Source organism: Lotus japonicus, chromosome 5 (genome assembly GCF_012489685.1).
Source record: "Lotus japonicus ecotype B-129 chromosome 5, LjGifu_v1.2".
NCBI lineage: Eukaryota > Viridiplantae > Streptophyta > Magnoliopsida > Fabales > Fabaceae > Lotus > Lotus japonicus.
This window is the reverse complement of record NC_080045.1, coordinates 11,581,837-11,642,405: the sequence shown is the minus strand read 5'-3', so window position 1 is coordinate 11,642,405 and position 60,569 is coordinate 11,581,837. Positions and strand designations below refer to the sequence as shown.

At 37.1% G+C, this 60,569-nt stretch overlaps 4 protein-coding genes and 1 non-coding gene across 15 annotated transcripts; 4 read left to right on the top strand and 1 right to left on the bottom strand.

Moving 5' to 3' along the window:
- Window positions 1–5,119: 5,119 nt before the first annotated feature.
- On the bottom strand, window positions 5,120–7,994 carry LOC130718338 (protein SLOW GREEN 1, chloroplastic-like). The gene is made up of 2 exons (XM_057568917.1): window positions 6,837–7,994; window positions 5,120–5,690 (listed from the first exon to the last, which is right to left on the bottom strand). Exon 1 carries the CDS (start codon window positions 7,951–7,953, stop codon window positions 6,889–6,891), a length of 1,065 nt encoding a protein of 354 aa, XP_057424900.1. The 5' UTR covers window positions 7,954–7,994; the 3' UTR covers window positions 5,120–5,690; window positions 6,837–6,888.
- A 1,951-nt stretch (window positions 7,995–9,945) lies between these two features.
- On the top strand, window positions 9,946–17,264 carry LOC130720533 (kinesin-like protein KIN-5B). The gene is made up of 24 exons (XM_057571185.1): window positions 9,946–10,102; window positions 10,213–10,407; window positions 10,814–10,943; window positions 11,034–11,189; window positions 11,294–11,631; window positions 11,717–11,855; window positions 12,293–12,390; window positions 12,489–12,645; window positions 12,740–12,809; window positions 12,891–12,967; window positions 13,242–13,295; window positions 13,382–13,462; window positions 13,533–13,644; window positions 13,728–13,814; window positions 14,140–14,315; window positions 14,405–14,566; window positions 14,697–14,804; window positions 14,903–15,061; window positions 15,143–15,226; window positions 15,335–15,540; window positions 16,078–16,179; window positions 16,271–16,380; window positions 16,472–16,623; window positions 16,831–17,264. Exons 2-24 carry the CDS (start codon window positions 10,226–10,228, stop codon window positions 17,023–17,025), a joined length of 3,135 nt encoding a protein of 1,044 aa, XP_057427168.1. The 5' UTR covers window positions 9,946–10,102; window positions 10,213–10,225; the 3' UTR covers window positions 17,026–17,264.
- A 1,936-nt stretch (window positions 17,265–19,200) lies between these two features.
- On the top strand, window positions 19,201–20,035 carry LOC130718232 (zinc finger protein ZAT11-like). The gene has a single exon (XM_057568763.1). It carries the CDS (start codon window positions 19,226–19,228, stop codon window positions 19,865–19,867), a length of 642 nt encoding a protein of 213 aa, XP_057424746.1. The 5' UTR covers window positions 19,201–19,225; the 3' UTR covers window positions 19,868–20,035.
- A 2,048-nt stretch (window positions 20,036–22,083) lies between these two features.
- On the top strand, window positions 22,084–29,337 carry LOC130716715 (mediator of RNA polymerase II transcription subunit 4-like). Of its 11 annotated transcripts, none has more exons than XM_057566718.1 (10): window positions 22,084–22,217; window positions 22,286–22,487; window positions 22,709–22,783; window positions 23,338–23,507; window positions 24,131–24,231; window positions 24,333–24,414; window positions 25,884–25,952; window positions 26,327–26,395; window positions 26,732–28,011; window positions 28,892–29,337. In XM_057566718.1, exon 9 carries the CDS (start codon window positions 26,766–26,768, stop codon window positions 27,969–27,971), a length of 1,206 nt encoding a protein of 401 aa, XP_057422701.1. In that variant the 5' UTR covers window positions 22,084–22,217; window positions 22,286–22,487; window positions 22,709–22,783; window positions 23,338–23,507; window positions 24,131–24,231; window positions 24,333–24,414; window positions 25,884–25,952; window positions 26,327–26,395; window positions 26,732–26,765; the 3' UTR covers window positions 27,972–28,011; window positions 28,892–29,337. The 11 variants fall into 11 exon arrangements, with proteins under 11 accessions (XP_057422701.1, XP_057422699.1, XP_057422703.1 ...); XM_057566717.1 differs by lacking the exon at window positions 25,884–25,952 and having other exon boundaries at window positions 22,093–22,217; window positions 22,286–22,312; window positions 22,397–22,487; XM_057566719.1 differs by lacking the exon at window positions 25,884–25,952 and having other exon boundaries at window positions 22,094–22,217; window positions 22,286–22,312; window positions 22,459–22,487.
- A 28,600-nt stretch (window positions 29,338–57,937) lies between these two features.
- On the top strand, window positions 57,938–58,045 carry LOC130721719 (U6 spliceosomal RNA). The gene has a single exon (XR_009013639.1). It is a non-coding gene; the product is annotated as a U6 spliceosomal RNA (small nuclear RNA).
- Window positions 58,046–60,569: the final 2,524 nt, after the last annotated feature.

Below are 60,569 nucleotides of genomic sequence, written 5' to 3'. Positions count from 1 at the left end.
AATTTTGAATTTAATAATATCTAAAATAAAAAATAGAAGGTTGTGATTGAATGATAGTGTAAAACTTTTTACACCGTCAGTGCATCGAAATTAATCTCTTTACGAAATGTGTTGGACTTTGATGGTTACTTTAACTTTGAACAAGTTAATAATTATTCAACTGATAGTCGAGGATTAGCTAAGTGTTGAGAGTTAGATAACATAGGGGTTTAAGGAAATATAAAGGGGGTCATATTCAAACCCGGTGAAAATATTTACATTAGATCATATCACGACTTATTAATTAATTTTATCAGACATGCTTAAGGTGGGGAGCTAGGTAATAAATATTTTTAAATTGAACACACCAAAGTCAAAAAAGCGAAACCAAAAGAGTTCGGCAGCGGGTGCAGGCCTTTACACTTTTTTTAAACTTAACTTTGGTCTGATTTCTCTCTTAAGATCAAAGGAGATAGAGCTGGATAAGTTTCATTAGACCAAAGTGAGGAAAATTATTTGATCTCATAATTGTATGATACGATCAATATCAAATTTTACTCCGAGCGGGTGAGAATTATTGCAGAAACATTATAAAGGACAAGTTAAAATGGTAGTTCACAAATTATGGGGCCAAACTTGGGTTTGGTGTTTGACTTGTGTCCTGTGAGACCATGATTGGTGTGTGTAATGTGCAATAGCTCCATTCCCTTTGCTAGTTTGCTTCATCTTTTATGAAAGGATTACCGTCGGTTTCAGTGTCCTCTCGATGGATCCAAAAGAAAAGACATCATAACAAGAAAAATCATTTTGTCCCGACACCTTGCGATTCAAGTTGTCTAAAGCACCCTATGGCATCACAATGATTATGAACCTATTACGTGTTATTAGTCAAAGACTCAAATGGCTCTTCTTATAAGATGGTGAAAGCAAAGAGGCCTTGAAGTCCCCACTATCGATAAAATAATGTCTAATATTACCTATTACCTATATGACACGGCTTGGTCTATACATATTATGGGTTAATCTCCTTATTTTCAACTATTGAGCTCTTACAAATTATGTAGGTTAATAATGTATATACATACTTTGAAAACGAGTAAACTAGACAATGGTTAGCTGATGAAACTAATCCACTGAATCATTCCGGCCGAAACAAGTTTTTGATGAGGGGGGAATAGGCGGTCAGGACAATGGTAATCCAACTTCTAGGTTGCTCTGTCATTGTGTGAACAATGTTGGCAGTATCTATGAAAACATCTGACAACCAACTCAAGAAAGTCGGTGATAAGCGGATAAGATATATAAAAATCATGTGTACCTTATGAATTTCCTCTCATCTTTTATAGTGTTAAGATTGTGGATTTCTATGTTGTGTTGTTGTTGTTTGAAGTCGACAGTATGAGGATATCCTAAGGGAACTATTCGATCTCCTGAAAGGAAGTACACAACATCGTTGATCACACAATATGCATAGATTTTTGTTGTTTTCCACTTCTCTCAAGCATCGTGGCTTTTTCTTGGGCAAAGTCTTTGACCTTGGGAGGCTCGCCTTGGAGTGAGCATTAGGTGAAAACGGGCTAGGTTAATTAGTTGAAGTATTGACTTTGGTCTCTAGAAGAGTAGGTCAAAGTATCTCATATTGAAAGAAAGTTTAAGTCCACTTTAGTCCTAGAAGAGTCGGTTGAAGTATCTCACATTAAAAAAGGTTTAACTGCACTTTGATCCTTTTATTATTGTTGATACATCATTTTAATCTCATTATATTTTTTTTTAGTAAATTTAGTCCCTCAAATTTTGAGCTCATTTCAACTAATTCCTCCACTCATTTTTATTGTACTTAAAACTCTTAAATTCTAATTTTTTTAATCTTCACAGATTGTTTTGATTAAGTCATTCTAAATCTTCTACTAATAAAAACCCACAATTGGTTCAAAACTTCAAATAGATTTCAGATCTAGGATTGTTGTGTGAGCCAACTGTGAAACCAACATAATGATTCTCTAATCAAGCCATTGCTCAATGAAGAAATTTTGTTCCTTAATACAGATTCTTAAGACACTCCAAAAAGCTTGTAGTGGCTGCAATTAAGAGGTTGATGACAAGATAATAGAATGAAACTTAGGTAAAAGGAGAAAACAGATAAATAAATGCCTAAATGGCTAAAAGTAAAAACTTGAAATGTAAAGTAAAGACTGGAAAAATGAGTAAATACTGGAAAACTAAAGGAAGTAAACAGAAAAACTGTAGAAAAATTGTATCTTGTATTGATGGTAAATCGGCTAACTATAATAGTTATTCGGACCTATTACCACTTTCTCCTTGCACAAGCCACTTGCAAATCGTGGGGAGTTAGTGTCTTCTCGCTCCTAGTCAACTTGGAAGACTACTTTATTTGATCGTCTTTGTATCGGCTGGTTCACAGTGGATCCTATTCTTAAGGAACTTAACCAAAGTTTACAATGCACCTCACAAGACCCTAGTTTTTAAATGGAGCTTCGAAATATCTTTTCCCTTGAACTTAGGCTTTTGTCTATATCCACAAATAATGTGCAGGTGCATGATTCTTCTCATTCGGCTCCCTTGTTGCTTCACCTCAACAACTATCTCTGCTATTTCGGCCGACATGCCAACAGCTAGTCTCTGTGCTACAGTTATCTTGCCTCTTCAGCTAACTTTGTACCTGTTACGAACTTTTGAGTGTCAGCACCCACCAACCAAAATATTAAGTTGCATGATTCTTCTCATTCGGCTCCCTTGCTGCTTCACCTCAGCAACTAGCTCTGCTATTTCGGTCGATAGGCCAACCGCCAGTCCCTATGCTACAATTATCTTGCCTCTTCAGCTACCTTTGTACTCATTACAAACTTTTGAGTGTCAGCACCCACCAACCAAAATATTAAATTTCACCTATTTTTTTTTTTAAATCTCATACTTTTCACTTTTTAAACCCTAATCGCGTAGCTATAATATCATATAAACTTTAATTTATATGATATTCGCAATCCACCATAAACCCTCAAATATTTGAGTTAAAAAATTTAGTTAAATATGTATTTAATCCTTAAAAAATAGTGGTGAATTGGATTGGTCTCTCCGAAAAAATTCTTAGCTTTTAGTCTCAACATTAATGAAATATGTGAAATTAGTCATTATTGTTCATTTGGTGACGGTTTTTATGTATTAGTGACAATTTTTTACCGTAACAAAGTACATTAGTAACGGTTTAAAACCGCCACAAAATACACCGTATGGGCTAACTTCACCTATTTTATTAACATTGACACTAAGACCAAATCCATTAATCTAATTCAACCCTATTTTATAAAGAATAAAAACATCATAGAGACTCAGTTACCTTAAAATACCAGTGATCAAAATCTAACCAAATCTTAGATAAAATACTTAATAAAAGTTAAAGAAAAAACTTTGAACTTTTGAGTGGCCTGATCTATGTCACATCTTGATTCGGCATAGTTAGGACGAATACCACAGGGAGTTCGGTATACCATAATTACTTCCATGAAACACATTACTTTAATCATCTAAAAGAAAACACACACACTACTTAGACTTATGAGGCCTATTAGTTATAGGGTTGCCTAAAACACTTACACATTTAGGCCAATAAGTCAAATCCGTAGGATTTAATTGCGGATGGATTCTTAGAACGTACTCCAGCTGCGCTTTCTTACTTCTTTGCTTTCCTTGTTAGGTTTGAGTGTACTACTTTTATTGGCAACTTTCTGTCATTACTAAGCAGAACCTTGCCACTTCTTGTCGTGGTTCTCTAGCTGATCGTATCTGCAATAAGTGTAACATGTACTTCTATTATTGAAGGGTCGTTATATCTCGACATCCATTACATTGATATCCAGGCAACACAAATAAATTGTGATGGATTTAAAAAAACACTTCCTTTTTTTTTGTCAATAAAAAAAAAACACTTCTATACGACTATACATGACTCATGGTTTTTTTTTTGTTACATGGAGGGCCTTGACCCGACTCATGGCTGTTTCAAACCATCATTCCAGCATTGTTCTTATCCTTCTTTCGGGCTAGAAGAACATGAGAAGAATAAGGGCTGCTACTAGGTCGTATGAACCCACATTCCAGCACCTCAAGCACCAATCTCTCCATGACATTTAGAAAAAAAAAATAGGGATAGTTATAGGGTCGCACATTAACTAGAGGCGAGCCTGGTTGAAGGTGGCGGTATATGCCTCTTTACCTTGCTGTGTCGGCGCAGAATTCTGTTTCCATCTTCTTGAAATGCGCTTCTATCGCAATTAACTCTTCTAAAACAGGGGTATTTTTCTGCTCATCATGGGTTGGTGTGGTAATTATCATGTACATCCCTCTAACATCCCCTTTCCGAATCATAGTGATAGTGCTCAGTTGGGAAAGTGATTTGATAAACAGCAAGTTGTGTGTTTCCGAATAAGTTTACCTAGTTTCCCTTCCAACAAAACTCCATGGTGAGTTCATTATGACCGTGAATACAAGGTCCGAAAGTCCTGAGCCACTACATTCCCAAAACAATGTCAAGACCACAAAGTAACACATACAAGTCCACTTCAAACAGTGTCCCTATACCCGTTTGAACTTATTTTGATACGCCAAAGTGTTAACCATTTCCCATGTAAACTTTGAATGGTAGGATACCGTTCACATTTACATAAAGAAAATAACACAAAATAAAACCATGATTCATTCATGTGAGCTAAGCAAAAGGCACAAGGTTAGACGCACATTTCTGTGACACCAACAAAGCAAGCTACATAATGACTTTCTTTAAGTCATTGTTCCAGCAGTCATACATCTACTACTACCAAACAATGCAGAACATGCCCTAAAATTTATATTCATACTTTCACATATATATATATATATATATATATATATATATATATTTTTGAAATCATAGGAAAAGTTCCTTTGTAAATATAATAACCAGCCACATTTCCATTATAAACATATACTTTTTTTGGTTACAGTTGGAAGACTTCCATGATAAACATACTAAAATATATAATGAAAATTTGAAGTAAATAAAAAATGGAAATACTACAAGTAGTAGCATAAAGAAAACAGTTCCTATAGAATTAACAAAGCCAAAATGAAGATGAAAATAACTAAATGACTTAAAACAGAACTTGCTGTTCATTGATACAAAACTGAGTCCAACAATAGAAACTAAGGCAGAAAAGCAGAGATTGTGAAAGGGAAACGGTATTTGTATTATTGAAATAAGAGGGAGACCTACTACTTCCCAGAGCCAAGCTCATACAAACAGCTATTTCTCTCCATTCACAAAACAGAAAATTATTATCCAACAATACCTCTCTCTCCACTAACCAGCACCTATATGAACTCGAGTTCCCCCTCATGGTAACTAACACTTCCATTCTGCAATTCCTCTCACTGACAGCTAACCCTTCTTTCTCCTAGTATAGACCCTCCAAACTTTTAGTCATTCTGTGAGTAGCTTCTAGATACAAAAATTGACTCAGAAAAAAAATTAAGCTGATACACACATAGCATAGTTCAACACTTTGCCAAAGCTGATCCAGAATTGTGAATTAACTTGGAAAAGTGGTGGCAACCTCTAATCAATTATAAGACAATCATACCATAGTTCAACACTTTGCCAAAACTAATATCACGGCACATGCCATCATCAGAATAGTCTGGGACACCAAAGACTACCCCTGTGAAGTTACATAAGAGGAAATGTTAAAACAGAACACTTCAACTGACAATCGTATGCTGCAATTTAAAGCACCAAATGAGAAAAATGAAAAGGAATCTCTTAGTGCGCTCATATTTATACAACATGAACATATCTATAAGGACAAACATAATTTGCAGCATGGGGAAATCTAGAGGTGTAACAATCCAGTCAATCCATAGCATAGATGAGTTAACATGACAGAAAAGCCATCATAAGAGTAACAAACAAGAATGAGCATAATTGGACTCAACCATATTGGCGTCCAAAAGCAAATGGAAATCCAATAAACTTCTCCACTGCCACCAAGAAGTTATCACTTATCACGCAACGAATTTTATTTTCAATGTAGATTGTTAGTGTTCCATGGGGTTCCAGTTTCCTGTATGTCATTCTCCGCAACAAAGACCAACCTCAATGTACAAAATATTCATAAAATAATGAATTTAATTTGCATAGAGATCACCATCTTCAAAATCTAAATTCTTGCTGAGGAAGAGTGTTGTAGTACATAGCATTCTTATCATTCAAGTTAGACCTAACTCTACCCCAAAAGCTAGTTCAAGGAGTGAAGTTTGTAGAACTGGACATATAGGAGTGGCCGATTTATGGGTGACCCAAAAAGCATATCTAGGATAGGCTCAGGTACCATCTTAGAATTTGGGCTAGACTATACCTCTATCCCAAAAGCTAGCTTAAGTGTGAGGATTGATTAACCCTTTATAAGGACCAATTAGGCTATATCTCTAGTCAATGTGAAGACCTTAGCAAGTATAATGATACCAATGTGGTTGATGTAATGTGCACATGCTCGTGTACCTCTCAAAAGATAGGAAGAGGAATAAGAAAAAATCACATAGAAGGAAATATAACTTTTAAGTTACAATTTAAATAATTACATAGTGCCTAGGAAATTGACTAATGCACCAGTTCTATTTAACCTATCTTAAACAAAGCCCTGTTCTGAAAACCTCAACATCAATATCTATCAGAAATCCGAGCTAAGGTTATTAGGAACTACCATTGAATGCAAAACTAAATCACCTACAAACAGCACCATTCACCATGACTAATAACCAAATTATTCAACAAAATCAAAGCAAGAAGCAGCAAAAGAATTTTTGACCTCTCTATAGAAACCTCACATAACTGCCATCAAGTTAAGAAGTTCATCACTCTCAGCTCTTAGCATCTATTCCGCGTAGCTTCTGCGAGAAAACCTGAGTGTTGTCCTCAAAGTACTCTTTATAAGGATGATCCTTCGGGAGAAGTTTTCGGTACATGGCAAACTGTTTATCAGCTTCATCTTTCTTCTTAAGCAGAGTATACACAACACCCTGACACAAGTAAGGTCTAAAATCCTTCGGTTCCTCCTTCACAAGCTCCTGATACACCTTCAGAGCACCAGAATAGTCATCCTCAATCACCTTAATCTGCGCAATCAAGAGCTTAAACTCCCTCGCTTCAAAAGCCTTATCCTTCTCCGCCTCGCAATGCTTCATTGCCTCTTCAATCCTCTTCAACAAATCCCCAATTGGCTCGTTCAGCTCCGAAGTCGCCTTCAGAAGCCCGTGATAAGCCTCAGCGTCAAAAGGGTCTCTCTTCAGCACTTCCTCGAACCCGTTCCTCGCCAGTTCGTGCTCGCCGTTGTGGCTGTACAAATGCGCCTTCAGCACCAGCAGCTCCACCTCCTCTGGCTCCAGCTCGATCAAACGGTCCACGGCCTGAACCGCCTCGTCGATTTTCCGAGCCCTGACTTTCACCTCCACGAGGGACCGTAGCGCCTCGGTGTCGGCGGGGTTGTTGCTGAGCCGCTCCTCTATGGTGGCTGTCTCCTCTTCATCTTCTTCGCTCTGTAGGGGTTCCTCGAGGGTGGCGGACTCTGCCGGCGGCGGCTGAGGTACGAGTGGGGCGGTGGCCTTGGCGGGCTTGAGCTGGAGGCGCAAGAGGAAGAATGCGGCTGCGACTATGGCGATGTAGGTGGGTTCGAGGAAAGGTGAAAGGAGGGCTCGGAGGAAAGGGTTTTGGCGGTTGTGAGAAGAAGGGTTGTTGGGTGAGGGTGAGGATGAGGCTCTGATACGTGATGATTTGAAGGAAGAAGAGAATGAAGGTGGTGGTTGGGAGCGGAAGGAGAGGGAGGAGAAGGGTGGTGCTGATGGAAAGTGGCGGCGGTTGAGGGAGAGGTGAGGGTGGTGCAATTTAGGGAGAGACTCCATGGCTAAGGTTGAAGAAAACGGAGACATTGCTAAAACCCTGGTCTCATCCTCACGGATTACTCGAGCAACTAATATGCCAAAAAAAACTTAAGTGCTAGCTAGGATGCCACAACACTTAGTTGGGGTATGATATAAGATGTGAGGTTGACCAATAACATTTAAGTGGATGTTTCTTCTTTTTCCCATATATGTTTTAAAATGAAACAAAAATTCAAATACACTGTCAGATGTCGATTTCCTATTGGTACACGTCAAATCGCGTCAGTTGTGTACCATATAATGAGGGTATGGTAGAATTCACCAAAAACTTTATGTTCTCTAACTTTTATCACTTGAGTTAACCATTGGAGACATATGAAATGAGTTCGAACCATGGATCTTTCATCTGACCTAACATTTATGTTCTCTAACTTTTATCACTTGAGCTAACCATCAGAGACATATGAAATGAGTTATTAATTAATACATGTTTCACCATTGTGTTTGTCTCTAGGGATAAGTAGAATGGAAAGAAACTCTCAATTTTGATTATTAGTGAACATTGAATCTCATGGTGACATTGGATCTCATGGTTGGGACGGGTTTCACCCAAATTTTTTGGAAAAACCTTTTGAAACATTATATATGAAGAAAGTGCGAAGATGGACATCAATATCTCGTTGTCCTATTGGTTAAGGTGTTCCACATCTTACCTTGTTGTATGGGTAGATAATCCATGCGAATTACAACCCATGAGCAGCTTTAGATAGAATTTGGGAAAGAACACAAACAACAAAGTGAACGGTGCACTAGGGAGAAAACAAGCTCAGAGGATCAACGATGAAAGCCCCTTCCCCCAAAAAAAAAATTCCCCAAACTCCGCCCGTGTGATTAAAATGATACTTATAAAAGATTTCATAGTTTTTAGTCACTAAAAAAATATTTTATTGAAAATAGTTCTTATAACATCATACAGTATTTATGAAATATTTTTTGATCCAATCACACGCCCATGTGACAATCCTAGTCAGATAAAGGTAGCATGTAATATTCAAATCAGTTTTAGTTCTTCAAATTTTTTTATCATCAAATCCAGTCCTTCTTCATTTTCCCCTCTTCTCCCCCTTCCTCTTCCTCCTCCTCCCACCCATCACCCCTTCGTCCACCATTTTTTCGAGCGACACCACCCCATCAGCATCTATCAATGCCATGTTAATGGAAGTCATGTCGTATTGATCACATTGTGGCAGCATGAGTCCATGCCAACAAATATGACACCTTACAACTTATATTTCCATTGTGAGAACCTTGCATAAAAAATCACTCACTAACACAAACTATATTTTACTTATATTATTTAGATTTTTCTATAAGCTAAATAAGTGCATTAAAGGAAATACAAGTGATACTTCAACCCTTAATACATAAATGAGTGAAGAAGCAAGAAAAGAAAGGAAAGATAATTATTATTTTTTAAACTAAGGAAAGATAATCTTTTAGCTTTTACTTATATTATTTAGGTAATTAGTTATTTTTTTGATTTTGGAAATAAACCTATAAATAAATGAATAATTATTCACTTTACATAAATATTTAGTAAGTTGAGTGTTATATTATATTATGTGATTAATCATAAAGTGTGTTGTCCTAGTTGATCGCTTCATTGACTCATCCCTTAACCATGAAATCGAGGATTCAGTTATCGCTCATGAAAATGAAACACATTCGATTATCAGTCATTTACCACTTGGTGCACCTGTGTCTAGGTTTTCAGCGTGAATATCATGGACTCAACAAAGAAATACTATATGATTATTATTACATAAGAATTTTTCTATTTTTCTTATATCGGAAAGAAAAATTGCATCTTTAGGAAAATACAAAAATTTCCTATATCGCTATTTGCTAGATTATTTAAAATTCAAACTCAATTTTAAAAATTAAATGGAAATAGTGAAATACAAGGCCAAGTTTGAATATTAGGTCCGTGGCGCTGGAGATTGGAGTTTCTTTTATAAGTAGCCGTTGGTTAAACAAAGCAACACAACGCTTCATTCATTCACCTTCTCTTTCTCCATTTCAAATTCGCTACTGTGTCACACTGAAGCAAATTCAAAATTCTTCTGAAAAAAAAAGCAGAACCAGAAAAGAAAAGGATCCCTTTCCCGATCACTCTTTTCTCAGATTCTCCGATCAAGTATGCTCCGTTCTTAATTTCCTAGAAAAATCAGTTTCACTTTTCTAGAATTGTTTCGTTTTTTCTCAGTCACACGCTAATTAATTAGGGCTTTCATTTGATGTTTGCAGAGGTTGTGTGAAAATGATGTCAATGACGCCGGATCAGTCTAAGAAAGTTGGATTGGGGATGATCACGGCGTCTCCGTCTCCATTTCTAACCCCTCGCCCTGAACGACGCCGTCCCGATTCGCGCGGCTCCGATCGCAACTCAATTCGCTTCGACAAGGATAAAGAGACTAATGTGCAAGTCTTGCTTCGCTGCAGGTCAATGTCATTCTTCTTCTTCTTCTTCTTCGCTTTCAATTTCATTTCGTGCATGTTATGCTAGGGTTTTACGATCTGCGTTGTGTGTGGACTGTGGATGGAGCTAATGCAATTACCTAGTATTGTTCTTCGCCAAATGCTAACTGTTAATTGATAATTATTGAAAAGAGTAGCTTTATGTGATTTCTAATAGAGAGTTTCTATTTTATTGATTTGTATGATTTTGAAAAACTCATGATTCAAGCTGAGTAACTAGAGATGAAGAGAGATTTGGATGGTGAAGATCCAAATTGGTTTCCAGATAGATTTTTGAATTACACAATTTTACTTGAGTTGATTGTTGTTGGCTATTTCTAGACATATTCAATGATTGAAGATTGATTTTCATTTTGTTTCTAAATATTAGGCCATTAAGTGATGATGAGCAAAAGCTGAATGTTCCCAAGCTGGTGTCATGTAATGAAAATAAAAGGGAAGTGACTGTTATGCAGACGATAGCTGGCAAGCAAGTAGATAGAGTTTTCACCTTCGACAAGGTATGCATGCTTTTAAGGCTGTCTTACCATATGATCATTTGCTGTCTTGTAATTGTTGCCTAACGTTTGTGTTCTAATCCGTTTTGTAAGGTTTTTGGACCTAAAGCACAGCAAAGATCAATATACGATCAAGCCATTGCCCCAATTGTCCATGAAGTTCTTGATGGTTTCAACTGCACTGTCTTTGCTTATGGCCAGACAGGGACTGGTAAAACTTACACAATGGAGGGTGGTATGAGAAATAAGGTATACATTCTGACACTCAAACCCATATTTACTTCCCATTGATTTAGCAGTGTATGTTTTCTGATCACAGAAACTATGTCAAATGCCTGGTGGTTGATATACAGGGTGGTGATTTAACTGCCGAGGCTGGTGTCATTCCAAGAGCAGTTCGCCACATTTTTGACATCTTGGAAGAACAAAAAGCTGACTATAGTATGAAAGTGACATTCCTTGAGCTTTATAATGAAGAAATCACTGATTTATTGGCCCCTGAAGACAATTCTAGGCCTTTAGAAGAAAAACAGAAGAAATCTGTAACCATGATGGAAGATGGAAAGGGTTGTGTGGTTGTGAGAGGCCTTGAAGAAGAATCAGTATACAGTGTAAATGAAATTTATACTCTATTGGAGCGAGGAGCATCAAAAAGGCGCACTGCAGATACATTGCTCAACAAGAGAAGCAGGTAGGTTTATTTTGACTAAAATTGTTGAAATTTATTCATGTTAGTAGAAGCTATGTGTTGCTTAGTAAATTTTATTTTGGTGCAGTCGTTCGCATTCAGTCTTCACCATTACTGTCTATGTGAAAGAAACAGTAATTGGCGATCAAGAGTTAATTAAATGTGGCAAGCTTAATCTTGTTGATTTGGCAGGATCAGAAAATATATTGCGCTCAGGAGCACGAGAGGTACAAGCTAAATTTCCAAATTATTCTATTTTTGCTAATTAGTTGTGCAATGTAATTTGTCATTTGGCCAAAAAATGAATTGTACAGTAATCAAATAGCAAACTAGACATATCAAGTTAAAATGAGAGTCCAATTCATAGTAATTACTTTAACTTTGATATAATCACAAATTAAATTTTACTGCAATTCAAATGTTGTACTATAATCCTTTAGTCTATGCAGCAAAACTGATTTTATAAGGAGATGGGTAATATATGTAATGTTTGCCATAGTTTCCAGCCAAAACTATTTTTTCTCTTTTTTTGTCTTCGGATGGTTATATACTTATATGAAGACTAGGTCTATTTTGGACTAACAATTAGTTTGCAACAACATTTTAATATTATATGCATGCATTAGCAATCAAAATGTAATCATGCTGAGTAACATAATTGCAGGGACGTGCTAGAGAAGCAGGGGAGATAAACAAGAGCTTACTTACCTTGGGACGAGTCATAAATGCGCTTGTGGAACATTCTCCTCACGTGCCTTACAGGTTCATGTTAATATCATGTTTAATTATCCTTTGTTTATTTAGAATCTGAAAGAGATGTACCTTAATATGACATGCCACTTGTTTGTCCATTGATTCAGAGACAGTAAGCTTACAAGGATTTTGCGCGATTCCTTAGGAGGGAAAACAAAAACATGCATAATTGCAACTATTACCCCATCTGCTTATTGTTTAGAAGAAACACTAAGTACACTAGACTATGCTAGTCGTGCCAAAAACATAAAGAATAAGCCTGAGGTAAGTTGAAACACTTGATATCCTTTAAAATGTTATAAAAGTAGTATTTTCTTTGTGGTGACAAAATCTGGTTGTTTTTTTTTCTTTCTAATAGGCAAACCAAAAAGTTTCAAAGGCTGTTTTGTTGAAGGACTTGTACTTGGAAATCGAGAGAATGAAAGAAGGTACATTGACAGTTATTTTAATGTTTTGAATGTAGAGAAGATCTTGTAATCATATCTTTGTCAATGTGAATGTTGAAGCAGATGTTCGAGCAGCTAGGGAAAAGAATGGTGTATATATTTCTCATGAAAGATTTGCCAAGGAAGAAGCTGAAAAGAAGGTCATATACATTTTTCAGTATCTACATATTATAACTTGTACTATGTAGAAATTTGCCGAGGATCATTCCAAATCATCTGGGGAAAGCAAAACCTCCGTTTCGTTTTGTTTTTTAATTGGTTAATCTCATTAAATTGGCTTATATCTTTTCCTTGATGTATATATACTGATGTTACTGTCTTACTGACTGAATGCTCCATATTTATGTTCAATCTTTCATAATGCTTATTTCAACTTTTCTAACTTAATTTGTATTATTTAACATCTTTGTTCAGGCAAGGAATGAGAAGATAGAGCAACTAGAGAATGACCTCAATCTTAGCGAAAAAGTATTCCCTTAGTCTTTGGTTCTCATTTATCCTATTGGGCATAGGAACTTCATCGATGAATAAATCTCTTTGCATTTGTTTTGCAGCAAGTGGACAGGTTCCGTGAACTCTACTTAACCGAGCAAGAACAGAGATTGGATTTAGAAAGCGATCTACAGGATTGCAAGGTGCATAGGATGGACTTTCCTCTGTAATTTTTTTAAAAGTATCTTATCTTAAATCAAGCTACTCTTTCAGGTGAATTTGGAAAAAACCAGCAAGGACTTGCATGATCTTCAAGAGCATTACAGGATAGTTGTTTCAACATTGAAGGAGAAGGAATGCACCATTTCCAAGCTACTGAAATCAGGTAAATCAATTGATGGTATGCTGGCAGATTTATTGGGATTTTGTTTTTCACTATATATGATTTGCTTTATTTTTTGTGAACAGAAAATGCCTTGATTGAGCATGCAAAGGAAATGTGTACTGATCTTCAGAATGCATCAGATAATATTAATTTACTGTCCTCAAAGTTAGGTATGATTATTTTACTTCCATTTTGTACCGTAAGTTGTTTGCTTTCTATTAAATTTAAAGTTCTTTCATAACCTGCTTCATGGGATGTGAAAATGAATTTAAGCATATCTAATCAAATTTGTTTTAGAAATCAGTTATGTTTCTAAAACGAGCTGTCAGCATAAACTAAAAACATTGGCAAGTTTTTCCGTTCTAGATATAATTACAATAGATACAATTACAAGACTTCAACAGGAAAGCGTGTGTAAGAAAATGATGTGTTGGACAGTGAATACTACGATAGTAGGATGTGTTTTTCTTTTCTGAGGCTGTACTTTTCTTGCAGATCACAAAGTAAGAATGGAGACAGAGAACCGAAATATAATCTTCAATTTTGAGTCTCTCTTAAATGAGAGCTTAAAAGATTTGCATACCACCATTATAGGGTCTGTTTCTCAACAGCAGAAACAACTTAAATGCATGGAAGATCATGTCTGCTCCTATCTTGCTAGTAAAAGAGATGTAAGAAAAATGGAGAAATCTTGTTTCAGTTACAGATTCTCTTTTCCATGTTGTCCACTCATCATTTGATTTCTCATAATTCTTTTCAGGCAGCCGAAGCTCTTGAGTCAAGGATCAAGAAAATGACTGGGATTTATACTTCGGGAGTAGGCACTCTGAAGGAGCTAGCTAATACATTGCATATGAAAGCTTCGTCTGATATGGAACAGATACAATCTAAAATTTCATCACAGACGTCGGCTGTCGAGAGCGTAAGTGAAGAAAATGATTGTTTTTCCATGTTTCATTGCAAGCCTTGGTTGTCCCGAGAATTCTAGAGATATTATAAGAAATTTGTTACTTCCCTGCTCCTATCTCAAGTTGATTTTTGCTTCCTTACAGTTTCTTGCAACTGCCGTTCTTGAAGCCAAGGACGTGATATGCAACATACAAAATTCTCTTGATGAGCAAAAACAGCTGCTAGCATTATCCATTCAACAACAAGAGGAAGTACGTTCCATTTGCAACTTCTCTTTATTTTGATTTTGCATAAAAATATTAGAGCAATAATTTATAAATGCGTTTCTAAACTTCTTGGACCAATGTAGGGATTGCAGCAAAGCCTGGCTTCAGCACGAAAGGTTTCAGAAGCAACTGTAAACTTCTTTAATGACATTCATCTACGAACTTCAAGAGTCATGAGAACTCTTGAAGAAACCCAGAATGAGACGTTCGACCAATTAGCTAAGTTTGAGAAGAAGTTCAAGGTAAGAAAATATCGAGCTAGTCATTCTCTGATCCCCAAATGTTATACTTGTGGTTGATTTATTTCCTTCAACATGAAACAGGATGAGGTTACCAGAGACGAGGAGCAGGCCTTGGAGAAAATTGCAGCAATTTTGGCATCCTTGACATCTAAAAGAACTGCTATGGTCCATCAACTGCATTACTCTTCTCTGTTTCATTTCCTTGTTGGTGCTTTATACAATTCATATTGTATTAAGTACATGTCTAACTGACATTTGAAAAATCTGTTTTAGGTGTCGGAGGCTTCAAGAAATATGCAGGACACGAGTATGCAACAGTCTAACAGATTGCAGCTAGAGATGGTCAACATGCAGCAAGTTTCAAAAGATGCTACCAAGGAAGTTGGTGAATATATACAAATTGCAAAAAGTCAATTTGTGAACCAAGTATATTCAGCAAGTGATATTGAAGCTACCATGGTGAATTGCCTCCTGGAGTGGTGAGTTATATAGTTCAATGACTAATGTGTTATGTTTTGATTTTTTTTTGTGGGTGCATGGTCAGAGACGGAACTTGTTTTCATATACCATTTAACAATCAAATTATTTAATGAGATTAATGGATAAACACCGTCAGTGTAAAGTAGTTTTACACTGACGTCCAATCACACTATGTCACATAGGACTAAGTGGTTATAAATCTTTTTAATTTTAATTAGTAAATTAATAAATTGCTGATGTGGCGGAAATCTTAGGTGCATGTGTAAAACAAGTTTACACTATCATTGCACCTCCTCTTTTCTCTTATTTAATCTACGATATGCCATAAGATTTTTAAACAATTATTTAATTTTGATTCAGTCTTTGTTAAAAATAGCCAAATATTCATGCACAAACACATTGTCTTAGGAATGAGTGACTTTGGGAGTAATGTTATTCATGCACAAACACATTTAACTTCCCCTTGGCACTGCTTGCTGCTTTTCTCAAAGTAAAGAGTATCAAACTTGTCTTTCTAACTTAATACAAATATGCAGCTCCAAGACAGTGGACTGTTCCAGGAAGCAGTGGGAAAGTGCCCAATTGTCCATCAACAATCTCCACAAGAACAAGCTTGGCGAGATAGAATCTACAGTGAAGTAAGTTTCGGCTAGTCTCTTATATTTGAAGTTGTTCTTAATGAGTTTGTGATGTTCTAATCTTTTTAACTTTTATATTGATGTTGAACAGAGAAAATGTATTGGCAAATCTTGCTCTGAATCAAGAATTTGTGTCTACATCATCATCTATGGGTTCAGATTATGATGCAGAAACCCATAACCTGCTGGCAGATGTCAATGGTAATTTAAATTCCCTGCATTTATAGTTTGTCTCCATTTTATTTTGATTATTTTCTTTTGTCTGTGTCTAACTTGACTGGGTTAATTCTAGGTACACTGGTGCTGGACCATAAGAATAAGAAGGAAATTGATTCTATGACTGCTCGGTGGTTGGAGCAGCTTACCTCATTAACACATAAGCATGGTGAAGATATATCAAATATTCATGACCAAGCAGAAAAGAGCCTTGTTAAAGATTACTTGGTAAACGGAATCACACCTTCTCTTACTTTGTGTATTTTTTGGATAAAATAATGGAAAACAGAAGTGGACTTTTCTAGAAATTCTTAAACAAACCCTCATTGAGAGACACTAGAACCATCCCTCTTAACACTTTTTTAACATGGCTCTTATTTATCTGGTTAATTAGCCGCAAGTTTTGAAGTTTTTTGTGTTCTTGATGAACAACAGGTTGACCAGAATACAAGTTCAACATCTCACAAAATAGTTGTACTAGTCCCCAGTCCTGCATCCATTGAGGAGATGAGGACACAGATCACAGAAGACAACTCCGCTGTGAACCGATTAAAATCGATCCATGCAGAAAGCAAAATCCCCCGTCTAGCAGCATCTCCAAATCGAACTCCGTTTGCAGATATGAATTGACCATAGTTAGATAGTTAGTTGGAGTATGGAACTTCATACTAAAACAGTAAAACCCATGCTTATACAGTTGGGTGGGTAGCTTGGGGATTAAAGTCCTATATGGGGGAAGCTCATCACCTGATGAGCACACTCCCTGGTATGATGTAAAATGATGCAATGTGATGCTGGAGCTTTCTAAATTGTAGCTAGATCAGATTCTGGGACAAGAATAGAAAAATCTATTTGAATTTTCTCGGTGATACTTTGCATTCTCCATTTTCTAGAATCTTCAGCCCACTAGAATATTATATTTGAACTTTCTAAGTATTTGAGGTGTGCTTATGCACGTAGTTTGTTCTTTGATAGTTTCGTCAAGCATTGCAAGCTCGTGCAATAGCTATACAACACAAGACTCTTCTAGTTTCAAAATCTGCTGCTCTTTTTGACCACGTGTGAAGGAGTTTCACTACCTAGAAAATGCAAAGAGTACATAGCACTAGTTTTGCAGATGCAAAACTGTTATACCAACTATCCATCCAGAAAACACAATGAAAAACATGCTTTCGCAACCCATTTGATCAAGTCCTTATCTCGCATTCCACCGCGTTTCGTGTTGAACAAGATAGAAAATTCCTCACCCATCTAACACGAACTTGTTTTATTTTGGTCAATGTTTGACATGCACTTTATACACTAACGAATCTTTGTGACTTCTGATTAGTAGTTGCTTTCCTGTAGCCACGTAGACAGATACCGTTGTGAGATAGGTTGATTTTAGGTGCAGGGTTAGAAGTTTCCCTCACCCATGCAAGGAAAACTAAAAAATGGAATGTGAAATGTTTAAAATTACTAAATTATGTCATTAGTCGCATTTGGATTCACAAATATTTATATGTGGAGGATAAAATATTAATTATATAAATATTTTTATTGCCCTCACTTTTCCTTTAATTATTTTCCATTTTTATTCGATCAAAACAACTTAAAAATCACTTCATTTACCTTTGTTATTCTTTCCTCTTATTTTAACCTATACATCTAACAAAAAATATAATTTTATTTTTTATATTTTAATTGTTATGCTTTCTAACAATATTTTCAATCTTTTTTATTTCTTAACTAATGAAAAAAACATATTAGTGTATAGTTTTATTAGGGAAAATAACAATGAGCTGTTTTTTTATAGGAAAAAATTAATTAATAATTTAATTCTAAGCTCAAGTGGTAAGAGCTAGGGGACTTATGGGTTGGGTGAGGGAGGTCCAGGGATCAACCCCTGGAGGGTGCAATTTATCTTTCCGATGTACCAAAAAACTTTATTACAACCTTCCATTTCAATTATTTTATTTTAAGTTTTTATTCTTTATAGAAAAAATTCAAAAATTTCAGTACCGGATAATATATATAAAATAACTATAGCAATAAATTGCACTATCCTAAATATTCAGTTCTATTATGAAGTAAGTTTAAAAGATCGAAATGAAATAAATCTATTTTCTATGGAAATGTTTGGTTCACACTTCACACCATTTCATTTCCACAATTTTGAGAGAGAAGAATGAAAGAAAGAAGTTAAGTTAGAGATATGGTATGCAAAGTGAAATAAGATGTAGAGCAAAGAGAAAAACTTGATGAAAATAAAATGTAGAGAACATGTTAAAACTGATTTTCTAATTAAATGAGAAGTGTAACAGCATAATGTGGATAAAGTATTGATATAATGGGTGTAAAATCATTGAATCTTAAACTAGTGTATTGACAATTTAGTAACCCAATCCGATTTTAAAAACATTGATAAAAACAGTTGTTTTTTGTTTTCTTAGTCAATAAGCTTAGGCTAAGCTGTACTAGAAACAGAATGGGAACATTCTCACAAAAACCTGGAAGTTTCATTGAATGTGCTGTACATTACAAGTAGCTTACCTTTGTGCCCACGGCTGGTTCACTCGGTAGCACAAGTGCAAAACGCTACGCGGCTCAACAGTTTCTATTCCATTCGTAAGGCCCAAGCCCCACGTGAACACAAAATAAAAGCAACAACTCAGCACCAAAACAAAACAATATCATAAACTGCAATGTAAATCTAGTACGTTAAGCAATTACGTCATCACAAAAACAAGTCAAAAAGTCAACAAAACAGACTTATTCCTTCGATTTCAACAATAACCAGCCTCCACGTTGCACTTTTGGACTCCACCCCACAACACACTATAAATACTTGATGCTTGTTTCATCACTCCCTCATCAAACAAACACATTCCAACTCACACATTCAACAACAACTTCAAAAAACTTCACCGCCATGACCATGATCAACAACAACAACAAGAGACAAAGAGATCAAACCCAACAAAACAACAAAGAGAGCATCGATTTGGCAACTAGCCTAATGCTTCTCTCTCGCACCCAAACCCAAACCCAAACAAAACCGCATACAGAGTTCGAGTGCAAGACATGTAACCGCAAATTCTCGTCATTCCAAGCACTTGGTGGCCACAGAGCTAGCCACAAGAAACCAAAACTCACTGGAGAAGAAGAGTTGAAATTCTCAGCGGCCAAACCGAGTAAGCCTAAAATGCATGCATGCTCGATTTGTGGTCAGGAGTTTTCTCTAGGACAGGCTTTGGGAGGACACATGAGGAGGCATAGGGGAGATTTCAATGAAGAACAAGGTTTTCGGTTTTCTTCTATCAAACATAGTGAGAAGATTTCTGAAGCTGTGAAATCAACGCCGGTTTTGAAAAGGTCGAATAGCAAGAGGGTTATGTGCTTGCAGATGGACTTGAATTTGACGCCACTGGAGAATGATTTGAAGATCTTGTTTGGAAACAAGGCGCCTAGAGTTGATCTTGCTCTTTTCTGATTTTGATGATCATTTTTTACTGATTTTTTTTTGGACTGATTAGATTAATGTATTCTTTCAATTTTTGCTATTTAATTTATAGACTGATTCAATTTATGGTACGATTTGTAATTACAATTTGATTGGAATATATTGAGAGTTGTAAATGAAAAATTCGTGAATTCTTAATTGCTTGTGTCAATGGATGTTCTTTATGTGGAAGATGAACATTTGCATTAGCATTAATACACTGAAATCTTAAAATATTGAGACTTGCCCAGGATCATCCCTTATATGCATGACAACAAGAATTAATGTGGCAGCAAATGAATAATTGAAAAAAAGTCGTATAATAATCATTTTCTTTTGTTTTTCTTTTACTTTTATATTGAGCATGGAGATGGAAGCATCGATATTGATTTATTTAATAGATTCTTCTCCTGGCAGCACACGTTATAAGAACATGTTTCCCATTGTCTGGTATGATTAGTTCAACAGAGAGGATAGGAAAATATTGGGATTTGTATTATGTTTGGTTAATGGACTAGTTAGGAACTTTCCAGTTGAGGACTCACTCAAGTGACGTGGGGGCTGCCTGTTGAAAGGGTCGTGCTGAACTTATAGATCCAGAGGCCATAACAAAGACATTGCGAGTTACTAACAAAGACACATTTAACATTCATACGGTGTGTTGTAGACTTGTAAAAAACTACCCAGTTGAAGGCTCGTCCAAATAACAGATTGACTAAGATGATTCATGTGATAGGGGGATTTTTTGAAAGATCGCGTTTAAGTATTTACCTCCTATATAGTGGTGACTACAAATCTAAATCAATCTTAACATATCAGTCTATCTCCTTCCCGTGATAAACGTATGAGCCCCGAAAGCACAAAGTCTTTAAGAAAGAAAAAGTTTGTCTTGTGTGGTCAGTCTTCTACCTATGATGAACATATCTCGAACCACCATTCCGTCCATAAGCTCCAAAGACACCCAGTCTATGACAAAAACTAAGCCTGTCTTACGAGGGTAATAACTAATAAGACTTGAGCCGGTTTAAATTTAACAAATGATGGGGCCACAAGCTTTGTGAATGGAGCTCCCAACAAGTTATTCCTATGATTCTGCTACCACTTTTTTAGTTGCACATTCCTATGGTATTGAGTGCTATACTGCATTTATGGGAGGATAACCTTAATAGCTTTTATGGGTAGCATGAAGTGTTGTTGGAAAAATGGAGATGGGCAACGCAAACACTGAGCCGAATAGCAACTTTGGTGGGACAAAAACAGCAACATCAAGAATAGTACACCTTCACGAACTAGAACTTGGAATACAATAAGCTGAGTCGCGAAAATCAATTCGTTGTCATTGAGCGTTTTATTCGGGTATTATCTCAAACACCCCACCAGGATTAAACGGCCTCTTCCGGTAAACCGGGTGATAGAATTAGTGAGATTAACTTAATCAATATGTCCATGATACCATTTAGACGGGAGAGGAAGAACTAGTTTGATTCTATGTGTCTTGTTGTTGTGTGTGTCTCTCTTTTCATGCTAAATCAGCTTGGTATTTATATGCCATGACTTTGATAATAACAAGATAGTGAGACAGATTAATGTTGGGTGGCAGAAATAAATAATGGGCGACAAGTCTTAATAAGAGGATGACAACACAAAATACAAGGGCGATATAATTTAAGTTGGACGGTGGCATTCATGGTGGATAATAGACACATGCAAAATATGTTTTGAACTTTTGAAATACACTCAAATTTCCAACAAGTGCACCATATACTTGATGGAATATGAATGACAACACTACCAGAAATTCGCTGTTTAGCGACGGATTTAGCGACCGAAATATTTCAGTCACAAATAGCGATCGAGTTTGCGACGGAATCCATGATATTTTGGTCATACTTCAAGTTTGACTTATTAGCGACTGATTTAGCGACGAAAAATTTAGCGACGGACATTTCTGTCTCTAAATTTGTAGAATAAAAATAATAAAGAGATGTAGCAACCGAACTAGCGACAAATTGTGTTAGCGACCGAACAACAACAGATGATTTAGCGACCGATATATCCGTCGCTAAAAAGTATAATAAATATAATAAACAAAATGTCATGACACGGATTCAAACCCAGCAATAATAGCTAAAACTTGCCAATTGAGCTATTAAGCTTCCTGAGTTGTGTTTTCGTTTATTATATATATTAATATTAATATTAATTAATAAAACGTAACCCTAATTTTATCAAAACCCAGAGTCAATCTACCAAATCAGAACCTCTGCTACTCGAGACTCTCTCGCTCACTCTCTTCTCTACGCCGCGCGAACCTCCATCGTTAGGGTTCCTCTTCATCTTGGTATGACTTTATTTTCTGGCTCTCTTTACTCTCGCATCCTACCTCTCGCTCACTCTCTTCTCTTACAGGTCGAGGAGGATGAGGAATCCGATGATGTAAGTAAATCCTATTTATCGCCTCTGGTTTTTTTGTTTGTTTGGTAAAATCATTCTGGTTTGGCTGATTGGAATTTCTTCAAGTGGCTGGGAGCACGTGAAACCATATTTGTTTGACTGGTTTGCTATCTTGATTTTTTCCCAAGGTGTCATTGACGGCTCTTGTCTGCGACAGGTCCCTATATTACTTGTTCTCTATTCTACTGGTTTGAATACTATGTATAGGGTTGGATCCCTCATTTTATATCATCTTTGCTTATCAAATAAAACTTGCAGTTAGTTGGGGACTTGGATTGAACATTCATGATTCATGTTGTTTCATTTTCTTGCTTTTTTTTAAGTTTGTAATATCTCAGATCCTCATTGGTTCTATTGTTGATTTGTTTTGTGGTGCAGGATATGGGGTTCATTCTCTTTGATTTGATGGTAGGCTGTTTCAACCTTTCTGCAGAATACATTCTCAATCTAGAGGTACTTAGTCTTTGTTAAGTGCGTATCGACGGTTTTTAACTTGTCTGTCATAAGTTGTTTTTTTTTAGTGAAATTCTACTCATCCATTACATGAATAGAATGGATTAACTGCCAAAATCAAAAGACAGAAAAACATGGCTATGAAAATAGAATGTTTCAGCAAACATTAATAATAAATCTTATCAGTTGAAGTTACTTTTTTTTTGAAATTTCAGTTTGTGCTTTGTGGACAATATTTTCATGGTGTTGTAGTGTTTTATTGACATTATTAGATCAATTGTAGTTTAGTTTCCTTTCTTGTACTCTTTTCCATGTTAACAACACAATAAATGATGAACATTCTGGACATTTTCCAGCTCTCTAAATGTTGTACTGTCCCATTTTATGTAAGTTTGGTAATATCTCAGATCCTCATTGGTTCTAATACATAAAGTAAATATTTTAATAAGCACTAACTTAGTGAGTTTGGTTAAAAGGAAAAATAGGGAACCATGCATATAGTCTTCAATGTTGAGATAAGTTCTCTTTCCTCTAAACTATGCTTGTGTTTACAGGTTTTTTGTGGATGAGAGTATGAATGAGTTGCAAACTCTTTTACATGCTTTTTTAATTTCTCCCGCAAATGGTCACTTGTTGATGCTCTTTTACTTGTTGAGTGGAAGTCTCAACCTCTCACTTGTCTTGAGATAATTTGAAGGTTCTCTACTTAGATGGTAATGCAGAGGTGTGGAATGGCTGCTAATCCTGTCCTCATGTTTCTATTTTCGTGAGTTTACTGCAATAGTGTGCTAGCCTAGTTGGTTTGGGATCAAAATACCTCTTTGTTGGGACCTGTAGCTTCTTTTGTTTCTTGTAGAATAGGAGTAGGGTGTTTTATGTTGGTATAGTAAATTCAGTTTTGTTTCTCCCCATCTGGTGACGTTTTTGGCCTTGTCTTTGGACTTTTGTTCTTTTTTCTTTCTCATCTTTACTTTTGGCTCTCACTCTTGTATATATTTCTTTTAGCACTTTTGTGCATATTAAAATAAATTGGTTTATCCAAAAAAAAAACTGTCATAACAAAGCAATAAATAAAGGTTTCTTTAATTGCTTGTAGTTCATAATTGGCTGGTCCTCATAAACTATATGTCCCCATCAAGTAAAATTACAATTGCGACATCAATCATAGTCAACTACAATACTCTTGTTTTACTTAACTTTTAGAGTAATGCTACATGTAAATTGGAAAGATTTTGACATGCTACAATTTTGAGCTGCAATTTGTACGTTTTGGTGTTAGTATTCTAGTTTTTAATTTCAATTTTCATATTTTGAGTGGTATGTTTAGGTGTTGGTATCTTTGTGCAGGTTTATCCCACATTCGATGGAAATTCAATTGACTTTTTCCACTCTGATTCTCCCGGGATAGAATCTGGTCAAAGCTCGTCATAGTACTCAAGCAAACAGAGGTATCTTTGGAAAATGATTTTACCTTCTTCAGTTGTCGAAATAGATATGTTTACTACAAATGTCAAATATGCACACTAATTTACTTAAAAACTTGTTTCAGATTGTCACTGGCTAGATTGCTCTTGTTGAAGCTCTTAAGTTAAATACCTTGATTTCTTACCTAAGGTGATTTCTTACCTAAGGTATGTTGTTTAATTTCTTAACATTGGATGGGTAATGCTAGTTTGTTTGTGTTTTCATGGATTGGATATTGTATGAAGTATGAACTAATGTCATCGTTGGTTGTTAGTTGAAGTGTAAATGTGTTGTATGATATATTCAGTGCTTGATTATATGACAAACTTGTTGAGCCCTTGTCCTCACCCTTGACGTCCCATCCCAAGAACCAAGAATCAAGAGAACAAGTTTGGTCTTCTTATTGTGACTCCCTTTGGCTTTCCCCTGATCCCTCGTTTCGACCCTTCTTGAGGAGTGACACAAACCTGACTAGCATCATCATCGACTGCAATATCTCTCCAAAAGTCATCCTGGATATTGTATTCCCCGCATCAACAACTTGTGAGACCATTGCCTGATCCGAAGATAAATCTTTAACTCGTGCTCACCTACCATAACCTGTTGAAGACTAACGTCACTCGCTCCTCGAGAGTCCCCTTCTGAGTGTCATCACATACCTGCTCCGATCTAAGCCAAACATTGTTAGCCGCACCACCCACCTTGTTCCCATGAGGAGAGAACCCACTAACCAATTCTGGACCCACCCAACCATAAGGACCGTGACCTCCTAACACCCATCAACGTAAGGATAATACCCCCATGCCACCACCCAAGACCCGCAAACGCTGGTACTGGCACACAATAAGAAGATTTTATGTTGTAATTTGGAACATGTTTTAATGGAAAACAACTATGATTACATGTTTTCAACTAGATTTGTGTGTGGATTTACTTTTAGTCTTATAGGCCGTGAAAAATAGTTAACCTTGTGTCACACGTTTGAAAAAGAGACTCCTCGTATGAAAAGACTGATTTGATAGGAGAACTCCTCAAGTGAGGAGTTTTTCTCAAAATAGTGGTGCAAAAAGTGATTACCTAAGCTTCCTAAGTGGCAAAAACTACCATAGATTGGTAAATATTTATCAAAATACAATATTTTGGTAAATATTTATTATTTTTACAATATTAAAAAAAAACATTATTTTAATTACTTTCTTAATCTTAGAATAAGTATTTAGTAGTATTCTCTAGAGTGTGACTAAGGTGGGGATATTTTCTCATCTTCTCATCCCAGCATCCCTAAAAAAAAAAAAACTGCCTCACCCACCCGATGATCCACCCACATCTCTCACTTTCTCACCCATGACCCATGGCCTGAACCCACTTTCTCCTCCTTCCTCGTCCGTCTCTCTCAGACTCTCACGCCAGTGTTTAGGGTTTCCGCCCCTGCTGCTGCTGCTTCCATTTCCTGCTCGCAGTCGCAGGTACCAGTTCTTCTGTTTAAATTAACTATCCAATTCATGAATTCAATGATTCATACAACGTTAAATGTAATGATTTACTATCCAAGCAAAATTGAATTGGGTGTTTCCCACAGTGATAAAGCTCAGTGCACATAGAAAATGCTTGATTAGATCCACTGCTTGTTTTTTAGGAACATATATTTCTTAGAAATATTGTGAGTGTGTTTTGATTTGGCAGCGGCCAGACAACCGTAGTGATGGTGAGTTTTCTTACCTCACTTATCTACTGATTCCATCTCACATTTTCATCCTAATTAGATTGAATTTGGACTCTTATTTTTCCGATTGAAATGTTTGCTACATCTGCATAATCTGTTGTACTTTGAATAAAAGATTGGGTAAGTCACAAAATTGGACAAACTGGCATTTTAACCTTGAAAATTTAGTATTTTGGAGAGTTGTTGTTACTGCAATTTTGAATCAATGGAGACAAGAGAGTTGTTGTTGCTGCAATTTGACTGATAAGCTATTTGACTGATAAGCTATTTGAAAATGTGGTTCAAGAAGTGTCTTATTACCTAAGCTTGCATCATTCACGCTTCTACTAATTCATGTATTTTCTGACTTCTTTTAGGCGTTTGGGTTGAGGACACACACCGTCTCCAAATAGGAGCAAAAAGAATTCATTCTGCAACTTGCAGAGGTAAATTATACTGGTAGCATATCCTGCAATGTAGGACTAATATTCTGGTGTCTCTGGCATTCACGTAGGACTAATATTTGCTTGAATCTATGTCTCCCCTGTTGATTTCTATGCCTGAATTCATGTATTTGGTATTATTTATCAATTTATAAATTTATGTACTTACTTTTCACTTAGATTTATGTCTTTTGATTGTAGAATGTCATTTGTTACTTATGTGTACTGAATGATGGCTGGCTCTTTCACATTCTATTGCCCAGTTGATCTTATTAGTGGGTGGATCTAGTTCATCCATGCTTTCCGATCTTTACCTAATTTATTTTTTTGGAAATACAGGAGTACTGTAAAGGATTAGAGTCATTGGTACAAAATGCTTCAACACCAAATTGTACAATCCCCTGCGAGGCTAGGCCTTACGAATCCTAACTCACCATCGATTCCAAACCCTACCCCTTCGAAGCCCCCTCCTACACAAACCCATAACAACCAAGACCGCCATTCGGCAACCCCTTCTGCTGCTCTACTCTCTCTTCTCCCACCCCTCCCCAGAGCACAAGCAATTCTTGTTCAAATGGCTTCCTTGACATCTAAGCTTTTTGAAGTATCATCCAACAGATCTGTTTGGGTCACTGCATTCCGCGGATCAATCCCAACCTTCCTTTCTTCCCAGGCCCAAGCACATTCGTCTACCCCATTGGAGTCTTCTCCTTCCTCCACCAAAGAAATCATTTCACTTTTCTCTACCCTTCAAACCCAAATTGTTGAAGCTATAACTGAACTCCAAGAAATTCTTGATCTACAGGATGCTAAGCAGAAGATTGACCGGGAAATTCGCTCAAAGGATATGGCACTTCTTGGATTGGCTAACAAACTCAAAGATTCTGAGCGCGGACTTGACATTCTTGTTGATGATTACTCTGATTATCGTCGCAGCAAGAGAACGAAATTAGGAGATGGTAGTGAAGATGATTCTTTGACTTCCTCGACTGTATCATCCCAGCTGAAGCTATCAGATATATTGTCATATGCCCATCGTATAAGTTATACCACCTTTGCTCCACCAGAATTTGGAGCTGGGCAGGCTCCTCTCCGTGGTGCAATGCCACCCGCACCACAAGATGAACAAATGAGAGCTTCACAGTTATATAATTTTGCAGACCTTGATATTGGATTGCCTAAAGCAGTTGAAACGAAGGAGAAAACAATTGAGGCTATTGTGGAACCTCCACCTCAACAATCTGTGGATACAAATCCACTTGCAAATTTTTCTGCAATTCAAGGGTTGCTTCCTCCAAATTTTGCTGTGCCGCCTGGTTGGAAGCCCGGAATGCCTGTACAATTGCCTATGGATATACCAATTAAGCCTCCACCTGGGTGGAAACCAGGGGATCCTGTGCCATTGCCTCCCATGGACTCACTTCCAGTACCGAGATTTGAGGAACAACAGTTACACCCCCACATTCCTCAGCCCAAGCAGCCAGAAGTTATTCAAGTGCAGCATGTTAATCTGGATCTTGGAGGAAGTGACAGTAGTGATTATAGTAGTGATGAAGCCAGCTCTGATGATGAAGATTGAGGATTCAATGATTGATCATCTCAAATTGACAACTTTACAGGTGAGGGGTTTTGTTTATGAAATATCTTTAATTTAAAATAGTTGGAACTTGGAAATGAATGATTGATATGAATCTCCAGCATCAAATTTAGCCTTCTAGTAATTTGCACATTCTGCACTTAATAGTTTTCACTGGCCTATGTTGTATGTCCTGTCTGTGAACACCTAGTTGGTCTTTTGGTATTTGAGGCAGGGTTGTGTTTTTACTATGCTCTGCCGAAGGCTCTTAGTGTTTCTATGTAGGCTCTACAAAGTAGAAAACATATCCATGCTTAATAATCGTGAATGTTTCACTAAGCACTACATGTGTGCAAGTGGAGGTTTCTGTTTTTACAAGCTACAGAGGTGTATCATATCAGCCTAATTTTATATGGTTCTGATGATTAGCATTTTTTCATTAACAAATGACTCTAAGATAGGTGTTCTCAATTGTGACGAGACACATTTTGAAAACCTGTTTTTAGCTGGGTCATAAAAATAGAAAAAGAGACATTTTTAGTATAACAACCAGAGGCTTTTTCCTCTGTGGAGTCAACTGCATGGAGTATACGACAGCAAATTAATAAAATTATAATAGTCCATTTTTGAGGATTTGCCTCCTCTTACCAGCACATTCCTCACCCAATTATTCCTTCTTCCCGTTTCAAAATCACATGTACTAGTAACCACTTCTCAGATAGATACTCAACTCATTTTGCACAGCACCATTGTTCACTCTTTTACCAACTACAAATCTAGCATTTACTGATTTACCTTCCATTGTTTCACATTCTTTTATGACTAAATTCTCACCACTCACCCATTTCTCATACGCACAAGCATCTGCCTCACTCTTTCACAGGTACTCTTATTTACTTGTCTTTTTTTTTTTGACACATCAGGCTCTTCTCATACACTTATTTGGGGTGCTGTGCACATCAAAGGATTCTTGTCTCCATGATCATGCTTATATACAGTGGACCAAAGCACTCAGCTGAATTTATTTACTCCCATGCATATTGATGCTCAGATTACACAAGCTGGAGGAAGGAGTTTAAGCATCCCTAGTCATCTGATATAAATAATTATCTGTCAATTTGAGAAATTTACCCATTGCTCATTGAGTCATTGGTAACCCACCAACTTTTCATTTCTTTACTAGTTATCTTACTTTTTTGTTTAAACTCAAACTGTAGAAGATACATGTAGTTAGATGATTCTGTCTTTTTTGTTCGTAACTATTGTTCTGATGATTTCTGGATTTTTTAGAGGGTGCTGATGGATTTAATGTTTTGATCTAAAACAGTAAAATGAAAAACTTGGTGATGATCCTCTATTTTATGACTAATCATTGTATGGCTTATTAATTACAGCATCAAATTTTGGCATGATGCTGTGATGCCACTGTTTATCTGTTTTCGGTCCTTCTTTGGCGATGGTATTGTTCATTAGATACAATTTTATCAATTAAAAGAGAAAGGAGGTATCTAATGTCCATATTTTGATCTCGATCTCATCTAAAAATGTACATGTATAAATATCAGAAAACTATGAACAACCCATGCCTATTATTCAATTAAGACACCCCTTCATATCTGGAAAAAATCATCTGTCTAATTAATGGTCCGTTTTTTTTTATTCCAAAATTTATCAATCCATTCATCTGTACTTTATACCATGAATTTATTAGTTAAAAACAGAAAAAAAAATTTGTTAAAGAACTCAATAATAGTGATTGTTAAGTTAGTAAAAAGTTGTAAACCGCAGCATTCAAAATTATTAAGTGCAACATCAGATAAACCTTAGAATTTTTTTTAATTTATGGATGAGACTGCTGAGAGCTACTCCGTCGCTAACTAATAAATAAGAGCAACTTGTACCCTCTAGGGATTTATCCCTGTATCTCTTTCACCCCAGCTCATATGTCATCTAACTCTTATTTTTTTTTTTGAAATTATCTAACTCTTATCATTTGAGGACAAAGTTGTGTTTTATTTATCTATTTCACCAATAAAATTTTCTCTCATAAGTTGCCCGTGTAAATTTGTAAATCCAATCAAAAGAACATTTTAGAGTTACTGTATTGGATTGAAAATTTAGTTAAAGTAATTATATTAATAAAAATAATGTAGTAAGTAATAAGTATTATAGAGAATTGTAAAGAATTATAGAAAATTTACTTTTATAAAGCACATGAGTTTCGTCATTAAAATTGCTCTAATGATAATTTGAGTCCACGACAACCTTTTATGCTTTCAAGTAACTAGTGCATCCATTAGTAGATCAAATAAGGTCAAGCAAAAGAGAAAAGTAATTGCACATACTGCATATTTGGTTTAGCATTCGGATTAATGCATGTGATTTTATTTATCTAATAATATCAATGGAGAAATTAGAACTTATCATGTTGAAAACACGCTAATTGAATCGGAAATCAGTGTATTGACCGCTAGCAGTAAACCATTAACTTGATCTAATACTACAACCAATACCAACGTGTATCTCAACCAGTGCCTTCACCGGTTTTAAAAACAATGGCTAAAAAACTGCCTAACCATTACACAATTTTTAGTTTCAGGAAAATAAAATGGAGAATGTAAGGTGTCAAAACCTCTCATAATTTAATTTAGCTCCTCATCAAAATTCAGAGATAATGAGTTGTACAGCTAAAATATCATTCCGGTATACTGAAAGTAATGACAATCAACTCGTCCATTCCCTTCTTGACCCCTCCTCATCTTAATCAATCAAATATGATACAGATTAAATTTTTTATCATCCTCCTTTTTCCTCTCATTTGAAGCAAACATGGAGTTAGCAAAACTGAAATTGAACAAGGTAACGTGAATGCATTCTTCACATGTGGGCAGTGGAAACCTAATGGATCATACTGAGAGGAGTAGCTGATAATTAACAAAATTCCACCACTTTTGGTGGCCATTCCCCCTTATGGTACTTAGAGCCGGTTTGGATGCAGAGCAATAAGCTCCAATAAGTACTCTTTGGTCCCCATCCAAACAAGATCTTAAGCCTTTACCAAAAGAAAATGTGGGGAGAGGGGAAACTTAGCTTACACTCCAGCTAGAACCACATCTTGATAGAGCAGAAACTCCGCAAATAAATAACAGAACGGTTGCCAGGTAGCCTCAATTCGTGTTGGAAAGTGGTAGGGTCCAACCAGGTAAGATTTTGAGATGGGGGGCATTGACAGCATGACTATCTATTTTCTTTATCCAATTCCTAAAATCTGCTCCTTAGTGGAGAAACTTGCCTGCTATTTACAAACACAGGTAACAGCTGATTAAGCCTGAAAATTCACAACAGCTGCAAGAAGCTATGAGGATGTGTCGAAAAGATTGAAATGCAGCTCCTCCATTATCATGCAAAACTGGGATGGGATGTCAGCTCCATATTGTCACTATACAAGGGAACTTGGATGGAGTGGGCAAATGAACACAATCCTTTTATTAAAATGTGAATTCACCACCGTTATTTATTCCTAGACTTTGAAGTAGCCCATTTGAAGTAACCACAGTTTGCTTCAGGATTAGATGCAGGGCCCTGCAAGGAGGAAAACATGTTAATATTCACCAACTACTGCATGGTGTGATGCACAAATGATAGACCAACAAAAGAAAAGGTTTCAAACAGAAGATGATATAACCCACCGGTATTTTGTTATAATATAACTCTTAAGTCATGCACATGAAATGTTCAAAAGGATAGCTGTTAGAATATGATGCAACATTCTAGAACTTTATAGAAAGTGTGAAAACTAATACTTGTATCTATCAAGAAAATTCTGGAACTTTAGAGAAAAGATTACTAACTATGTATATACTAGAGAATTATCCAGAACATGCAAACCGACTACTCAAGCCTATAAATAGGCATGTAGTGCATCATTTGTAGTGTATGGAGGAACACTAAATCCTCTCCACCCAATGTACTCTGCTATGCACCATGAGTAAAAGTCACACGGCTTATATATATCTATTTCAATGGATTTCCCATTCCAATCTATTGTAACTATTTCAAATTTTAACAGTGGTATCAGAGCTGCGTTCGGTCATACACTGGGCGTAGTGATACTACTCACCTACTATTTTAAAAACTACCCTTGCACTCTTAACTCACCTCTATACTTTTTTTTAAGCTATGGCTATATAATATCACTCGACCTTCATCTATCACCATCTCTATTGTTGGTGAAATCTATTATCTAAAAAATAGCTAAGGGCCTCTGAGACTCAAGTTCATCTAGAAGGAGCACACGCCTGACAATGACGACGGCCTCTGAGGTTCCGCTTGAGTACATGCCTAGGCAATCCAAGTCCAACAAAATGACTCTAGTTGGATTTGATGAGAGTGATAAAATAGCCAACAACAATCTGTTTCATGTCGATGGGTTGGAGGCAAGAAGAATGATTTCTAAGTGAAGCAAGCTAAAATTGCACCATGAACAGTGGAAGCAAAGACAACTGGAAGATCAAGTTCAACTATTGCCAGATGAAGACTAGCTAGCAGCTATATTCATAGAGGGATTGCTAGGAGCAAGATTCGAAGAGCTCCATGCTATGCGTGGAGTTAGAGAATATTGCATCAAGGAGGAGTGTTAGAATATGATGCAACATTCTAGAACTTTATAGAAAGTGTGAAAACTAATACTTGTATCTATCAAGAAAATTCTGGAACTTTAGAGAAAAGATTACTAACTATGTATATACTAGAGAATTATCCAGAACATGCAAACCGACTACTCAAGCCTATAAATAGGCATGTAGTGCATCATTTGTAGTGTGTGGAGGAACACTAAATCCTCTCCACCCAATGTACTCTGCTATGCACCATGAGTAAAAGTCACACGGCTTATATATATCTATTTCAATGGATTTCCCATTCCAATCTATTGCAACTATTTCAAATTTTAACAATAGCTCATTGGATCCCAGTCCCTCCCTTTAAAACAAGTGATAAGCAGCTTATTGCTTTTCTACATTGTAAATGGATGGTGCTAGTGTGCCAGTTATTACAAGAGTAAAACCTTATTTTGGCCCCTTAGAGTTCTATCGATTTCGTCACTAAAACTTCATATTAGTTTTTCATACCCTCCATATCCTGTCAATTATCCCTATTTTTCTTGTACTCCCTTACCACTTCCACCCTTTTCTCTGCACCAATACGCCTCATCCTCTGAGTGAACCATGGTTTCCGTCAGCACTCCGTGTCTTTTCAAGACAAGACAAGAAGAACCAAAGCACACTTTTTCAGTAGGAATTGGATCTGAAGGACAATATCCATCCTAATAACTAATTACAATACTTTGCATCACTCAGTGAAGCAAAACCACCTTCTTCATCACTCCATGGATCATCCAACTTCGTTAGAGGTTCTCTTTTAACTGATCTAGTTACAGACTTACAGTCTCCTCCCCAATAAATCTGTGTCCTAAACCTAAAGCATCATTAGAGTCAACATTGAAAGTGACAAAAAGATCCCCTACCCTTGTGGTATGGATACTCTAAGCTCAACAAATTCAATATTAAGTTCAGACATTAAAGAAAGGATAGTGAGACCATTTTCAGTTCATCAGTTAGATGTGCCTTCAGTGACAGCACAGCAAAAGAAGATACTGTTGGCAAGCTCAGTGACCTAAACAAACCATGATCTGCTGGAATGGCTGTTGTAACTAACTAATAACTTGAAGGGTTCATGGACATCAGTAGAGACTGAGAGGTCGCAGAAGTAACCTACCTCAAATCCCAAAAAATGGGTGAATGCTTAAGGTGAACACAAGACAAAATCGCATAGAAAACTGTGTAATAGTTCCAAAGGGGGATTGAAAAAGAAAAATGATAAGAAAAGGAAGAATAAAAGCCTTTGAATAGACACACACATGCCCTATTGGCGCTCAACGTTGATAACAACAAAGAATTGTCGGGATGTAATTGGTTGGTAAGGCCTCACACGCCAAAGTGTATTGGTTCATAAAGCTTTCTCCATCAATTTACTTTTCTGTTAAGTCAGATCAATTTATGTCTTATTCATAGCACAAAAGACAACAAATTCAAAACAATTACACTTATAGAGATTGACATAAGATTCTATTTACTACAAATTCATTCTCCTTAAACTTTTGAAATATGTGGAGGATTGATGAAAAAATGTGAGTATTTCAAAAATTCCTAATCACGCATGATAAGCTATTAATTAAGCTTCCAAATAGTTTGTATAGTAATCTTCACAATGAGGTGTTAAAAAAGATAGTAAGGAAGTTGAGCTTAGTAGCTAATATGGAATATTTCTTGTCAAACATTCTTTTAAAAGTAATAATAGAATCACTTGATCTACTTTCAAGCATTCATAGCACTGCTTCGACGCCATAACTATGGCACACATTGCATACATAGAAAAGGAGTAGAGTTATCTGCTGCCGTTTTTTCAAGCTTACATGAAAACACTTTTTTTTTTTGTACAAGCTTACATGATAAACATGTTTACATATAATAAATCTCCTTAATTATATCTATTCTTGATAAAACTCTTAAAAAAATGAATCTAATTCACAACTGCAACTAATCGCTGCTTTGATTAATTTGCGTAGTTGTACCCTTAAAGCCGATTCCAGAAAAAAGAAGAAAAAAAAACCCTTAAAGCCGACAGAAACTACCCAATCCAATGTTGAGCTTATCTTTTCAAAATTTTCTATTGGTCAAATTAATTTTGTTTTTGTTTATCCAAGTGCCTATTAAGTATTGCTCTAAATTAAGCCTTCGCGGCGCAAATAGAATAAACATACACCAAAGTTGCAGCAGAGCACCTTAATGTCAACGCAGGCAGCACCTACATCTTGAACAGAGACCAAAGTTATTCTCATCTAATTAATTTACCATTTAATTGTCTAACTAAACAAAACTTTTCTGAAGTTACCTGCTCTTTTCTTCGAATTGCATCCACGGCTTCCAAATTTTAAATTTTAGGCAGCGCAGGAATAATCTTTTTTATTTTTGGAAGTTTCTAAGAAGATGACTAGTGACCACTTCTAGCTTTGTTCATTACGTTGTGGTGGTAGCCCATTACCTTCTCACTGCTCACGTCTCCTTCACAATTATACAATAATATAATTTAAGCATATTAATTTATCGTATGATGTCTGTGATGTGGACATTTTGTTTATGGAATAGAATCGTATTCTGTTGCTAGTGTTGGATAAAAATATATGTATGAATCTATAAGACTAGGATTATACCCGTTTGTCCGTGCGATGCACAGATAATTTTTCACGAACTCCACTGTTAACTACAATTATTCAGAATTGAGTAAAGTACACTCACCCCCTCAAGTTTTGTTAGAATAACACTCCACTCCATTCTTATCTAAAATCTACACCCCACCCCATTTTATATAGAGGCAAATTTAGTGACGAAAAATATTATTCATTAATAATTAGTTATTATTTAAATTGTTAATCAATAATTTCAAAAAATATTTTCAATATAATCCAATAAATATAAAAATGAAAACATCACAGTCCTCCTCATTCTCTCAATCGCGTTCTTCCTCCGTAAATTCACAAAGCAATTTCTGCAATAGCACACATGACCGGTTGACAAACCATATCTCGAACATAGTGAAACATGCTTGTGTTTTCATATTTGGTATTAATTCAATTTTAATCAAAATAATCTATTTATACCTCCAATTTTTAAAATTGGATTGTATCCGGATAACGCTTGCATCCTCTGTCTTACAGCGGCTGTTGGCACAGAGTTAGCCGATGCTTATTCCCCGGATACCGTCATTGCTTCTTCTCCTGGAAAAGAAGTTCACGACCCGTAGGCCATCTACCTCCACGCGACATTGTTCCGTCAGGCTTTCGCCCATTGCGGAAAATTCCCCACTGCTGCCTCCCGTTCCAAAAAGCAACACAAATGGGTGGTGAAGAAAATAGAGAAACAAAATTAAGAAATATGAAGTGGATCGGAGGTTATTAGAACCCAACGATGCGGTGGAGCACCGTTTTTAACAAAATCCAACAACATCTTAAACTAACAAAGTGTTCGCTCACAACTTAAAGGGGTGAAGTTCACAACAAGTAGTTGAACAAGTGGCTTTGGGGATGTGCGATTCACGTTCTGGGGTTCAGGTTGCAACAAAACTTTGAGGCATGGTGGTGCCATGGGGTTTCACATTCTGGGATGGTTGTCGTCGTGTTAAAGGGAGCAAAGGTTTGGTGGTGACCGTTTGTGGTGAGAAATACGATTTGGAGATAGATGAGACGTGTACTTAACAGGCAGAGTGGATGGTTTTTTTAAATTTAATTCAATAAAATTATTTTCATAAATTGATGTATGATAGTGTATATGCATTTAATTTATTTAAATTTTAACTAATTAGTAATTATTTTTTATTAGTGACGAATTTGTTTTCGTCACTAAATTTTGCCTTTATAAAAAATGGGGTGGAGTGTAGATTTTAAAAAACAATGGGGTGGAGTGTCATTCTTGCAAACCTTGAGGGGGGTGAGTGTATTTTACTCTTCAGAATTTGATATATATATATGGAATAATACAATTATGTATTTTCTAAAAATACAATTTTAATTAGTCAAACACTTATATATCGTTATTATCTTATATTTATTTTTCTTATCTATATGAATTATATGAGTTTCAAATGTTAATTGTGTTTGACCCCTGTCGACTTGTAATTTGGCGCAATCTTTACTATAAAAAATGAAAAGTTGGCTGAAATATAATAACATATTAGACTATGAGGGAGATATTTGAAACTAAAAGAAAATACTTATACACATATCAAAAAGTAATGATTTATTCATATCTCACTTTCATAAGATACCTGTTTGTGCGTGCGATGCACGAGAAATATGTTCAAAAATTTGCTCAGACTAATTATGTGATAAACACATGAGTTATATAATCATTAATGTTATATCAAATAAATTAACAGTCAGTTTTATCTATCACTGATGACATTTTATATTTATTATAGATGACATTCTACCCTTATTTTATGAGTAACATTTATCAAAGATATTTCATATAATAATTTTTACAGGTTTTGAATTTGACAAATTTAATAAATTAATTAACCAACGCTTTGCAGTTTGGCCACATGGTATTTGTCTCATTTGATTGTTCACAGTTTTTAATCATAAATTCAGGGAACAATTTATTATCCACATATATGAAATTTTTCTAAATCCGCTAAAAAAAATAGGAACATCCCTTATTATTTTCATATAGATAGTGCTGAGAATCAAACCCTCTTAATATGTACGGGAATATCTCTTATATAAGATATTTTCTCGTCTTTAGCTCTAATAAAATAAACAGATAAACAAAAAAATTCTTTTACAATGCATTTGAAAGAACTATAAACACATATATAGCTTAAACTTAAAAAACAATACTGTAACAGAATAGGAGAAATGAACAATAAATAAGATATACATATATATGATTTTATGAGTAACTTTTATACAATGAATTCTGACCGCTCTCATACATGTTCCTGATCTAAAGCAATCCATAGTTGCATCTGTGCTAGTTCAGCATGATACCAACAACCAGTTTTTTTGTTACAATAATAGCTAGCTTGGGAAGGAGTAGCTTCAAGGGAGGACATGCTAATTTGGAAAGTAGAAAAACTAAACTCCACAAGCCTTTCTCAAAGCTCTCTTTCACCGGTTAAAATAATTTCTATCCACATAGTAAATTGGTTTTCAATGGCAGGGCATAGACTTTTCAAGTTTTGAATCATTCTACTTGACTGTTCCAGTCATTTGTTCAGCATTAAGTTTTGCTAACACCACACACCTAAGAATTATATTGAGCAATTTCTGGATAGATTCCTTGTAATTTTCTTGGCCAATATTCAGGAGCTTTAAAAAGTGTCCCAATTTATTCATAGAATCATTTGGATGGTGAACCATGTGATTAATGGTATCATACATTGTATATGGAATCATAAAAGTACCTCTCTTTGTTAGGCCTCATCAAGTTCCAGTTTATTATCAAATGTTATATCTTTAGCATACAACTGGGATAAACAATCCCTTATCATGAAAATCATGAAAAATAAGAAAATGATCACCAACAAAAAAGATTAAGCTTAATTCTATAATTGTCACAATTCCAAAAACAATATTAGCATTTCTTGTTTATACAAGACATGCATTTCCAGTTTCCAATGAATCTAAATGATAGGAAGTGGAAGGGAACTTCCCTTATGGGAACTCCTATAGGTAACTTTGTTTTTTTTTTTCTTTTCCTACTTGAATTTCTTCTTCCAAAAAGAAACTTCTACAACAAAGGAACTACATAAGTCCTCCTTAGTTATGACAGACAAGTAAAGTCATGGACAAACCTTCTATGCTATTGCAGTAAAGATCTACTGACAGATTGAGTAGGGTGAGCAGTTGAGACCAAATCTACAGTTTGGTTCTTCATAGCATCGAAGATCTCCTGAGGGGTCTTCTTCAATTCAGCCACAAGCCCCTTGAAAGTCTCTCTGATGTCTGTCAGAGTCAATTATGGCAGAGTTCTCTCATCAGCAAAATCAACCCTTCTTTAAAACACTAATGTTAGTGTTTAAGCCTTAGAAATAAATAATAATATACCACAAAAGAGCTCTCAGTGTGAGGAACCCATGCCAAGCTCTCTACATCAATATTGACGGACCACTAATAGCCATAATGTGATGTGATGACATTCTTCCATCCTTCTGCAAAGGAATAAGATAATCTGGTTATTTTCTGCGATATAAGATGCAACATGTACTTATTAGCAACTCATTCTTGTTTATCCCTAGAATGATAGTACTCCTAGTTGTGGAAGATTCAAATAAAACTAATTTTGCACTTAATGAAGCAATGACAGAATTATAACTACCTTCCATTCAATTTCAAGATGCATCCCACAGTATTTGTGCTAATAGAGCCAATCAATTCTTATTTATGAGCAAAATATGGATCTTACGCTAAGATGTGTGCACCAAAACTTTCCAAGATGATACATAGGACTGGTACAAAGCATGTAATGTAGATTCATAGGATCTCTTTCATAAATAATAGGAAGTGTATCTACTGTAACCACATTCATTACCCAAACTTCCAAATCCTTCAAAGTGGCAGCAAACCTAAAATTCAAAAGACAGGCAAAGATGTCAAGCACAGGAGGCAATAATAAGAGGTTAATATAATGTAGAGCAACATTGGAAACAATTTTACTCACCCTCCATGGATCGATCTCATATCCATAACATCCCACATATTGGACTATTGAATTCTCATCCCATTTAGATAAGACTTGGAAACATGTAGTTTCCAGTATTCAAAATCAACAGTAATAGCAACTCAAAGGAAGTGATCAAAATCAAGTATAGCTACTCCAACCAAGATCAATTGAATACCTACATCAATAATCAGTTATGAGTTAATATTAACTTATCTCTCGAAAATGATATATACACATGGGATCAATCATCCTTCTACGAAATAAGTTAACTAAATTACCATGAAATGAATTACTTTTACCTATTGTCTACAATGAACCCAGATAAACAGATAGAAAGAAGCAAATACCCACTTGAAATTGGTTCAGCTTAGAGAATTGCTCAGTAATGAACATGAATGCAAGAGCTTAATGAATTATGCAGTTTGCAATTAAATAACACCATGACTAAAACTAAAAGAAAACTGAGGCTAATGACAGAAGTGAACAGAAGTAGACTTGGAATAATAATCCTTTTAGGTGGGAGAAAGAGGTGAATTGGAGAGTACTCAAATTCATCCACTCAAGTTCATTGCCGCATCATATGTACTTTGGCTAATTATATAGTGGATCATGTTTAGAACTTCTCCACCCATGAACCATGTTTTTTCTACTAAAATTTAGTACTTGTTATTAGGAATATGCTCCTTATGGTCTAATTATTTTTTTGCAGGGAAGCTGTTTTAACTCACATAAAAATGCACATTGAAGTATAGAGGTCGAATTTTTTTTGAAAATTTAATGTTAGAAATTTGAGCATGAGTGATATATGTGTTTTGGTAAATAACTTAATTAAGTGTTTATTGCCTAAGCTCTTTTCACATAAGATCTTATTGATAAGATAATCTAAGAAACTTATTGGAATAGGCCTAAAATAGCTTATAAGTGGATGTAAGTCAATTCATAAGTTAATCTAAGCAGCTTCTGAAAATAAGTTCGAAACTACCAGTGTTTTCTTTTAGTAGGCATGATAAAAATCAGTCCTAATGAACCCTGACTAAAAAAGCAATTAATATATGAGTGTAAAAATATAAGATCATAGTAATTTTCATAATCTGAAGCACTCAATGAAAACCAGAACAGTGTAAAAAAAATTATCAATAGAAGTGTGAGCCTTATGACAGAGAGTAAACCCTAAAAAAATTATATAAAAACATATGGACACACACAGAAGAAAAAAGTAGAAGTTTGAGCCTTATGATAGAGAGTAAAAGAAAAAACCTAATTAGTCTTGCAATTATCAATCAATAATTTTGACATTGGATAAAATGTATTAGTGTACACATATACGTGCAAAACCAGAAACCACCACCATTCATTTAGACACTGAATAGAATAGAAGAAGAAGAGATGAAAGCATGAATCAAGCTAGCAAAGCCAATGTAGTTGATACCAAAAACATGTCGCTACTGCTGCAGCCAACTATCATTTTGAAACCAGGTTTTATTATGCCTACAAAGTAATCCAGTTATTGATTCTAAATGACCGATTGATTAAAGGATTAAAATCACTTTAAAGTAATCCATAACTGATCAAAGGATTCTAAATCCAGTTATTCTCTTCCAAGGTTAATTTTAGCGCTTTTGATTGAAAGCCTACAAAGTAATCCAGCCTACAAAGCCTACAAATTATCATTGGATCTAAATGAAAATTATGCTAAATAATTTTCCAAAGGAAATAGTCACAAAATTAGGAGACAGTCAATATGTTATTTTGAAGGATCAAATGACTGATTCATTCTTGAGCCCAAAGCTTACATTACCCACCCTTGTCTTTTAAGCAACAACTAATACCAATTGAAAACACACTTTGGAAGAGAACCATGACAGGTGTCTCTATGAACTTTTACCATTATAATTGTTTGAAGCTATATTTCTGAACTCTAATTCCTAATTGTATTCACAATATCAGGATGAGAAGCAATAACACAGCAAGAGTTTCATATATATACAAATATGTACTACCAGAAGTTTGAGAAGATAGAAAAATAGGGGAATTAAAGAACTCTTACATGTTCCAGGAAGCAACTACAAAATTTTGGTATCATTGATTGCCGCACATTTGCTTCAATCTTCTCACCCTACAAAATAACAAAAACAGTATAGACTCATTGGATGAACACAGATAAAAAAGATGATATTTAATATTTCTGCATATTTAGATTTTGAGAGGTTTGAATGAGGATTGTGTGAACTGTAGTGGAGTGAATTGTGGTGCAGCAAGGGTTGTGTAAATGGTGCTGGAGTGAGGGTTGTGTGAGAATTTATAGACAAACGGATCTGATCAAAAAATTCAAAGTAGAAGAGGTTGTGCATTCCACCTATAACCCTAGACCTAAAAATCTAATCCCAACTTCAAATCAGAGCAGAAATGACAGATGCATGAATAACTGATGAACCTAACCTAACCATGGGTAATGGTTGCAAATCAAGTACCAAATTGAAGGTATGAAAAACGGTAGAAAGGGGGGGGTTTGAATAACGTTTTCAAATAAAAACTTCCACCTTAAAGATTTCAACAAATCTTTCGAGACATAAGTGCTAAAGATAAGAGATAGAAAAGCACACAAGGATTTTTATCCTGGTTCACTTGATAAATCCCTCAAGCTAATCCAGTCCACCCGTCAAGGTGATTTCTTCCTTCTTAGAATGAAGGCAATCCACTAATCAGGTAAAGTGTTACAACTACACTTGAAACCTACAAGTGACTAACAATTACACTGACTTAGCTCACACTAAGATTCACTCTCTTAGTCTTCTCTAGGATCCGATCAGCCTTGATCTCCTAAAGGTAACTAAACAAACTGTTTAACAAAGAATGTTTACAAGAGATTTGCTTCTGAAAAGCTAATAGTAAACACAATGAATTCAGATGAAAGAATGCTTGAAGGTTTTGAATATAGCTTGCGCGTGTGTAATTCTTCCAACCGCATCTTTCAATCTTCAGCCTCTATTTATACTCCAAGGATTAGGGTTTGAACGCTGCATGGGAATGCTACCGTTGGAGGGTAGTTCTGGAAATTCCAGCTTTTGCTGTGGCTGAGAACGTTAGGTAGGTCGTCAGGATAGTACATATGCTTTTGTACTTGGATAGCGACTTGACCTTTAAACCTAGGAGACTTCTGATCAGGGGAATGCTTCATGTTGGAACTTGTGAAGCCGGTTGATCAGAGTCAGAGGGAAAGCACAGATCCTCTGACCATTGTATCTTCTGATTCTGAACTCAGAGGGAAGTGCATGGTCTTCAGAGTTTCTTGCTTCTGGACATCAGAGTTTCCACTGTTCAGCTTCTGGATCTTCAGAGTCTTCTACACCATCAGAACATCTGAACCTTCAGAGTTTCATGGTTGTCAGAACTTCTGGATCTTCAGAACTTCTAGTGACTGAGTCCATATCAGAGCTTGTATAACTTCAGATCTTCTAAAGCGTTTCTACTGTTCAGAGTGAACATAGATGTTGCGAAAGCGTTGCTTGGGTCACTCTTTATGCACAGTGCTTCTGATTAGTGTGAGACTGAATCAAGGTCAGAGCCTGTAAATAGCACACTCAGAAAAACACGTTAGAGTACCATAATTGTTCATACTCAAAAGGTTAACTTGTAATCATCAAAACATAGAGTTGTACTACTAGATCAAAACTTGATCTTACAATCTCCCCCTTTTTGATGATGACAAAACTAAGATTTTTGATGAACAATTCTTAAACATTAAACTGAATTCACTCAGAGTTTAGGGATATAGAAAAAGACTTATCCTGATGTGAATAGTTTATCTTGCTCATTCTGAATTCAAGTCACAGCTTGATTCTGAGCTTAGCTCCCCCTGAATCTAATACTTGATGAAAACGTTAGAAAAGTCTAGATTCTGAGCTAAATAATATAAGAGTTCAGAGTGAAAAACTTATGACATAGATGAAATAGAATAATCAGAGCGCATAAGTAATCAGAGTCAACGGACAAGGTATCTGAGTCTTGGGTATCAGAGTCAAACTAAAATCACTTCAGAAGTGAAATGTATTCCTTGTATTTGCCTAGTGACACACCTATGGTCATAAAGGTGGAACTCTTAAATTCTCCAAAAGAAAAATAAATCACACTAACACAGCTTACACATAAAAAACTGGGTGTACTCACCCTTTTTGTCATAAGCAAAAACCATGGGGTGTGAAAAACTTAGCTTGAAGTACAAGGTACTCCCCCTTAGAGAAGGTCTAAGTTTCAAAAAAATAAACGATGCAGGAATGAGAGTTAAGCGAATTAAAGAAGGGAGTTAATGCGAAAGAAGAATCATTTACCACCGGCCACGGGAGTAAAGAGAACTTCAGTTACCAAGGACTTAACCTCGAGAAACTGTAGGAGCAATAACTTCCAAGAAGCGAAGGAAGCTTATATAAAGCGAGTTAGAGGAGGGTAAGCTTCACAACTCGATCAATTCCATAAAAAAAATGGCATCATACAAGGGAGCACTTGAAGAGCTCAGAAGGAAGGCCTTTGAGGAGGACTTGTTCCTGAACATAAGGCATCCAGAGGGTACAACGACCATATCAGAGCTGGCAAGGACACTGCTTGAGGAGAACCTTCGTCCAGAGCTGAAGAATGACTTAAAGGAATTCCTTGCCTTCGTGGAGGAAGTGCAAGAACTCAGCCAGCTTGAGCTGCAGCTGCTGGAAGAAAAGGAAGTCATAGAGAAGAAGCTCAAGACAACAGAAGAGATTCTGGAGAGGAATGAGCTAAACGTCAATCTCAACAACATCCAGTATTCACTGGATCGTCTGGAGAGGGAGAGGTTAGAGCAGCGCCAAGAGTGCAGAAGAATGAGGAAGGATCCTCCATTCTAGACTTTAGGAAAGAAGGAAATGTATGATGTAAACACATAATGATTATGAATAAAGAAAATTTTGCAAACACATGTGACAAATATATATATATATATATATATATATATATATATATATGCAAAGATAAATAGTAACTAATAAAGCAGAAAACTTAAAGTAACTTAAAGAAAAAATAAAAAGAAGTTAAAATAAAACTAAGTTAAGAGGGAAAACGAAGAGATCCTAAGACTAGGGTTTATCAGATCAACGCAGAAGTTCCATCATCATTTGCTTCATGTCCATTAGCATAGACTCATGAGTATCAAGACGTTGTTCCATGAGGTCGAGTCTGGACGAGCTTGACTGTGTGGAGCTGGAAGGAACATTCTGAGCAGCTTGATGAGCTGGAATGGAAGCAGAAGCAGCAGGAGTAAAAACCACTGGTGCGAGTGCTTGGCATCTAAGGGCTTCAGCTTCATCTTGAAGTCTCTCTGCCTCTAATCTTGCTTGTTCAGCTTGAGCTGCGGCTTGACGTGCAGCTTCTTCTGCTTGCTCTTGCTTTCGTCTGGCCTCTTCAACAGCTTCAAGGAGCTTATGTCTTTGTTGTTGTTCATGAAGAGCCACCCTTCTTGCAAACCTCTGCTTTGCAGCCTTGATCCTCTGATCCCTTTCTGCAGTCAGATGCTGCATCATAATAGGAACCTGAGCTACTAGCCAAGTACTTAGACTATTCCACTCTTCAGCAACAGATTTAGCATTCTCACTCAGGTCAGTGTGACCTTGCACGTTGCGTAGCATCAAAGAAGCTTCATGATTAAAAACATTGATGCACTCAGAGAGAGAGGTGGGTCTGAGGTAAGTGTAGGGAACTATGGAGAGGTTGGTTTCTGGAGAGGTTGGGTGATTGCTACTGTTAGCTTCAGAAGCACCTTGAGGAGAGCCAATGTCAAAGGTTTGGACATGAGGTTCAGAGGCTCCAAGGTGTGGTTCAGAAGTTTCAACCAGAGGATGGGGTGATCTAACCGAAGAGTGGTTAGACACAGAGTGTTCTGGTTCTGGTTGAATTGGCTCTTGATGGACAGGGTCAGGTGGAGCTGGTTGAGCCAAAGGGTCTGCCTCATGTAGGGGGTTAGCCAAGATAGGCTCATCTGGGCCAACTAGACGTTCAGGTCTAGGTCTAGGATATCTCCTAGGGCTTGGACATGTGAGGTAATACTCTGGGATGGCAGACACTTTTTCTTTTCTGACCTCCATGAATTTACGAATTGACTCAGAGTTATTGGAAGGGGAGGAGTCAGCAACATTGGTTGGGAATGATACAGGGGTATAGACAGAGGAGGAATCTGTATCAGTGGTTCTGGCAACCAGACGTTCTGAAGCTCTGGGGACAGAGTGATCAGACGTTCTGAGTTCAGGTTCTGTTTGGTTAAGAACTGGTTGGTCAGGAATGATGGGTTCAGAAGTTAATGGGTTGTATTGGATGGTAATGGGAGAGGTTGGTGCATCTTGTCTAGAAGGTTGGTTCTGAAGCATGTTCCAGAGAGGTGCTTCATTTGGAGAAGGTTGGAAAAATGAAGACCTTGGTGATTGGGGTGGAGAAGTGGCTTGTGCAGCTGGTTGGGACTCAGGAATATGAGTGAGTGGGTTTGAGGGTCGTTTGAGCATAGCAGAGATGGGGAGTGCATCATATGAATTCAAATCAGCATTAGAATCAACAACAGACTTACTTGATGATTGCGCTGATGACCTAGTCACTCTGGAAGGAGTTTCAATCCTTCTGATCACTTGAGCAGCTGGTTCCACCCGGGTAGGCTTCACCACGATTCTGACTTGCTTCTTCTTCTTTGGTGGAGGGGGACCACCATCATTATCACCATCATCACCATCATCTGGCTTGGTGGTTTCATCATGTTTCCTCTTGGGCTGGTCAGCCTTCTTCCTCTTTGTCAGAGGGACATCAGATTCCTCAGAGGATTCTTCTAGGACCATCTTCCTCTGAACTTTCCTCTTTGGAGGAGAGTCAAATTCTGGAGCTGGGGGCAATCTTTTGAAGAATTCATCAACATCAATCTCAAAGCCTTATGCCTTTAGATCTTCTACATAGCACCTGATAGCTTCTGGATTGTCTGCCTGGGTCCACAAAGGATAGTCGTTCAGAGGCACCCTTCTCTGTCTGATTTCAGCAGATGTATCTTCATGAGCTGGGGCAATTTTCTTCTTGACCAGACCCATCTTCTTCAAGGAATTGGCAGTGAAGACATCACTAACAATGGTGGTCAGATCCTCTGTGCATCCAGCCTTGATCATATCTTCGACAAATTTGCTCTCAATGAAAAGATCTGATAGCAGTCTCCCAAAGGGAATATACTTGATTGCAGACTTGAGGGAGGCAGTTGTCCTTGACTTCCTGATACATTCCTTCAGGTAAGAGAACAAGAAGAAAGGGAGGCAGATCTTCTTCTTGTCTTGGATGAAGAATAACATCGCCTTCTGGCAGAAGTTGATGTAGTCTGGGGAACTGCCCTTTGGCCTCTGATTGATGCAGTGCGGCAGAATCTTGTGCCAGATTCTGAGCTTGGGATGAAGATCCACCACTTTGTAGTCAGTCTTGCCCGGTTTGTATGTGGTGTACAGAGCCTTATTGGTTTCATCCTTGGTTTTGGGTTTCAGCTTCGATTCTGTCAGTTGAAATCGATACCCATTTGCAGTTTCTGCACCCAGCAGATTCACAATCGACTTCTCAGTGATGATGATTCTCCTTCCGGCAATGTGGGAAACCACCTGAGTGTCTTCGCAATCGGCATGCTTCCAGAATTCCTTGACCAATTTGTCATAGATTGGTCCTCTGAGCCTGTTGAAGTACTCTTCCCAACCCTGAGCTTGAACTTCAGGACGCAAGTCATACCCATTTACAGCAAGATTGTCGAGGTCGAATCTCCATTCTGCAAGTACTTGAAGTTCATCAGGAGCATACACGCAGTGAACGACACATTCCCGTTCTGCGATAGGGATCATCTGCTCTTGAGCTTGACCTTGATTTCTCTGAATCTCAGGACCTGCCTGTCCTGTAGCTTGACCCACTACCATGTGAGGGAACCTGGTTGCATCCGTAGCTTCAGTTCTGGTTTGTCTCACCATTTTTGGAGCGGTTGAAGGTTTTGGGTAGAAGATGAAGATGATGAATAGAGAGAGAGAGAGAGATCGTGGGTAAGAGGTTTAGAAAAACCGAAGAGAGAGAGAGATTAAAACCGAAAGTGTAGGAGATCGTGTGTGTATAGTGGGTTTTGACAAATAACCGTTGTTGATTCAAAAAGCAAGTTAAAATCAACGGTTAAAAATTAAAGACATCATAGTAACAGTAAATACACATATCACACACAGGAGAGAAGCACATCTACATTCATTATGACAGACTGTCACACGGGCACAAGGAACTATGCATCAGAGATACTGACACACGTGTTACTGTCTCAGCTTCAGAGTCAGCACCAATGGGTACATACACTCTGATAGAGTTACCTTCTGGACTAGACATCTTCTGATCAAGAAGTATCATAGTCAGAGGTTCTGATCCATCTTTACTCTGGACAAAAGTCCATATTCAGATTTTTCAGAATAAAATTAAATCTATCCTCTGCTAAGGGCTTTGTAAAGATATCTGCCCATTGATGGTCAGTATCAACAAACTTCAGAAGAAGTACGCCTTCTATACATAATCTCTAATAAAGTGGTACTTTACCTCAATGTGATTTGCTCTTGAATGTAAGATAGGATTCTTACTCAATGATATTGCAGCAGTGTTATCACAGTAGATTGAGATATTGCTCTCAAGGATCTGATAATCCTCCAGCTGATGTTTCATCCAGAGCATCTGAGTGCTGCATATTGCTGCTGAGATATATTCTGCCTCTGCAGTGAATAGTGCAATGGTTGATTGCCTCTTGCTTGCCCATGAGACTAGATTACTTCCCAGAAATTGACAATTTCTAGATTACTCTGATGTTTTCTTATACATCAAGCCAAGGTTAGTGGTGCCTTTCAGATACCTTAGGATCCTCTTAACAGCAGTTAAGTGGGTTTCCCTTGGATCTGATTGGAAACGAGCACATAAATGAACACTAAACAATATATCTGGCCTAGATGCAGTTAAGTATAGAAGTGAACCTATCATACCACGATAGAGCTTCTGACAAACTTTACCACTTGCATCTTCTTTCTCCAGAATGCATGTAGGATGCATTGGAGTCTTGGCCACTGTAGATTCCAGCATATTGAACTTCTTCAGAAGTTCTTTAGTGTACTTGCTCTGATGGATATATGTTCCTTCTGGTGTTTGATCAACTTGTATTCCCAGAAAGTACTTAAGTTCTCTCATCATACTCATCTCAAATTCAGCCTGCATCATCTCAGAAAATTCTTTGCATAGAGATTGATTAGCAGAACCAAATATAATATCATCAACATAGATTTGCACAATTAAGATATCATCTTTATAATTTTTGCAAAAGAGAGTTGTATCTACTTTACCCCTTACAAACTCATTCTCCAGAAGGAATGAGCTGAGTCTCTCATACCATGCTCTGGGAGCTTGCTTCAGACCATAGAGTGATTTCTTCAATTTGAACACATGGTCTGGATTCTTCTCATCTTCAAAACCTGGGGGTTGATGAACATAGACTTCCTCTGAAATATAACCATTTAGGAAGGTATTCTTCACATCCATCTGATGAAGAACTATGTTGTGATTTACTGAGAAAGAGATCAACAGTCTGATTGCTTCTAGTCTTGCTACTGGAGCAAATGTTTCTGTGTAGTCTATTCCTTCCTGCTGGCTGTAGCCTTGAGCAACTAGCCTTGCCTTGTTTCTGACTACATCTCCTTTCTCATTCAATTTGTTTCTGAACACCCATCTTGTTCCAATTACATGGACACTCTCAGGCTTCTTCACTAAGCTCCAAACATCGTTCTTGGAGAATTGATTCAATTCTTCTTCCATGGCCAGAATCCAATCCTTGTCCTGAAGAGCTTCATCTATGGACTTGGGTTCAATTAAGGACACCAATCCTTTCAGACTAAGCAAGGTCTCTTCAGAGGGTCTGAAGGCTGATCTGGTTCTGACTGGTTTGTCTTTGTTGCCCAGAATCAATTCCTTAGGGTGAGCTGCAGTGATTCTGCTCTTCTTCAGAGTTTGTGAATCAGAGGGACCAGCTTCTTCTTCTGGTTCATCTTCCTCTGGCTCAGCTTCCTCTGGAGCTTTTCCTTTGTCAGAAACATTTATACTTAAATCTGCAAATTTCTCAACCAGCTTTGACCTTTTCGTTGCCACCAAAGCCAACTTCACCTCCAGGCTTAAGTTTTAGCTCTTGGAACATACGTCTTTCTCCCGTCATGTGACGCGAGCATCCACTGTCCAGATACCATGACTGGTGTTTCAGTGGAGCTATCAAGGATATCTGCAACATAGATAATCTTATCCTTAGGTACCCACTTTCTGGGTCCTCTCTTGTTAGTTACCCCAGAGGTTCTGATCACCTTGGGTTTCTCAACATGATAATGTAAAGGAATTTTTGCATGATATTTAGACATGGAGAAAGATCCCTTTTTAAGAGGAGGTTTAGCAACTTCAGCAGGTAAAGGATCAGGCAATATGGTACCAGAGGGAACAAAGCATTCATACAAAGATTTAGCTTTAGGCATAGAAGGCTCATTTCTAATTGGTTTAGAATAGCCAATGCCATGCATTCCATTTCTGCTCACGCCATAGATCAATGAAGCCATCAAGCTTCTATCTACGCTTTTAGCCAGGAATCTTTGAAAAGATTTTTCATACTTAGATTCATGCTTACTATCAGAGGCATCGCATGCAATAATTTCTTCTAACTTAGCAATTTGATTCTTAAGCACAGAGTTAGAGTTTACTAAAGCATGGTTATCATTTTTCAAATCATATATGATTTTCTCATGTTCAGAAGGAGTTTTAGAAACAGCAGATAAGTTCTTTTTCAGCTTTTTGTGCTTAGACAATAAAGAGTTATACTTATCCATAATATCAAACAAAGCATGTTTCAGTTCAGAGGTAGAGAAAGAAGCGAATACCTCATTTTCATCGTCTGAATTAGGATCTCCTTCTTATTCTGAGTCAGAGTCAACAGCTTCCTTTGACTCTGCTCCTTTGTCTTTGACAATAGCCATGAGTCCTTGGACTTCACCATCAGAGTCAACATCCTCTGACTCTGATTCATCAAAAGTCACCATCAGACTTTTCTTGGTCTTGAAGTGCTTCTTTGGCTTCTTGTCCTTCTTCAATTTTGGACAGTCACTTTTGTAGTGCCCAGATTCTTTGCACTCAAAGCATGTGACTTCCTTAAGTGAGGACTTCTTCTGACCTGAGGATTCAGACTTTCCTTTGGCCTTTCCAAAGCCTTTGTACTTGCTCTGCCTGTGCTTCCAGATTCGGTTGAGTCTTTTAGAGATCAGAGTCAACTCATCTTCATCAGAATCTTCTGATGCTTCTTCAGATTCTTCTTCTTCAGCTTGAAGAGCTTTTGACTTCTCTGCTTTAGCCTTCTCAGATTTGGATTTTAAGGCTATTATCTTCTTCCTCAGATCTTGCATCTCTGAGCGCTTCAGTTCATGACACTTCAGTATGCTGATGAGTTCTTCTAAACTCATATGCTCAACATCTCTTGTGAGCTCTATTGAAGTCACCAACGGCATCCAGCTTTCAGGAAGGCATCTGATGACCCTTATGACATGATCTTTAGTTGTGTAGCTCTTGTTGAGAGGTCGTATTCCAGCTACAAGCAACTGAAATCTGGAAAACATTTCTTCAATGGACTAGTTTGGCTCCATGACGAAGGATTCATACTTTTGGATCAAAGACAATGCCTTTGATTCTTTGACTTTCTTGTTTCCTTCATGAGACATCTTCAGGATTCAAAAATGCCTTTTGCATACTCACGATCTGTAATCTTCTGGTACTCTTCATAAGAAATAGCACTTAGAAGAATTGCTCTAGCTTTGTGATGTTGTGAGTAAAGCTTCTTTTGATCTGCAGTCATCTCTGACCTTGGGATCTTCTTGCCTTCTTCATCAGTTGGACGCTCATAGCCATCCACAATAATATCCCAGAGATCTGCATCAAAACCCAGAGAGAAACTTTCAAGTCTATCTTTCCAATATTCGAATCTTTGACCGTCGAACATGGGAGGCTTTGCATTGTAACCATCTCTTTGAGTTTCACTGGTGGTAGCCATTGTTTTTCACACCGGCCCGGATCACTGAACACTGTTAGGTGTGGTAATCAGAACTTGCGCTCTGATACCAATTGAAGGTATGAAAAACGGTAGAAAGGGGGGGGGGTTTGAATAACGTTTTCAAATAAAAACTTCCACCTTAAAGATTTCAACAAATCTTTCGAGACTTAAGTGCTAAAGATAAGAGATAGAAAAGCACACAAGGATTTTTATCCTGGTTCACTTGATAAATCCCTCAAGCTAATCCAGTCCACCCGTCAAGGTGATTTCTTCCTTCTTAGAATGAAGGCAATCCACTAATCAGGTAAAGTGTTACAACTGCACTTGAAACCTACAAGTGACTAACAATTACACTGACTTAGCTCACACTAAGATTCACTCTCTTAGTCTTCTCTAGGATCCGATCAGCCTTGATCTCCTAAAGGTAACTAAACAAACTGTTTAACAAAGAATGTTTACAAGAGATTTGCTTCTGAAAAGCTAATAGTAAACACAATGAATTCAGATGAAAGAATGCTTGAAGGTTTTGAATATAGCTTGCGCGTGTGTAATTCTTCCAACCGCATCTTTCAATCTTCAGCCTCTATTTATACTCCAAGGATTAGGGTTTGAACGCTGCATGGGAATGCTACCGTTGGAGGGCAGTTCTGGAAATTCCAGCTTTTGCTGTGGCTGAGAACGTTAGGTAGGTCGTCAGGATAGTACATATGCTTTTGTACTTGGATAGCGACTTGACCTTTAAACCTAGGAGACTTCTGATCAGGGGAATGCTTCATGTTGGAACTTGTGAAGCCGGTTGATCAGAGTCAGAGGGAAAGCACAGATCCTCTGACCATTGTATCTTCTGATTCTGAACTCAGAGGGAAGTACATGGTCTTCAGAGTTTCTTGCTTCTGGACATCAGAGTTTCCACTGTTCAGCTTCTGGATCTTCAGAGTCTTCTACACCATCAGAACATCTGAACCTTCAGAGTTTCATGGTTGTCAGAACTTCTGGATCTTCAGAACTTCTAGTGACTGAGTCCATATCAGAGCTTGTATAACTTCAGATCTTCTAAAGCGTTTCTACTGTTCAGAGTGAACATAGATGTTGCGAAAGCGTTGCTTGGGTCACTCTTTATGCACAGTGCTTCTGATTAGTGTGAGACTGAATCAAGGTCAGAGCCTGTAAATAGCACACTCAGAAAAACACGTTAGAGTACCATAATTGTTCATACTCAAAAGGTTAACTTGTAATCATCAAAACATAGAGTTGTACTACTAGACCAAAACTTGATCTTACACAAATCACCCAATCTAATAAAAAATATCAGATAAAAAGTTCAAATAAAGGACAAATTTAGGACGAAACGAAAGAGATCGATGTGCTAAGCTACAGTAAGGTCGAGATCAATGGAGAACTGTTACGAAGCTTACCCACGTAATGTAATGGTTGAAGGATTGACGTGAAAGCCAGCACAGGAGAAGCCATGAGAAGAAGCTGCAGATCGTGGAAAACAGATCTTCTGGTCAAGGTGACGTGATTGCCAAGGTAGGGTTGAAGGGAGATTGGAGGCGGAAGATAAACGGAAGATGATATTTTGTACGGCATAGTGGGTAGAAAGGAGAGGAAACCTGAAGCTGAAACGACGTCGTTTTCAACTTTCAGAGTAAAAAAAAAATAAAAAAAAGGTCAAAAAGCAGGACAGCTGTTGTTACGCCATTGGAGGTCTTTTAGCTACAGTGAAAAGGAGGTTCGCAAATTAGAAGTAGTAGATAGTTTTGAAACCAAACTTGCTTTAACTTAAGTGGGTACTAGACTTGACGAAATGATGACTTTAGGAGAAATCAGGAGTAACTACAAGAAGTAAGATAATTGCTATAAGCATTTACTTTAATTTATTTTATTTGCATCTGTATTAAATTATATAAGTTATATATGTCCCGAAGAATAGCTTAAGTGGTAAGAGTTTATCAATATATGAGTTAGGAGTGGAAGGTCTAATGATCAATTAATGATCAATCTCTGAATATTTATATTTTCGATGTATCAAAAGATATAGTAATAAGTTATATACACTCAATTTGATGGGTATAACTAATTCTAACCAATAAAAAAGGGTTTGAAAGAGAGTGTTAAAGTGAATTTTTATAGCACCGAGTAATTTTGGAAAGTTTAATTGTAAATTCAGATTTCAGACACATAAATTTCTTTTGTTACACTGGTTGAGTTAAAACATTAACAGTGGTGTTCAGCTTATTGGAAACGTGTAAAAAAGTTGTCATATTATCATTCCAATCTCAGCTCAACATGTCCATAATCCTCACAATATTATTCTCCAACTAGATCGCACACACAATATTGTTGCTAAGCAAATTCACAATAACTTGCAATCTAATGCGCAAGTAACCTCCTTGTGCCCCAATTTTTAAATATCGAAAAGACTCCTCTCTTCTGCTATAAGCTCCGCATAAAAAAGACATTTATCACAAGATAAGCTGACAAACCTGTCAATCAACGTATCTAGTAGAGTCATAAATAATGAATGATCATCGTATTGGACTAGTGCCATCAAACAGGCCGTAAATCTTTGATAGACATCTATAAATTTATTTTAGATAATTTAGTTGAAAATTAATGTCTAAATCACCCTAGTTTAGGTGACCCGATAATATTTAAACATGTGTGTTATACAATTCTATTCTATAACTCATGTCATAATTTTGTTGGGTCACATATATCTTTATAGTGATTGTACAAAATATTTACTTTGTGAGTATAATTAAATGATATAAGTATTTATCCCTCTAAGACTCGATATGAGCTCAATAAACACTTATGTGAACGAGCTTGAAAATGCTATGACCTTTCATAACTCGTTTCAAGCCCAACATACACTCATGCTTATGAGTTTGGAGGGCTATGATCCTCCGTGGACTCAGTATGAGCCCATTAGATGCAGATGTGACCCTTTTCAAAACCTCCATTAGGTCGTTACAGAGGAGTTATCAAGAGCACATTCTGTCAAGTTCAAATCTGACCTAACAAGGTTACTTGAACGTGAAAGGTCATACTCCACCCTGAATCATTCATCTTCATAGAGTAAAGGTACAATAATAAAGCACAACGACACATTAATGAAGAACATTCATATCTCAAGAGCCTATAAGTAGCTGGTCATAACCGCTCGATAATCAATGGTAGCAACTACCGCTACTCGATGGGACATGATTATAGACACAACCTCATGCTGCAGCTTGAGGGCAAGGAAGAGGCCTATAAAGGAAGTCACGCGAAGCCATAGAAGAATCAACTTCACTCTATTACAAGCCTTAATCTTAGACTCTTAATTATGAGTTCGGGATCCTAAAATTTAAGAAGGTAGCTACTACCGCTACTCGATGGGACATGATTATAGACACAACCTCAGCAGCTTGAGGGCAAGGAAGAGGCCTATAAAGGAAGCCACGAAGCCATAGAAGAATCAACTTCACTCTAATACAAGCCTTAATCTTAGACTCTTAATTATGAGTTCGGGATCCTAAAATTTAAGAAGAACAAGTATAATTCTTCTTAAACGGTGTCTCAGGTCGAGTTTGTGTTAAAAAAAATTGGCTTGGAAATCTTTGGAATTTTCAGCGTTAAAACACAGGAATATAAAACTGTTTTTTTTTGAAATTATATAACAGATTGTCTAAATGACACATGAGAAAGTTTACGTTAAATAACTCATTGTTTAATCACATTAATGATAAGTGAGTTAAAATTTATATGTTTAATTTATTAATTTATTTATAAAAAATTATATTAGTCCATTAAATTGTAGGTTAGTAACTCACATGAGTCATTTAAACAACCTCATTATATAAAGCTGACTTTACTTAGACTTGAGAGGCTTTCCCCGAAGGAACTATAATAATTAATGAAATGCGATGTCGTTATCAAAGCACTCCATAATGTCGGTCAAGCACATAAGTCAGTCAAAGTCGTTGGTTTGGTCCTCCTCTATATATATCAAATCCTAAAATCAGTGTTCTCACACAACACATCACAATTCACAATTCCCATTAATCTTCCAATATACAAGTTTAATTTGATTGTTCGGTTGCCTGTGCTAATCAAGAGAACCTAGCCATGAAGAGACAGAGAGAAAATGAACTGGGAACACAAAATTCAGTTATGAGCACAAGTTGTTTAATCAATATCATGGCCAAAACAGCAGGTACTGTATCCATATTATCCCCTGAGGTGTTTCAATGCAAGACATGCAACGAAGGGAGTGGCCACAACAACCACAAGAGACCCAAGTTGGAGAGGGATTTGATCAATCACATGATCAGAAGAAGGAACAGAGTTAATGCGGCAACGAAGGGAGTGTTTTCTTCGATAAACGAGGTTGTGGCAAAAGTTTCAGTTTTGAAGAGATCGTGGGGCACTACTAGTACTGCCAGTGTTTGCTTTCTGGACCTGAACTTGACACCTATGGAGAACGATTTGAAGTTGTTTTTGTTCGGCAAGATGGCACCTAAACTTCATATTTCTTCCTTCTGATCCAATTCAATTTGTATATTTTTTTACTTTCATTTGACACAATCATTCCTTCATTTTTTTTAGATAATAAATTGCAAATTCTTTTTAATTGTTTTTGTTACTGCATGTATCCTTTGGGGCTTCAGGCCAATGTCCAAGTAGGTCTGAGCTTAATGATACCAGGACCCAATATAGTTATTGACATACATTAGCTATCGGATAAGTACAAACCCCAATCATATTCAGATAACACATGATAACACACGCATGACTAAATTGATGGGGACTAATAATAATGGTGATCGATAAAGAATTTCTCACTCACATTCCTCTAGAATATGAAAAATATATGTGTGTTACCGAACCAAATGAACGGCCCAAGCTCAGAATTAAGTACGCTAACCCAGAAGAAAGACAATTAAGCATGAGGTGATATTCAGATTCATCTCCAAGGCCAGACAAAGGAATCAATTTATTGACCATATTCCTCAATTTTCTCCCAATTTATGTAACTTAGCCTGTTTAGCTAACACATGGGAGTCCACCTTGTACATTGTATATGCTCGTTTTTTTCACTCATACAATTCTAAGTCTTTTATGTTCTTAGTCGGTCTGATACTCAAAAGTTAATTTAGGAACAATATTTCTATCATATCTTAAAGTGTCTTATTAAATCTTGATCTTATAATTTATGTAATTTAGATTATTTTTTATATTAATTAATTTTCTTATTTAATTATTCACAATGTAGCGCGCTTCAGCTTCCCTTCTATTCTTCTTTCTTTTTCTCTCTCTTTGCATTGTTTCTCATAACATGGTATCAATAACATGTTTGATCCTAGACACAATTCTTTCGTGGATCCAACTCTGCGGTGGGGATTCAATCCCTTCTCCTCCAAAGACTAAACCTCTCTTTCTCTTTGCCTTTTCACCCATTTTCTTGCCTTAACAATGGCTTCCCATAATCATTGTGCTATTTGGCGGTTCTCGACGACACCACTTCCTTCCCACTACGGTGCGAGCCAAATTCCCCTTTATCTCATCAACGAAAGGCGGTTCCTTCCCCATCAGTGGTGGCGCAAGACTCTTCTCTCCCCAATCCAATCCCTTTTGATGGCAACCTAAACATGCATGTAGGCCATCTTCTGGCGGCGCTTTTCTCCTTTCATGGAGGCACTTGCCCATTACTTGTTATAATACTTGTTGGTTTGCACAGTGGGTGGCTATATATATGGTTTACTTCCCATTAGTATTCTGGATATATGTATATGATAGATATGATAAGTCATTGGATTGTTTTCATTCTTTTTTTTATAAGTCATAAGAATTAAATTGATATGAAGTACAAGGGTATTTCAAACCAAATACAAATGAGGGGGGAAAGTAAAAGAAAAAGGCAAAAAATACAAGATATCTAAATACAAGAGGGGCGGATGGCATTAGAGCCAACAACAAGCACCAACATTAAGGTCCAATCTGAGCAATGCAGGCACGCGGTTCTAAAGCCCATGCATTCAAATAGCGAGCAACGAAAGTCCCTGTTCAGAGTAGTAATCCAGCTCCAAGATCTCCACTGAATAATCTCCATCAAATTAGACCAATCTAGCTCCTCATGTTGGAAGATTAGCTTGTTTTCATTCTTTTTGTAACTGTTTCGAATGCTTATTGTATTTTTGAATTGAAGTACCCATTATACTTCCTTTAATGTATTTGGTTTTTATTTTTCAAAAAAAAAAATCTTGTAATATCATAAGAGGTATCAAATGAATCCTTCTTGGATGTGGATATGATTATATTCCCATTCCAATCCTTCTCTTTTTCTTATTTCTTGCTTTACCATTTAAACAAAATTTTAGTCAAAAAAGTATTTTACATGCTACGAAAAAAAGACTAATTAACTAATTACTCTGCGCTCCTTGCGTTTCACAAAGATTGTTGTTTAAGGTTTTGACACAAAGATAAACTTTTTATTTAATTAAATTGAGTGACATGACAAATCTTTGAAATCTAATTGGTTGACGGTGTTTTACACCATCGGTGCATCAAAATTAAACTCATTCTAATTTTACTTTTGATTCCACGGAAGAGAAGGACATCCGATAAAATTGGAACGATACAGAGAAGATTAGCATGGCCCCTGCGCAAGGATGACACGCAGAAATCGAGAAATGGTCCAAATTTTTTTGATTTTTGATTTTTCTCTTCATTCAGCTGCTGTGTTTTGCATTCTGCATTTACCTTCTTCATCTTCATCTTCATCTTCTTCTTCCTTTAAGAATGCATTAGCCTTTACATCTCTTGTTTAATTGATCTGATAAAGTGTTCTAGGGAAAAAATGTGTTTAAACCCTTCTGCTAGGGTTTCTCCCCCAGGCGAGTCGAGCTCAGTGGCGGCGATTCGGAAGGGAGCGGCGGCTTCTCGTGGTGAGGGCAGCGTGGATGGAGAGGCGGATGGCGGAGATCTGGATGGCGAAGCTGATGGCGGTGCGGGTAGATTACGCGGCGGAGGAAGGTCGTGCTTCTCGGTTTTCATCGATGGGATTGAAGAGAGAACCGGCTATCTTCAACTTCGTGCTCTATGCGCGAAGTTCGGCGAGGTGTTCAGCCTCTTTGTCCAACGTCAGAGAAAGGTAGGAAGGGCCTTCCGCTTTGGCTTTGCTAGGTATGGAGTCCGTGAGCAGGCTTTGAAGGCTGTACAGGGTTTTGATGGGTTTAAATTGGGAAGGTCCACTCTATCGGTTTCCATGGCCAGGTTCCCTCGGGTAGATGGCTCAGTTTCTTCCAATAAGGGTTGGGGTCCCCAGGTTGGGTCTGTACAGGGGAAGCGTAGTCAACAGAGGAAGGTAGGTGATTCTCCTCCTACCCTCCTTTCATGGAAGGATATTGTCTTGGGGTATAGGAAGGTCAGTTACTCTTCTTCTTTCTCTGAGAATGAACTGAGGTTGATCGATGATGTTGGGTTTTTTGTTGCTGAGGGTACTAGAATTCCGGATAGGTTCCTTTTTCCAGAGATTTCGGGCTTGGGTTCTGGGTTGGCTAGCGGGAATAGAGAGATAATTGGAAGAAACAGAGATTTGTTTGATTGTTTGGCTCCTGGCTCGGTTGGGAAGGTGCGAAGGATCAGAGATGGTTTGGTTGCTGGCGAGGCGACAGGGGCGGAGGAAGTGCTAGGTGGTGCTAATTCTGTTACTATTCTCCCTGTCGTGCAGGGGCTTTGGGAGAATGGGTTGTTCTCGATCCTTCTTCAGGGTCCCCCGGCTGGAAGGTGGAGCAGAAGCTTCCACTGCTATGCTGATCTTCGTTTTTTTTTGCGCGTTGCTCCCTCTCTTCTGTCGGTGTGTGTGGGCTTAAGGAAATTGGTTGTTCCGAGGACCATCCCTCTCTTGAACCTGCTTTATGTGGTTAAGAGGGCAGGGTGTGGGTGTTTGGTGAGCACTGATTCCTTTGAGCAAGCCGTTACAGGGTCTGGAGCAGCAGCAGGGGTAGCCTCGCCACACCACTTTATCCCTTTGATTCTGCCTGAGCCCCTTCCTCCTTCGGGTTTGGCTCTTTCTGTTGGGGACGTGGAAGGCTCCGGTTCTTCGCAGGAGTTTGGGCTTGATGATGTGTCTCCTGTCCAGCGACCCCGTCGGCGTGGGCGTCCCAAAAAGGTCCCCTCTCTTTGCCAGATGCCCCCGGTCGATGAAGAGGTTCAGGTTGAGCTTGTCGAGGGTATTCTTCCCGCTTCACCTTTGTTGCTGTCGGATTCCGATCAGTCTTGCGGCGGGCTTTACTTCACATGATCGAAAAAGACTTGGCTTGTGGGCAAAGTCTTGGGTCTAGAGTTTGAGGGAAAGGACTTAAATTCCATTCGAGGCCTGGAAAAGGTTTATGAGGATCATTTCAGGTCCTGATTTCTATTTGTTTCTCTCGGGTTGCTCTTGTTTTGGTTAAGGGGTTTATTTCTGGCTATTCCCCTCCGTTTCGTGGCTGTTTGTTTAGCCCTGTTTTGTTTTTGTTCCCGGGTATTGGTCGAGGGCTTTTGGTGTAGTGGGGTTTCTTCTTGTTCGTCGGGTTACTCCTTTTTTTTGGGCTCTCCTCGCTCCCTAAGGGTTCTGTCCTTAGGGGTTTTTTGTGGATAATAATACTTAACCTTTTATCTTAAAAAAAAAAGAAATTTTAATAGAGGGAAGAAGAGTGATTTCAATTATTATCATATTTAGTTAAGACTTAAGAGGGCTAGCTAGATAGGAGGGGAGGTGAAGAGAAAATGTTTGGTTCATGAGGAATTCTAATTTTATTTTTTATTTTTACCCTTACTTTTAAAAGGTTTTAGAACTCAGGAATGATATTTTAATCAAATATTCTCCTCAATTTCCCTCACTTGTAAAGGTATTAAAATTCAGTTATTTAAGAGTTTTGACCTCCTCCGTTTCCTTCCCCTCCCCTCTCATAAAATCTTAACCATGATAAGTTTGAAAACACTCCTCCCTTCCCTCAAACCAATTTAACAATAGCTAATTAAATGGTGTAATATTTATAAAATATTTTAGTAGAGTATATATGATATTTAAACTAAATGAAGCAAAATTAAATGTCAATATAATCTGCTCCATTTTCATCCAATGAAAAGTCATAAGGAGTGGTCAGAGACACATGCGCAGTCGTGGTGTAACAATATTGCACAAGCAATTGTGGATATAGGAACATTGAAAGGGATTTTGTAAAT

Coding starts and splice junctions, on each gene's coding strand:
- LOC130718338 (XM_057568917.1), bottom strand. CDS start 7,953: ATGTCTCCGTTTTCTTCAACCTTAGCCATGGAGTCTCTCCCTAAATTG.
- LOC130720533 (XM_057571185.1), top strand. CDS start 10,226: ATGATGTCAATGACGCCGGATCAGTCTAAGAAAGTTGGATTGGGGATG. Junction 12,968..13,241: donor AGGAAGAAGCTGAAAAGAAG/GTCATATACATT, acceptor ATCTTTGTTCAG/GCAAGGAATGAGAAGATAGA. Junction 14,567..14,696: donor AGACGTCGGCTGTCGAGAGC/GTAAGTGAAGAA, acceptor GCTTCCTTACAG/TTTCTTGCAACTGCCGTTCT.
- LOC130718232 (XM_057568763.1), top strand. CDS start 19,226: ATGCTTGTTTCATCACTCCCTCATCAAACAAACACATTCCAACTCACA.
- LOC130716715 (XM_057566716.1), top strand. CDS start 26,766: ATGCTTCAACACCAAATTGTACAATCCCCTGCGAGGCTAGGCCTTACG.